This window comes from Dermacentor andersoni, chromosome 1 (assembly GCF_023375885.2).
Source record: "Dermacentor andersoni chromosome 1, qqDerAnde1_hic_scaffold, whole genome shotgun sequence".
NCBI classification, from domain to species: domain Eukaryota; kingdom Metazoa; phylum Arthropoda; class Arachnida; order Ixodida; family Ixodidae; genus Dermacentor; species Dermacentor andersoni.
This window is the reverse complement of record NC_092814.1, coordinates 201,076,207-201,137,154: the sequence shown is the minus strand read 5'-3', so window position 1 is coordinate 201,137,154 and position 60,948 is coordinate 201,076,207. Positions and strand designations below refer to the sequence as shown.

At 50.1% G+C, this 60,948-nt stretch overlaps 12 non-coding genes across 12 annotated transcripts; all 12 read left to right on the top strand.

Moving 5' to 3' along the window:
* The first annotated feature begins 8,298 nt into the window (after positions 1–8,298).
* On the top strand, positions 8,299–8,370 carry TRNAP-AGG (transfer RNA proline (anticodon AGG)). The gene has a single exon. It is a non-coding gene; the product is annotated as a tRNA-Pro (tRNA).
* A 5,274-nt stretch (positions 8,371–13,644) lies between these two features.
* TRNAP-AGG (transfer RNA proline (anticodon AGG)) lies at positions 13,645–13,716 on the top strand. Its single transcript has one exon. It is a non-coding gene; the product is annotated as a tRNA-Pro (tRNA).
* Positions 13,717–13,850: 134 nt separating this feature from the next.
* On the top strand, positions 13,851–13,922 carry TRNAP-AGG (transfer RNA proline (anticodon AGG)). Its single transcript has one exon. It is a non-coding gene; the product is annotated as a tRNA-Pro (tRNA).
* Positions 13,923–28,896: 14,974 nt separating this feature from the next.
* Positions 28,897–28,968, top strand: TRNAP-AGG (transfer RNA proline (anticodon AGG)). The gene has a single exon. It is a non-coding gene; the product is annotated as a tRNA-Pro (tRNA).
* Positions 28,969–46,963: 17,995 nt separating this feature from the next.
* On the top strand, positions 46,964–47,035 carry TRNAP-AGG (transfer RNA proline (anticodon AGG)). Its single transcript has one exon. It is a non-coding gene; the product is annotated as a tRNA-Pro (tRNA).
* Positions 47,036–47,167: 132 nt separating this feature from the next.
* Positions 47,168–47,239, top strand: TRNAP-AGG (transfer RNA proline (anticodon AGG)). The gene has a single exon. It is a non-coding gene; the product is annotated as a tRNA-Pro (tRNA).
* A 5,053-nt stretch (positions 47,240–52,292) lies between these two features.
* Positions 52,293–52,364, top strand: TRNAP-AGG (transfer RNA proline (anticodon AGG)). The gene has a single exon. It is a non-coding gene; the product is annotated as a tRNA-Pro (tRNA).
* A 287-nt stretch (positions 52,365–52,651) lies between these two features.
* On the top strand, positions 52,652–52,723 carry TRNAP-AGG (transfer RNA proline (anticodon AGG)). Its single transcript has one exon. It is a non-coding gene; the product is annotated as a tRNA-Pro (tRNA).
* Positions 52,724–52,854: 131 nt separating this feature from the next.
* Positions 52,855–52,926, top strand: TRNAP-AGG (transfer RNA proline (anticodon AGG)). The gene has a single exon. It is a non-coding gene; the product is annotated as a tRNA-Pro (tRNA).
* Positions 52,927–58,119: 5,193 nt separating this feature from the next.
* On the top strand, positions 58,120–58,191 carry TRNAP-AGG (transfer RNA proline (anticodon AGG)). Its single transcript has one exon. It is a non-coding gene; the product is annotated as a tRNA-Pro (tRNA).
* A 132-nt stretch (positions 58,192–58,323) lies between these two features.
* Positions 58,324–58,395, top strand: TRNAP-AGG (transfer RNA proline (anticodon AGG)). The gene has a single exon. It is a non-coding gene; the product is annotated as a tRNA-Pro (tRNA).
* A 329-nt stretch (positions 58,396–58,724) lies between these two features.
* On the top strand, positions 58,725–58,796 carry TRNAP-AGG (transfer RNA proline (anticodon AGG)). The gene has a single exon. It is a non-coding gene; the product is annotated as a tRNA-Pro (tRNA).
* The last annotated feature ends 2,152 nt before the right edge of the window (positions 58,797–60,948 follow it).

Below are 60,948 nucleotides of genomic sequence, written 5' to 3'. Positions count from 1 at the left end.
GCCGGGGCTCTGGCCACGTTCGTCGTGAATGCAAGGTTCCCCGTTGCTCGCGGTGCAGGCTTTTTGGACACAACGACGCGGACTGTGTGCGTTTATAAGCAGTAGCCGCGGGAGCTAGAAACGGCAAAGTGGCGGCAGAAACGAGCGAGATGAGCACGCCGACCGAAGGAGGACGGAACTATGTACCTCCCCCCAAGGACCCAGCAGCCACACTCGAGAGCGCGAGGACGGACCCGCAAGAAAATGAGAGCCGCCAGCCAGCTAGGGATGCTACGCAGGCAGAGGAAGACAACGCGACCCCAACTGGCGCCCGCGTCGAAGGCGTCTCGGCACCGGTCAAGAGGTCCCTGCAGCAGGAGGAGAAAATCGACGCAAAGGCCGGCGGTGACTCCGAGGCACCGCCCGCTAAGACGCTACCCGGCAGGCGCTTCACCCTCAAGCCTAATCCGAACCTAAAGGCCGACCGCAGGCTCGCGGCGAAGCCGAACAGAGACGAACTCAGGCGACGGCCACGGGATGGCCACGGAGGCGTCTAGCGGTCAGCTAGACGTTAAGGTGAGCACCATGCTCTGGACGTTCTCCCCCCCCCCCCCCCCCCGGTTTTCATGAATAATGGCTACTAACCCGTCACTTAGCCTCGGCACGCTAAACGTTCGAGGTCTGGCTGCCAAAAGGAAACAGAGTCAGGTGTATAGACTGCTAGTGGACCAGGACCTCGACGTTTTAGCCGTGCAAGAAACCAAGGTAGACGGCGAGGAGGAGACTGGGAGCATGGTGCAAACGTTCACGTACAACTACTATACGGTAGTGAGCCACGCCTTAGGGACTTCGGCGGGGTGTGTGTTGTTCGTGAGGAAACTTCCAGGCCTGGTCATAGACGGTTACTTCTCGTCCACTTCTGGTCTACTTTTCGTCTGTGATTTCAGTTATTGCGATGTCCAATGGCGAGTGCTGTGCATTTATGCGCCTAATACGGCGCAAGAAAAGGTAAATGTCTTTTTGAACTTGAAGCGCCACTTCTCTGTTTCAGAGCCAGGCTCTCGACCCAAGATGTACTCCTGCAAATCAGAGAAGAGGTACTGAGCAATATCCCGCTCAATGGAGAGCACATCATCATGGCACTGGACGTCAAAGGCGCCTTTGACAACGTAAGCCACAAAGCCATCCTGACAGGACTAGACAACCTAAATTGCAGCATGAAAATACACGGCTACGTCAAGGCATTTTTGTCCAACAGAATAGCAACAATCGGCCTGGGCGAGCTGAGATCCGAAAAGTTCCACACCCCAAACAAAGGCACACCGCAGGGATCGGTCATCTCACCCATCCTGTTCAATGTTGCCATGATTGGACTGGCCCAACAGCTAGACCAAATCGACGGCGTACGCCACGCCATGTACGCCGACGATATCACTGTATGGGTCACCAAAGGCTCACTCAGGGAAAAGGAAGAAATATTACAAAAGCTGCGACATGCGTAGAGGAATATGTCAAGGCAAGAGGTCTAGCCTGCTCAACGGAGAAGTCCGAGCTCCTAAGAGTATGGCGAGGCAAGAGGAATCGCACCGTCCCAGAGGAAGTAAACATGAAGTTGAACATCCACCTCGAGGGACAGCCAATCCCGGAGAAGACGCTCATCAGGATATTAGGAATGTGGATACAATCGAACCAACGATGTACCCACACCCTAACACTACTTAAAACTGCAGCCAACCAAGTGGCCCGCATAATAACGCGGGTCTCGCGGAAAAGACACGGCATGAAGGAAGCAGACACACTCAAACTGGTCAGAAGCCTGGTGGTCAGTAGAGTGACGTACAGCCTCCCGTACTACCACTGTACGAAGCACGATATGCAACAAGCGGACGCAATCCTGAGGAAAGCCCTCAAGACGGCGCTCCACCTACCGCAGTCAACATCGACCGACAAACTCCTGGCCCTGGGGCTACACAACAGTCTCGAGGAGCTCCAAGAAGCGCAGATAATCGCGCAAATGCAAAGACTAAAGCTATCGGCAACGGGCAGAAGACTCCTGAGCAGATACGGCGGTGAAGCTACCATAAAGGAGACACAAAGCACGGAGACGATACCGGACGAATACAGAAACACCATCAAAGTAGCACCGATACCCAGCAATATGGACCCGAACCTACACATGGCACGAAGACAAGCAAGAGCAGAGTATGTACAAAGAACACTGGCAACTAGACACGACACAGTGTACGTAGACGCCGCTACCTACACTCAGGACAGAAACCACAAGAAAAGCAAAGTCGCAACGGTGATCAACTCGGACCTAAAAGAAATCACCAGCGCATCAATTCGGAACTGTACGGTAGTTGAGGCCGAAGAGGCAGCCGTGGCTCTAGCGGCAGCGGAGGGCTACCGATCCAACAGGTCCTTAACCATACTCACAGACTCCCAAGCAGCATGCCGCAACTACCTAAACGGCAGAATCAGCCACAGCGCGCTCCGCATCCTCCGCTCAAGTGGCAACACCGTCAACAACCAGGCCAAACACACGATAGTTTGGGTGCCGGGACATACCGACATTACGGGAAATCAGGAGGCGGATAGGATAGCTCGAGGGCACGCAACAAACCGAGCATCCAACAATCCCGACCCCGCTGAGGAACCCGAGCCGGTAGCCCAAAGCTATTCAGAGATACTAAACTACTACAGAGGCATCAGACGAAAATACCCGCCCCCTCACAAACAACTAAATAGAGAAGACGCCGTAGCATGGCGGCAGCTACAAACGGGAACATTCCCGTGCCTAAACATGCTAAGCAAGATCTACCCCACGCAGTACGAGAGCAAGTGCCCATGGTGTGGAGACAAACCAACCCTATACCATACCACATGGGCTTGCCAGAAAATAGATGGGCTAGCCATAATAAAAAACCCGAGTGCGGAACAGTGGGAGAGGATGCTATCCAGCGACATCCTGAAAGTCCAACAAGGACTAGTAAGGCGTGCACGCAGGGCAGCTACCCTCAGCGGAGCCCTGGACTAGGGGAACCGGCACTGGAGAGAAGATGGAAGACTCCATCTGAAGCCGCAAAAACCACTGCAAAATAGAGCAAATAAACGTTTTTCATCATCATCATCATCTGTGTGCACAAAACGATAGCCTGTGTTGGGGACTTCAATTGTGTATTGAACATCGAAGATAGGTCTACGCGGCGCGTAGTTCATGACAAAAGCATCGGTATCATGGCGCAGATCATACACGAATTTGAATTAGAGGATATCGCTCAGTGTTTCAGGGCTGACCGAGAAGTGAGATACACCCACTTCCAGGGAATAATTCATGCACTATTAAGCCGTATCTATCTATCATATCATTCAGTTGAAAAATGCCAGTGCTATGCAGTTACTGCCGTATCCTTCTCTGACCACTGCCTGGTAAAATGCAGGGTGGGCCGCAAAAAAGAACGAAAAGAATTCGTCTGGGAGCTGTGGAAAATGAATGCTGAGCTCCTACGGGATGATACTTTTAACGAAACGGTAGTGAATGCTCTGAATTCTTTGGGAAAAGACAGTTCTATGAAGTTGGGCGAGGAATGGGAGTTGCTGAAAGAAACGATTAAAATCAAGGCAATTGAAAGAAGTTGCGTGCTACAATATGAAGAGAAGGCACGAGAAAGGGATTTAAAATCATTGCTGGAAAAATTTGTGACGCTCGAATGCATGCAACCCGGTGCTTTTCAAGAATATATGCGTGCTGTTAAGAAGAAGCTCGAGGTGTTCAGCGAAGAGTGCTATCTAGGCGCGCTCAGACGCGATAGACCAGAAAGACAAACAAGCGAGGAAATGCCTTCGAAAAGAGCACTGGGACTAGAAAAAAAGCACTCCAGACGCAAACAGATTGAGGCCATCGAATATAACGGGGTGGTAGTAACTGATATGAACAATATAGAGCGTGCCTTCTTTGAACATTTCCAAAAGCTTTTCGCATTCAGGCCCGTCAACATGCAAAGTTTCAAGCACTTATTTTTGCAGCGAATGCCACAGCTGTCGAGTGAAGTTAAAGAAACGTTGGAAGGACGAATAACTGAACAGGAAGTGATAAACGCCATCGAAGACGTGAACCCTGGCAAGTCACCAGGTCCAGACGGTCTTTGTGCCGCTTGGTACAAATCCGACGTCCGAGCATTACGGTAGCCGAGGAGTCCCTCAAGGAGGAGTGCTTAGCCCGACTCTTTTCAATCTCACCCTCAGTGGATTAGTTTACAACCTGCCAAGCACCGTACGACTTTCCATCTATGCGGACGACATCTGTATTTGGGCATCAGGTGTGACACGACTTCAGCTTCGTGCTCGGCTTCAGAAGGCAGCCACAACGACATCTTGCTACCTTCGTGAACAAGGACTTGAAATTTCATGCGGAAAGTGCGCAATGGTGGCATTCACGAGGAAGCCAATATCTGGTTACGGCGTTCTATTAACGGACAACCTATACCATACAGCAGTAGTCACAGATTCTTGGGAGTCGTAATTGACAGAGACCTGTCTTGGACTTCGCACGTCAATTACGTGAAAAGGCGGCTGACTGCTATCTGTCACCTGTTCAGGTTCCTTGCAGGAATAAGTTGGGGAGTATCTATACACGCTATGTTACAGCTGTACATGGCGTTGTTCGTTGGATTCCTGCGATACAGCCTGCATGCAATATCGAACACCTGCAAGACTAACCTGCGTACGATTCAGACTATTCAAGCCCAAGCCCTTAAGATATGTCTTGGCTTACCACGCAGTGCATCAACGGCTGAAACCATTACCCTTGCGCAGGATTACCCAATCACGACGCACACTACCGTTGAGACAATGCGTATGCATCTCAGGCATTATGCTAGGACCCCTTCCCACCACTTGGCGAGCCTCACGGCTGCAAGGCCCTGCTCGACATTTAGCGGTATTGTCAGTGCACATCGTGCGTCGTTTACTTCAGGGTACGCACCTGCGGCGAAGCCAGAGTTTCCTCCGTGGTGTTTGAGCCGTCCAGAAGTACATATAATGATTCCGGGACTAAAGAAGAAGACAGATCTACCGGTCCCTGCTCTAAAACAGCTGAGCCTACTTCTTCTGCATGAAAAGCATAGCAACCACGTGCACATCTATACCGATGGATCGACTACGTCGTGCAGTTCTTCTGGTGCCGTGGTTATACCAACGCGAGGAATGACACTGCGGTTCAAGACATCGCATGTCACGACCTCAACGGCGGCAGAACTAACGGCCCTGCGTCGAGCACTGGAATTCATTGATTCTGAAAGACCTAGAAAATGGGCTGTGTTCTGTGATTCCAAACCGGCATTACAGTGCACAGAGTCAGTTCTCCGACACAGATGTCATGACCAATTGACATACGAAGTCGTGAAACTTTACCATGATGTCCAACAAAAAGGTCACGAGGTCGTTTTTCAGTGGGTACCTGGTCACTGTGGCATCAGTGGCAATGATTTTGCCGATAACGCTGCTCGCACAGCACATCAAGAAGAGCACAGCGTTCCAATTCCATTTTCGAGGACTGACGCTGCAAGGCAGCTTCGACACCTGGCACGCAGTCTCACAGTGACCGAGTGGAACTCGCCAAACTTACGACTTACGCGACTGCATCGACTAAACCCCTCCCTGCAACTCCGACCTCCACTCGGACTTCCTCGACGTGAAGCTGCGCTTCTCTGCCGCCTTTGGTTAGGAGTGGCCTTCACAAATGCGTACTCTACATTAATTGGAGTGACTGACAGCGCAGCATGCGAGGTCTGTGGCACCGAAGAAAACATCGACCACCTGCTGTGCCACTGTCCAAGATATGCCCCAGAGAGACAAGGACTTGTCAAAGCTTTCCATAAACTGGACAATCAGCCGCTTTCTGTGCAAGTGCTGCTGGAACACCGCCCCCATCGCCCGTCGGCCCATAAAGCGGTGAAGGCGCTTTTGTGTTTCTTAAGGACGACGGGTTTGTGCGACCATCTGTGACTATTAATGTAATTTCTGTAAGACCACATGCGTCAGCGAACTCGCCGCAATTTCCTTCTTTCCTTCCCTCCTCTCTCTCCCTGTGATCTTTGTTTTCCCCTTTCCCATTCCCCCGGTGTAGGGTAGCCAACCGGACGTTATTCTGCTTAACCTCCCTGCCTTCTACATTTCTCGTTCCTCCTTGGCACAAATCGTTCCAAAGCCACTTAGCTCCTATCTTACCCGCAGTTTTCAATAAAGCATGCGAAATGAAAATATTTCCACCATCCTTTGGCCAGTCCCATACAGTACTAATACCTAAAACAGAAGAGACCGAGAAGCTCAAGCAACTTTCCTCCTATAGACCCATAGCGCTTACTAACTGCGACTACAAAATATTGATGAAGGTGTTGGCACGACCGGTCCAGTCAGTTATTAAAGAAGTAGTCGGCCCACACCAGACGGTGGCATTCGCGGCAGAACCATTTTTACTAATATTCATAAGATGAAGTGCGTGCTGGAGTGTTGTGACGCCATGTGTGATGCAGTAGGGATCCTCCAGCTTGACTTGGAGAAAGCGCTTGATTGCGTTTCTCACGAGATATTGCTCACCATCCTTGAACATGTTAATTTTGGCCACATAATCACTGAGGGGGTGACCATGGCGTACCGGAGTTGCCATACGAGACTTATAGTTCATCAAACGCTGGGGGCCCCCATTAACGGGAAGCGCTCCATTCGCCAGGGTTGTCCACTCAGCCCACTCCTGTTTTGTGGTTACATAGAAACGCTATTTCAGGCCATCATTGAAAATGAAAACGTTAAGGGATTTTGCCTCCAAGCAGCAGAGGTGAAGTTATTGGCATATGCTGACGATGTGGATGTATGTTGCAAAGATACGCAAAGTGTATTGAACGCTTTGAGCATCGTCAGAGAGTTTGGTAACACCACTAATAGCTTCGTGAACTGGCAGAAATGTTTGGGGTTTTGGCATGGAGGATGGGCGTCCACACCAGACCACTTTTCGAACGTCACCTGGGTCACGACGCCAGTTAAGTACCTTGGCGCACCCCTTGATGCCTACAACGACAGTAGCGAGTACTGGAAGGAGCGGACAAAAGAAATAAAAGAAAAAGCCGACCGATGGAACGCCAGTCACCTGTCAATATTCGCGAGAGCAACAGCGTGCAACATGTTTCTCGTGACAAAGATCTGGCACGTGATGCAGGTCCTACAGTGCTCTCGGATTAATATGCAGAAACTGCACCGCTTGTTCGCTGTTTTCGTGTGGGCATCGAGCTGGGAGCGATGTAGCCGAGATAATCTCTACCGGCGCGTGAAGGATGGTGGTCTGGGGTTGGCGCACCTCTTCTTGCGTCAACTATTAAACAGGTTCTTCTTTTTTCGAGACACAAATGACCCATTCCTACGCACCGTTATCCAAATGAGGCTGTCAAGATCATTTCCCGAATTTGTTGTAGGCACCGAAGTAATGCCAGGACCAGTTCGTGGTTTCTTTAGGGAAATAATTCAGAGTGTTTCCTTTTTGCGCATTCGTCTTTCTAGTGCATATTTGTGGAGTGTAAAACGAAAAAAGTTATATCGTGGTTTGTGTGACAGTGTTTTGCTGGTATCTATGTACATCGCCCCGTACAGTGGAGGCCCAGGCCTAGATGTATTGAAACGGGTGAAGAAGATGCCCGTTCAGCCAGCCAATAAATCGTTCTTCTTTAAGTTGCACACCGGTACTCTACCTGTTAAAATCTTCCTTGGACAACGTGGCTTCTACATGCCATGGGGAACCCACTGCCATATATGTAAAAAAAAACAGAAAGCATAAATCATGTCTTCATCCACTGTTGGGAAGGGGTCATTTTCTGGGACGTGTTGCAAAGGACTCTAAAAAGGGAGCTACCTATAGATCCCCACGGAATCAGGTTTCTGCCAGTATATGACGACGAAGGTTTCCCGTACGACCTGATCATGCTTACGGGCCTCCACTGTTTATGGAGCGCAAGAATGGCGGGTTACCATTGTGACCCGGATGCCCGACCGGCGCGTCTGTACTTTTGTGAATGCATGCAACGGTATGTGGAAGTGCAGATGTTGCAACAACCTGTTCCTGAGTGGCTGTAGAGGGTTGAACCCCTGACAGCACTAAAGGAATTTTAATCCGACAACGTCGTGCCACAGTAGCGGACGGCAACGAATGTAAATATTACTGTTCTCTGTTCGGTTTGTGTATTGATTCCTTTTCGCTTGTTCGGTCTTTGTGTATATCATTTAGGAATTTGTGTTGTGACATGTCGAGGACTGGCAATAAAGAAAGAAAAAGGCTCGTTGGTCTAGGGGTATGATTCTCGCTTAGGGTGCGAGAGGTCCCGGGTTCAAATACCGGACGAGCCCTCTTTTTTTTTTTCGCTCTCAGCCCGAGCGTTACCAATGGCTGTATATTCGTAGTCGTTGTCCTCTTCTTTTTCTGCAGCCCGTCAAGGCATGACGAAGGTGTACACGCGCCGCGAACGTGAACTGTTGTCGGCTCGTTGGTCTATCCGATTCCGCTTCCGGCCACCACTGCGAACGGACGTGCAATCATGTGCTCCTATGGAGCGGCTCAGGCGGGCGCTGCCCGCGGTAACAGGCTCAACGAGAACGACGATAGCGACTATCAGATTGTTTTGCCGCAGCTGCCTAGGGTCGTGTCGCGTTGAACACCGTGTTTTTACACGGCGACATCCGGGCGAGGCCCTTTAAGGTTGAAGATTTTCGTGACGCCCTTCGCCCTACCGGATTGCTGCCTGAAGTCGTTGCGTTGGGAGCGTACCAGATAAATCATGTCTGGGCGGTCACCATGTGTGGCGCTGATGCAACAAAGCGTCTGCAGGCCGTCGAGGAGCTGCAGGTAAAGGGGCGGCGCTGCCTCATCATCGATCCGCAAGACCGGACGGTGAAGTTGCGGCTGCACTGGCTACTCCACGGCGTCGACGACGAGGATGTGAAGACGGCATTTGCCGCCTTCGGCAAGGTGCTGGAGGTCAGCCGGGAGCGCTGGCGCGTTGATGGCGTCAGTGACAAAGGGTCGGCGACGAGGACCGTGCTGTTGAACTTCAAGAGCGGTGTCACCGTGGATGACCTGCCCCATCAGATCCGGGTCGCTGGTGAGCTGGCCCTCGTCGTCGCCCCTGGGCGGCCGATGCAGTCTTTGCGCTGCAAAGGAAACGGTCACGTACGCCGCGACTGTAAAGTACCCAGATGTTCTCTGTGCTGACGTTTCGGGCATGTTGACGCCAAATGTGAGCGTTGTTACGCCGCAGCGGTAGGTCAGCCTGAAGGTGACAAGACAGCAGAGGAAGCCATGGACGTGGCTGAAGCTGAGGAAGCTGCCAGAGGTACAGGAGAGGTGGCCAAACTGGAGGAGACCACCACTACAGTGGCACCTGCTGCAGAGGAGACACCCCGGCCCCCTAAACTCGTGAATAAATCGCCGAGGACACCGGCAACGGCAGAGAAAGACGTTGAGAAAGGGGAGTATCTTCCGCAAGTTGTGGTCGGCGCGCTGACCGACTGCAAGGACCAGACAGCTGACGGGACCACCAAGACATCGGTTGCTGGCGCGGCCGTCAAGCCACCGCTGGAAAAAGAAGACTTCAAAGGTAGCCATGAGGCAAACAAGACGGATGGACCGCCTGCAAAGGCGCCTCTGGGGAGACGCTCCGGCTACAAGCCAGTGCCGAACGTCGGGGCAGGGAGGCGTGTCGGGGACAATCCGGCGCCGCAACAAAACGATACCGGGCAACTGGACAAGCACGGTGACGTCTAGCAGTGTGCTAGACGTTAAAGCTAAGCACCATGCTTCGGGTTCCCCTTTAAAACTATTAGTGAACGATGGCTTCCAACCTGTCTTTGCACCCGCCGTGGTTGCTCAGTGGCTATGGTGTTAGGCTGCTGAGCACAAGGTTGCGGGATCGAATCCTGGCCACGGCGGCCGCATTTCGATGGGGGCGAAATGCGAAAACACCCGTGTATTATATTTAGGTGCACGTTAAAGAACCCCAGGTGGTCGAAATTTCCGGAGTCCTCCACTACGGCGTGCCTCATAATCAGAAAGTGGTTTTGGCACGTAAAACCCCATAATTAATTAATTAACCTGTCTTTGAGTTTCGCCACACTTAATGTGCGAGGACTGGCTGCCAAGAAAAAGCAGAGTCAGGTCTATCGACTCTTGGTGGACCAGGACATTGACGTGTTGGCAGCACAAGAAACAAAAGTTGAAGGGGAGGAGGAAACCGGAAGCATGGTGCTTCGTTTCACGTCTAAGTATTTTGTGTTTGTTAGCCATGCCGTGGGAACATCTGCTGGCTGCATCATTTTTGTTAAAAAATTGCAAGGCCTTGTGATAAAAAATTATTTTTCATGTGTGTCGGGTAGGATTGTGAGGTGTGATTTTTCGTTGGGCGAGCGTGACTTGCGGGTCATTTGTATTTATGCACCAAACGCAGATAAAGACCGAACCAATTTCTTTTCAGAGATTAAGAAACATCTCAATGTCACGAAACAACTGGTTTTGCTCGGGGATTTCAATTTCGTACTGAGTGGGAGGGATAGAGCGACAAAAAAGAGACCGAATGACAAGAGCATCGTATTGTTAAAAGAACTGATAGACGAGCATGATATTGCCGACGTTGCCGAATGTCTAGAAGGGGAACGCGAGGGGCAGTACACGCATTTTCAGGGCTCTAGCCATGCTCGGCTAGACAGGATTTACGTGTCCCTACAAATCATACCTGCATGTAACATTTACACAGTACTACCCGTTTCTTTCTCGGACCATTGCTTAGTGAAATGAAATGTGGGTGTAAAAAAAGATGTAATAGTTTTAACTGGGATCTGTGGAAAATTAACGCAACGCTGTTACGTGACGAGCACTTTATCCGTTTTGTGTCAGAAGCAATTAACGAGGTCAAACTGGACGGTAATAAGCAGATAGGTGTTGATTGGGAATTATTAAAACAAAGTTTTAAAATAAAGGCAATCGAAAGAAGCAGCGTCTTGAAATAACGTGAAAACATGAGAGAGAACGGGCTGAAGGAAACATTGCGGAAAGTAATTGCGCTGGAAAGCAAAGCGCCAGGTCTTTTTAAAGAAGACCTACTTAAGATAAAAGAACAGCTGGAACAATTCGAGGAGAACCGCTATCGCGGGGCGCTCGTTCGAGCCAGAGCACAATCATGGGCCGTGGGTGAAACGCCCACGAAACGGGAGCTAGGTATCGAGAAGACGCATGCGCGGCGAAACGAAATAGAAGTGATTGAAGAGAATGGCCAAGAACTGAATGACCGGGAGAGCATCGCAGGTGCTTTTCACCGGCATTACGAGCGGCTCTTTGCATACCAGCCAGTCGATATCGAGGCATACAGAGCAAACTATCTTTCTCGTATGCCTCAACTATCAGCGGAAACGAAGTCACTTCTAGAAGCACCCATTACGCATGCTGAAATAGAAAGTGCTATAGATAACCTGAGCCCTAATAAGTCACCAGGCCCGGATGGTCTTGGCGCGGCCTTTTATAAAGCGTTCAAGAACGAGTTGGTGCCTTTGTTGAAAGCGTTGTTTGACAGTTTTTGCTACCAACAGATTACCACCGTCTTTCTCTGAAGCCCATACCGTCCTTATTCCTAAGACGAACCAAAAAGCAATGCTCAGGCTAGTCACAGCATACAGACCCATTTCAATGACCAACACGGATTACAAAGTTTCAATGAAAGTTCTTGCAAGCCGATTACAGTCAATATTTAAGGATCTTGTAGGACCACACCAGACTTGTGGTATAAAGGGGCGCACTATTGCGACAAATGTACACACGATGAGAGGCGTCTTGGAATGCTGTGACGATTTTCAATATGCCGTTGCTGCAAATAGATTTAGAAAAAGCCTTTGATTTTGTCCCAAAGGAAATTTTGTTATTAGTTCTTGAGCACGTGAATGTAGGATCAATCATCGCTGAGGGGGTAGCTCTGGCGTACCGGAACTGCTCAACACGGCTGATCGTTAATAAGACACTGGGGGCCCCCATTAAAATAGAGCGTTCCGTGCGCCAGGGGTGTCCTCTCAGCCCGCTTTTGTTTGCCATCTATCTAGAAAGCTTTTGTTTGGCAATCATTCGAAACAGTAGCATAAAAGGCTTCAAACTCATGGAAGCTGAACTGAAGCTTCTAGCTTAGGCAGACGATGTAGCGGTGTGCTATACAACCAAAGAAAGCATTACAGAAGTAACGACCATTGTTAAACATTTTGGAAACACAACAGGGAGCGTTGCAAATTGGAGTAAGTGTCTCGGTTTTTGGCTTGGTGAATGACAATCAACACCGGAAACGTTCGCCAACATTAGATGGATTAAATCGCCGGCTAAATAGTTGGGCGTTCCGCTCGAACATTACCGGTGGAATGAGGACTACTGGCTCGAAGAGGCCAAACGACTCAAGGAAAAAACAACAAATTGGAAAGGTGCTCATCTCTCGATGTTTGCGAGAGCCACTGTATGTAACTTGTTTTTAATAAGCAAAATATGGTACGTCATGCAAGTTTTCTGTTGCTCTCGTTTAAATGTGCAAAAGATCGACAGAGTTTTTTCGGTGTTCATTTGGGTATCAGAATGGGAGAGGTGCAGCCGTACGAACTTGTTAAGGAGAGTCGAGGACGGGGGCCTCGGCCTGCCACATCTTTTTGTTAAACAGCTAGTCAACCGGTTTACTTTCTTTCGAGACGTGAGTGACCCCTTTCTGCGCACAATGTGCCAGTTAAGGCTGAGCAAGCATCTGCCGATGTACGTGGTGAGCAATTTAAGTATGCCTGGTGCTCTTCGAGGGTACTTAAGGGAAGTCGTTGACAGCGTCCGTTTTCAGTCCGCACGTTTTTCTAATGATTATCTTTTTTCGGTGTCGCGGAAGAAATTGCACAGGGATATAGTTGACATGATTATGCCGGTTCCAATGTACAGAGCCATAAACAATGGAGGACAGGGAAACGACGGGTTAAAGCCTGTTAAGAAAATGCAGGTGCAGCCAAGCGCTAAATCCTTTTTCTGTAATTTACATAACGGAACTTTGCCGGTACGGGCCTTTTTACACGAAAGGGGTTTTTATTTACCTTGGAGAGCAAACTGCCTTATATGCAAACAACTAGAAACAATTGACCATGTTATTTTGCATTGTTGGGCAGGGGTTTTCTTTTGGGACGTTCTTCAAAGAACACTACAGAAAGAATTGCCTTTAAGTCCATTAGGCATTAGATTTTTGACGGTTGAAAATGAGGACGGCATGCCTTTGGACTTAATTATGCTAATGGGCCTCCACTGTTTATGGCGGGCTCGAATGGCCGGTTTCTTTTGTGAGCCTGACAGCCGGCCTGCGCGGCTGCTCTTCCGCGAAGTTATTTCCAAGTTCATTGATGTAATTAAAGAACAAGAATGTCCTCCGGATTGGCTGGCGAGGATAGAGCCCCTCGCAACATAACAGAAATTTTAAACCTGACATGGCCAGCCACAATGTGACTGACCGCACAATATACACGCGCACAAGCTTTAAAGTGTGATTGTGTATAATTATGTATCGCTTACTTTATTTAAAGAAATGATGCCCTTTGTGTTTGCTAGGTGAAAGTTGCGGAAATAAAGAAAAAGAAGGCTCGTTGATCTAGGGGTATGATTCTCGCTTAGGGTGCGAGAGGTCCCGGGTTCAAATCCCGGACGAGCCCTCTATTTTTTTTTTTTCGCTCTCAGCCCGAGCGTCACCAATGCCTGGATATTCGTAGTCGTTGTCCTCTTCTTTTTCTGCAGCCCGTCAAGGCATGACGATGGTATGCACGCGCCGCGAACGTGAACTGTTGTCGGCTCGTTGGTCTAGGGGTATGATTCTCGCTTAGGGTGCGAGAGGTCCCGGGTTCAAATCCCGGACGAGCCCTCTATTCTTTTTTTCGCTCTCAGCCCGAGCGTAACCAATGCCTGGATATTCGTAGTTGTCCTCTTCTTTTTCTGCAGCCCGTCAAGGTATGACGATAGTGTACACGCGCCGCGCACGTGAACTGTTGTCGGCTCGTTGGTCTACATTCTGCTTCCGGCTACCGAGCTAAACGGATCGCGGCATCATGGGCTCCAATGGAGGGGCATATGCGGCTGTTAGCCGTGGCAACATGCTTTTGACGGAAGAAGATAAGGATTTCCAGATTATTTTGCCAAGGCTACCTACAGGACGCATCGTGTTAAACACAGTTTTTTTGCACGGTGACACTCGTGTTCGCCCGTTTCGCGTAGAGGATTTTCGGGACGCGCTTCAAGCTCTTGGCATGCTCTCTGGCGTCGTCGCCCTTGGAGCGTACCAAATCAACCACGTGTGGGCGGTAACGATGAAGACAGCCGAGGCGGCCCAAAAGCTGGCTGCACTGAAGGAGCTTCAGGTCAAGGGGCGTCGCTGCCTGGTCATCAACCCTAAAGAACAGCAGGTGAAGCTTCGTCGCCACTGGCTTCTTCATGGTGTGGATGATGAAGACGTGAAGACAGCGCTGGCTTCCTTTGGCAAAGTGACGGAAGTGACCCGGGAGCGCTGGCGAGTGGATGGCGTTTCCGACAAGGGCTCGACGACCCCAGCGGTGCTGCTGCAGCTGAAGGCTGGAATGAAAGTTGACGACCTGCCCCACCAGATCCGCGTTGCCGGCGAGCTTGCGCTGGTCCTAGCCCCAGGTCGTCCAATGCAGTGCCTGCGCTGCCGGGGATCTGGTCACGTTCGTCGAGAATGCAAGGTTCCCCGTTGCACCCGATGCAGGCTTTTCGGACACAACGACGCGGACTGTGCACGTTCATACGCAGTAGCCGCGGGGTCGGCAGAGAGCGAGCCGTTGACATCAGACCACATGATGGACGTGACCGAGGCCGAGGAAGCGGCCAAGGGAGCTGGAAACAGCAACGTGGCGGCAGAAATCAGCGGGACGACCATGCCGACTGAAGCAGAACCGAATAATGTCTCTCCTCCCGACGAGCCAGAAACCACACTAACCAGCGTCAGGGCGGCCCAGAAAGAACATGAGAGCCGCCAGCCAGCTACTGATACTACGGAGGCAGCGGAAAACGACAACGCGACCCCTGCTAGCGCCCGCGTCGAAAGCGTCATGGCACCGGGGAAGAGGTCCCTGCAGCAGGAGGAGAAAGTCGACGGAAAGGCCAGCGGTGACTCCGAGTCACCACCCGCTAAGACGCTTCCAGGAAGACGCTCCACCCTCAAGCCTAAGCCGAACCTGGAGGCTGACCGTAGGCTCACCCCGAAGCCGACCAAAGACGAACTCGGGCGACGGCTACCGGATGGCCACGGAGGCGTCTAGCGGTCAGCTAGTCGTTAAGGTGAGCACCATGCTCCGGGCCTTCTCCCCTCCGATTTTCATTAATAATGGCTACCAACCCATCGCTTAGCCTCGGCACACGAAACGTTCGAGGTCTGGCCGCCAAAAGGAAACAGAGTCAGGTTTAGAGTCTACTAGTAGACCACGACCTCGACGTTTTAGCCGTGCAAGAAACCAAAGTGGACGGCGAGGAGGAGAGCGGGAGCATGGTGCAAAGGTTCGCGTATAACTATTATACGGTAGTGAGCCACGCCTTAGGGACTTCGGCAGGGTGTGTGCTGTTCGTGAGGAAGCTCCCTGGTCTTGTCATAGATGGTTACTTCTCGTGCACTTCTGGCCGACTTGTCTATTGTGACTTCAGCTATAGCAATGTCCAAAGGCGCGTGTTTTGCATTTATGCGCCTAATACTGTGCAAGAGAGGGCAAATTTCTTTTCCAGTTTAAAGCATCATTTCCATGTGCAAAAAATGATAGCCTGTGTAGGGGATATTAACTGCGTATTGAATGCTGAGGATAGGTCTACGCGACGCGTAGTTTGACAAAAGCAGCGATATCCTCGCACAGATTATACGCGAGTTCGAATTGAAGATGTCGCTGAGTGTTTTCGGGCTGACCGAGACGTGATGTACACTCACTTTCAGGGCACAAGTCACGCACGAGTAGACCGGATCTATCTATCATACGATTTACTAGAAAAATGTTAGTGCTATGCAGTTACGGCCATATCATTCTCGGACCACTGCCTGGTAAAATGCAGGGTAGGCAGCAAGAAAGAACGAAACAAATTCGTCTGGGAACTGTGGAAAATGAATGCCGAGCAGCTACGGGATGAAACTTTTAATGAAAAGGTAGTGGCTGCTCTGAATTCTTTTGCAACAGACAGTTCTGTAAAGCTTGGCGAGGAATGGGAGTTGAAGCAAACCATTAAAATGAAAGCAATTGAACGAAGTAGCGTACTGCGTTATGAAGAAAAGGCCAGAGAAAAGAATTTAAAAACATTGCTGGAAAAATTGGCGACGCTGGAATGCAAGCAACCGGGCGCTTATCAAGACGATATGCGCGCTGTTAAGAAAAAGCTCGAAGTGTTCGACGAAGAGCGCTATCGAGGCGCACTCGTGCGTGCTAGAGCAGAAAGACTAAAATGCGGGGAAACGCCAACGAAAAGAGCAGTGGGACTAGAAAAAAAAAACATTCCAGACGTAAGCAGATTGCGGCCATTGAATATGAAGGGGTGGTATTAACCGATAACAATAACATAGGGCATGCGATCTTTGAGCATTACAAAAAACTTTTTGCATTCAGGCCTGTCAACATGCACGATTTCAATAATATATTTTTGCAACGAATGCCACAGCTGTCGTGTGAAGTTAAAGAAACCTTAGAACGACCATTAACAGAACATGAAGTGACGAAGGCCATCGAAGACCTGAATCCTGGCAAGTCGCCAGGTCCAGACGGTCTTTGTGCCGCTTGGTACAAATCGTTTAAAGGCCACCTAGCTCATATCCTAACCGCCATTTTCAACGAAGCATACGAACTGAAAATACTTCCACCATCCTTTGGCCAGTCCCGTACAGTATTAATACCGAAAACTGAAGAGACCGAAAAGCTCAATCAACTTGCCTCCTACAGACCCATAGCGCTTACTAAATGCGACTACAAAATATTGAGGAAGGTGTTGGCACGACGGGTCCAGTCAGTTATTAAAGTAGTCGGCCCACACCAGACGTGTGGCATTCGCGGCAGAACCATTTTTACTAACATTCATAAGATGAAGTGTGTGCTGGAGTGTTGTGACGCCATGTGTGATGCAGTAGCGATCCTCCAGCTTGACTTGGAGAAAGCGTTTGATTGCGTTTCACACGAGATATTGCTCACCATCCTTGAACACGTTAATTTTGGCCACATAATCACTGACGGGGTGACCATGGCGTACCGGAGCTGCTATACCAGACTTATAATTAATCAGACGTTGGGGGCCCCCGTTAACGTGAAGCGCTCCGTTCGCCAGGGTTGTCCACTCAGTCCACTCCTGTTTTGTGTTTACATAGAAACGCTATGTCAGGCCATCATCGAAAATGAATGCATTAAGGGATATTGTCTTCAATCAGCGGAGGTGAAGCTATTGGCATACGCTGACGATGTGGCTGTGTGCTGTAAAGATAAGCAAAGTGTATTGAACACTGTGAGCATCGTCAGACAGTTTGGTAACGCCACTAATAGCTTCGTGAATTGGCAGAAATGTTTGGGGTTTTGGCATGGGAGATGGCCGTCCACACCAGACCACTTTTCGAATGTAAACTGGGTCACGACTCCAGTTAAGTACCTTGGCGCACCCCTTGATACCTACAACGACAGTAGCGAGTACTGGAAAGAGCGGACAAAAGAACTAAAAGAAAAAGCCGACCGATGGAACGCCGTTCACTTCTCAATGTTCGCGCGAGCTACAGCGTGCAACATGTTTCTCGTGACAAAGATCTGGTACGTGATGCAGGTCCTACAGTGCTCTCGAATTAATGTGCGGAAACTGCACCGTGTGTTCGCTGTATTCGTGTGGGCATCGAGCTGGGAGCGATGCAGCCGAGATAATCTCTTCCGACGTGTGAAGGATGGTGGTCTGGGGTTGGCGCACCCCTTCTTGCGTCAACTGGTGAATAGATTCTTCTTTCGAAATACAAACGACCCATTTCTGCGCACGGTGATCTAAATGAGGCTGTTAAGATCACTTCTCGAATTCGTTGTAGGTACGGAAATAATGCCAGGACCAGTCCGTGGTTTCTTTCGGGAAATAGTTCAGAGTGCTTCTTTTTTACGTGTTCGTTTTTCAAGTGCATATTTGTGGAGTGCAAAACGGAAAAAGCTATATCGTGATTTGTGTGACAGTGTGTTGCCTGTACCCATGTACAGAGCCTTGTACAGTGGAGGCCCAGGCCTAGACGTATTGAGAAGAGTGAAGATGATGCCAGTTCAACCAGCCACAAAATCGTTCTTTTTCAAATTACACACCGGCACTTTACCTGTTAAAATCTTCCTGGAACAACGTGGTTTCTACATGCCATGGGGAACACATTGCCTTATTTGTAAAAAACCAAAAACCATAGAACATGTCTTCATCCACTGTTGGGAAGGGGTTTTTTTCTGGGACGTGCTGCAAAGGACTTTAAAAAAGGAGTTACCGATAGATCCCCACGGAATCAGGTTTCGGCCAGTAAATGACGACGAAGGATTCCCGTACGACCTTATCATGCTTACGGGCCTCCACTGTTTATGGCGCGCAAGAATGGCGGGCTACCATTGTGACCCGGATGCCCGATCGGCGCGTGTATACTTCCGGGAATGCATGCAACGGTATGTGGAATTGCAGAAATTGCAACTGTTCCTGAGTGGCTGTCCAGGGTTGAACCCCTGACAGCACTCAAGGAATTTTAATAAGACAACGTCATTCCATAGTAGCCGACGGCAACGCATGTGTATAGTACTGTTTATTCTTCGATTTTTGTATTCATTCCAGTTTTGTTTTCTTTTTGTATATCTTTTAAGGAATTTTTGTTATGTCGAGGACTGGCAATAAAGAAAAAAATGCTCGTTGGGCTAGGGGTATGATTCTCGCTTAGGGTGTGAGAGGTCCCGGGTTCCAATCTCGGACGAGCCCTCTATTCTTTTTTTCGCTCTCAGCCCGAGCGTCACCAATGTCTAGATATTCGTAGTCATTGTCGTAGAGTACGTAGAGAACGTATAGTAGAGAACGTAGTCTGTATTTGCATGCCCAAGTGGTCGCCTTTTGATTGCTGATCTCACATTTTCGAATTTGTGGTGGCGAATTGTTTGTGTATATGCTCCTAATGTAGAAAGCGAGCGTAAAATTTTCTTTGAATCTCTTGAGCCATGGTTGAAAGGCGACAAGTTTTTCTTGTACTGGGTGACTTCAACTGTGTGTGTGCCGCAGTTGACAGAGTGAAGTATAGGCCACTGAGAGACAAGAGCTCTGAAGTTTTGAATACTTTTGTGCACGAGTATGGTCTCGAGGATGTTGGCAATGTGTTCTCCACTGGGACCCACCCAGAATACACGCACTTTCAGCGGGAGAGCCATGCGAGACTTGACAGGATGTATGTATCTGTCGATCTTATGCCGCTATGCTCTAGTTGTGATGTTAAACCTGTGCCTTTCAGTGATCATTGCCTTGTGAGTATGACTTTAGGAATGAAGGGCAGGAAATAGCGCTTTAACTGACACTTATGGAAACTGAACACAAAGCCTTTGGAGGATGAAGGGTTCATTATGCAAGTGAAGACCAAGCTAGACAAACTGCTAGACGCGCAGCCAGCTAGTTTTGCAACTGAATGGGAGGGGTTCAAAGAATGGGTAAAAATGAAAGCAATAGAAAAGAGCAGCGTGGTTCGTTATAAAGAGGAAGAAAAAGAAAAAGGAATTAATGGGCAACTTGAATGGATGCTGAGCATGGAAAGTAGCGCGCCGGGAACTTTCACGAAAGAAATACGGGAAGTGAAATGCCAGCTCGAAAGAATTGACGCCGACAGGTATAGAGCCGCCGTCATACGCGCAAGGTCTGAAAAATTGTGGGCTGGCGAAACGCCGACAAAACGAGCGCTATCAGACGAGAAAAGATACGCTTGCCAGAAAGAAATTAGGAGCATCCGATATGACGGCCGGACTTCAGAAGATGCGAGAGACATTCAGAGCGCTATAGCCGAACATTTCACGGAACTTCTTAGCAATAAGCTCGAGACCATAGAAGGCTTCCATGTGGACTTTTTGAGGCTGGTACCAACACTAGATGATGAAATTAAGGAACGTCTTGAACTGCCTATAACTTTACAGGAGATAGAAAAAGCAATAGACGACCTACCATCTGGGAAAGCTCCTGGGCCAGATGGGCTAAGTGCGGCCTTTTATAAAACCTTTAAGCTTTCTGTTGCACAGTGCATGCTCCATGTGATAACTGAGGCTTACGAACGCAAACAGGTTCCATTGTCTTTCGATACGTCCCACATCGTTCTGATTTCAAAGACTGATGATCCGGAAGAACGACTGTTGGTGGGGTCATATCGACCGATTAGTCTCACCAACGTCGACTACACAGTATTTATGAAGGTTCTAGCAAAACGATTGCAGTCTGTGATCACGAAATTGGTAGGGTCCCACCAGACATGTGGAATTAAAGGTCGTAGCATTGCCACAAATATACATGTCACACGCAGCGTATTAGAGTGTGTCGATGCAGTTGGCGGTCAGATAGCAATGATGAAGCACGACTTGGCAAAAGCCTTTGACCGCGTCTCTCACGAAATTCTTTTTTCCATCCTGGAACACTCCAAACAAGCCGACGTTATAGTCGAAGGCGTAGAAATGGCCTACAAGAACTGTACGACCCGCATTATAGTTAATGGCGATCTCACTGACAAACTTGCTGTACGTTCTTCAGTAAGACAGGGATGCCCGCTTTCCCCCTTGCTTTTTGCAGTGTATTTAGAGCCATGTTACGTTTCGCCTACGACGCGCGGTATAGCCGGCGCGGATGCAACGGACGCCGGGGCTTCGTTCAAAGCGGCGGACATTTTGGCCCGTTCGGAGCTCCCGCAAAGCCTCCCCGCCAAGCGCGTCCAGGCGTGTTTCAGTGCCACGTGTCTTCGTGTGTGCGTGTGTGTGTGTGCCCACGCTTGTCAAAGCGCGGCAGCCGGGGAGAGGAGCTCCCCAAGTGTGAAGCGAGGAGGTCTGACAGGCGCCAGCTTGGCGATGCGTCACTACACTCGTCTCAACGTGTCTCTCAGTCTGTCCGTACCCGCCGTCACGTGGTCTCGTCACGAGGCCTTCCTTCTTGCCCTCAACTGCGAAAGTATAAGAGCAGCTGCCCCCGGACGCCAAGAGAGAGGCTCCGATTTCTTCTGTCGAGTTACGTGCTCTCCCGTCTCTCACTTCGGTCGACCTGACCGCCCGCTCTTTTGCGATGTTAGAATAAACCAGTTGTTCTGTTACCAGTCGACTCATGCTTTGCCGGGACCTTCGGATGCTTCCAGTGCCCCAGGCCGCCAGGCCAACGCTACCCTTGGGGCTTGCGACCCATTTGCAATAACGGGCGTCAGCACTGAGGTTCCAACAGCTGGTTGCCAGCGGTGAGATCGCGACAACGGAGGCCAGCAGCGAAGAGATGCGGTTGACTGTATGCTGAGCAGCACAACGACAATCCGGGAGCAGTGCAACGAGCCCTGTGTGATGACTGGTTGCCTGCAGCGGAACGACTGCGCTGAATTCTTGGCTGCGAGGTTTGGTGAGTGCGGGACTTTCTTCTTCTGAGTTTTGCCAGGCTTTTGTTAGTGTCAGAAACAGAGCTGGTAATTGTGGTTGTCGTTGCTGCCGGGTTAGTTTGCGGCAAGACAATAGTAGGCAGTAGAGAAAGCAGCATTCAGAGCAGCCATGGATTTGAAGTCGTTGCGCAAACCGAAATTGCTGGAGCTTGCAAGAGAGTTGGGTCTGGATGTCTCAGACAAACTCAGAAAACCGGAACTGCTAAGGGCTATTCTTGAGTTAGAAGCTGAGGATGACGAGCTGTCGGAATGCCTTGAGACCATTGAGGAGCGGGCAAAAAGACAGGAGCGCGAACTTAAAGAGCAAAAAGAAAGACATGAGCGCGAACTTCAAGAGCAAAAAGAGAAACAGGAGCGCGAACTTAAAGAACAGAAACAGGAGCGCGAACGAAAAGAACAAAAAGAAAAAGAAGAGCGCGACCGTCAACACGCTTTGGAAATGAAGCGTCTCGAGGTAGAGATGGAACGCGCTCGTAATGGAAGTCAGGCACACGGTGCAGGAGAACGAGTATCGTTCAAAATGACTGACCTGATGCGGCCGTTTAAGCTTGGAGAGGACATTGGTTTGTTCCTGGTTAACTTTGAGCGAACGTGCGAGAAGCAGGGGTTCTCTCGGGAAACGTGGCCACAGCGCTTGCTCACTTTGTTACCCGGCGAGGCGGCCGACGTAGTCGCTCGCTTGAAGAGAGAGGAGGCAGAGGATTTCGACAAAGTGAAATCGAGTCTGCTAAAAAAGTACAGGCTGTCAGCGGAGGCGTTCCGTCGGAAGTTTCGGGAAAATGAGAAAGGCAGAAGTGAGTCATATACAGAGTTTGCCTACAGGCTTATGTCAAACATGCAGGAGTGGCTCAAAGAAGAGAAAGCGTTTGGTGACCACGAGAAAGTTCTGCAGTGTTTCGGGCTAGAACAGTTTTATAGTCGGTTACCTGAGAACGTGCGGTACTGGGTCTTGGATAGGCCAGACGTTAGTACGGTGGCTCGAGCCGCTGAGCTAGCCGAGGAGTTTGTGACGCGTCGGGCTCGCGGAGCTAAGGACGGTCAAAAGGGTGAATTTGGCTCCAAGTTTGAGAGGCCAAAGTTCACGCCCATGAGAGCAAAGGGGGACACACGTAGTGCCGATGCGAGTGAAAGCAGTCCGACCGAACGTAAGGAGACGGCGGCAACCGAAGCCGAACGCAGAAAGCGGTTCGAGACGAGGCAAGCGCGCGTTTGTTATACGTGCCAGAAGCCGGGTCACTTTTCGGCGCAGTGTCCAGAAACAAAAACAAAAGTCGTGTTTTTGTCTTTATGCAGCACTGACGAGAACATGAAGCTTCTCGAGCCTTACATGCGAGACCTCCTCGTGAACGGGAAAGAGTGCCGAGTGCTTCGCGATTCCGCAGCTACAATGGATGTAGTTCACCCCTCTTACGTAGAACCCGATATGTTCACGGGCGAGTGTGCATGGATCAAGCAAGCCGTGGAAGCTCATAGCGTGTGTCTGCCCGTAGCAAAAGTGCTTATTGAAGGACCTTTCGGAGCGCTTGAGACGGAGGCCGCAGTGTCATCTATGCTGCCCCCCCAGTACCCGTACCTATTTTCGAACAGGTCCGATCACCTCCTGCGCGAGAAGGGGCTTTTGTTTGGTGAGGCTAGCGTTCAGGCCTTAACCAGATCGAAGGTTCGGGAGCTCGGGGCCGACGTTGTCGAACAATGAAAAAGGGTCAGAGGCGCAGCAAGCCGATATTCAGAGCACGCCCGAACTGAATAAAATTGAGCCTGTAGCGTTAAAGGCACCAGATACTGGAGAGGAAATTCCCGATGCGGGAAAGTTAGAAGAGCTATCTGCAGATTTGCTCATCGCGCCTACGTCAGATGGACTTAATAGGTTGCTAAAAGTCAGCCGGTCGGCTTTGATAGCCGAGCAAAAGAAGGATGGCAGCCTAGAAAACATCCGCTGCACTGTCAAGGAAGGTATCGCCAAGAAAAATGCTCGCTTTGTGGAAAGAGGTGGGGTCCTGTACCGGAAGTATCTAGACCGCAGGGGAGTGGAGTTCGATCAGCTGATCGTGCCTCAGTGCTACCGTCAGGATCTGTTGCGCTTGTCGCATGGGGGTTCGTGGTCCGGACACCTAGGAGTTAAGAAAACTAAGGACCGTCTCTTGCAAGAGTACTATTGGCCAGGGTGTTTTCGGGACGCAGACCACTTTGTGAGGACATGTGACACCTGTCAGCGGGTGGGCAAACCAGGGGACAAATCGAGGGCGCCGTTGAAGTTGGTACCTATCATTACGGAGCCTTTCAGACGGCTCGTTATTGATACAGTGGGACCTCTGCCGGTAACAGCCACGGGGTACAGACACATTTTGACTGTGATCTGCCCAGCCACAAAGTTCCCTGAAGCAGTGCCGCTTAAAGAACTCAGCTCAGTTGAGATAGTCAATGCACTACTGTCCATATTTGCGCGAGTTGGTTTTCCTGCGGAAATCCAATCAGATCAGGGCACAGTGTTTACTAGCGCTTTGACGACAGCCTTTCTCGAAAGGTGCGGGGTAAAGCTGTTACACAGATCAGTGCACCACCCCCAGTCGAATTCCGTTGAGAAGCTCCACTCCGTCATGAAGCGCGTGTTGAGAGCATTGTGTTTTGAACATCAAACTGACTGGGAGCTGTGTCTACCTGGGGTGATGTTTGCATTACGGACCGCGCCGCATGCGGCTACGGGGTTTTCGCCAGCTGAGCTGGTGTACGGTCGCTCGCTGCGATCTCCGCTTCGCATGCTTCGAGAATCGTGGGAAGGCAGGGGCGACGACCCAGTCGTGGTGGAGTACGTGCTTAGGCTCCTCGAACGCTTAAGAAGGGCACAGGAGTTGTCAGGTGAAGCAATGGCAAAGGCCCAGCAGAGGGCCAAGATTTATTATGATCGGACAGCCAGGGCCCGTCGTTTTGAGGTGGGCGATGAGGTCATGATATTGCGCACGTCGCTAAAGAACAAACTCGACGTGCAGTGGGAGGGCCCAGCACGGATTGTTCAAAAACTGTCGGACGTTAACTACGTGGTCAGTCTGCCAGGAAAACGGAAAGCACAGCAAGTTTACCACTGTAATCTGCTCAAACCCTATAAGCAACGGGAAGCAGTAGTGTGCATGATGGTAAACGTTCCCGAAGAGCTTCCGGTCGAGCTTCCGGGACTAGGCTCATTGACGAACAGGAAAGACACCGATCAAGTCATTAGTGACCTAATCAGTAAAGCATCGCTGTCGCCTGAGCAGAAAACCGAACTACACCAGCTCTTACAAGAGTTTCAAGGTCTGTTCTCTGAGAGGCCTGGTAGGACTTCTGTCCTTACTCATGACATAGAACTTACCTCCCCAGAGCCAGTACGATCCAAGGCGTACCGGGTGTCACCCCGCCAGAGCGATATTATGGAGGCTGAGGTAAAGAAAATGCTACAGCTCGGTGTTATTGAGGCGGGTGAGAGTGATTATACCTCCCCTTTGATTTTAGTTGAGGTACCGGGCAAGGAACCTCGTCCTTGCGTCGACTACCGCAGGCTTAATTCCATCACTAAGGATCAAATTTATCCGATCCCTAACATCGAGGAGCGCCTTGAGAGAGTGAGTAGCGCGCAGTTTATTTCCACCCTAGATCTTGTCAGGGGTTATTGGCAGGTTCCACTTACAGAAGAGGCTAGTAGGTATGCGGCGTTCATTTCACCAATGGGAACATTCCGTCCTAAAGTGTTGAGCTTTGGTTTGAAGAACGCGCCATACTGCTTTTCAAGCCTCATGGATAAAGTGTTGCGGGGACAGCAAGAATTCGCTTTACCGTATCTAGACGACGTAGCAATATTCTCCGCATCCTGGCCTGAGCATATGGCCCACTTGCGGGCAGTGCTAACCCGCCTGCGCGATGCGGGCTTGACAGTCAAGGCTCCCAAGTGCCAGTTAGCACAGGCCGAGGTTGTCTACCTCGGTCACGTGATTGGTCGGGGTCGTCGCCGCCCCTCTGAAATAAAGGTGGCCGCTGTGCGAGACTTCCCGCAACCGCGCACGAAGACCGATATTCGGTCGTTCTTAGGTGTCGCCGGCTACTATCAGAGGTACATCCCCAGGTACTCTGATATCGCGGCTCCCCTGACGGATGCTCTAAGAAAGACAGAGCCGCAAACAGTCGTCTGGGACGAGACAAAGGAAAGAGCTTTTAGCGCCCTAAAGAGCGCCCTAACAAGCCAGCCTGTGCTACGATCGCCCGACTACACAAAAGGGTTCGTTGTTCAGTGCGATGCTAGTGAGCGAGGCATGGGCGTTGTACTGTGCCAACGGGAAAATGGAGAAGTAGAACACCCCGTCCTGTATGCTAGTCGTAAGCTGACCAGTCGTGAGCAGGCGTACAGCGCCACCGAGAAAGAGTGTGCGTGTATCGTGTGGGCCGTTCAGAAATTGTCATGCTACCTAGCCGGCTCGAGGTTTATCATTGAGACGGATCACTGCCCTCTCCAATGGCTGCAGACTATCTCTCCCAAAAATGGCCGCCTCCTGCGCTGGAGCCTCGCTTTGCAACAACATTCCTTTGAGGTGCGTTACAAAAATGGGAGTCTCAACGGTAACGCCGATGGCTTAAGTCGAAGCCCCTAACGTGGGAATCAGCCTCAAAATTGTTTGTTACTGATGTTTTTCTTCCTGAGGCAGGATTTTTAACATATTGCTTTTGTGTAGTGTTTCAAAGTGATGATGTGCTTTCTAGTGCAATTTTCCGATTTGTGGACGTGTTCTGAGGGCTGCTAAACTACTGTAAGGAACTAGGCAGTAGTATTAAAGGGGAAAGAGCCTGGCAGGGCTTAGTGAGGGTTGTGCCGTGCTTGCTGACTGAGCGGTTGACTTTCGGCTTAGTTCTAACGCTTGCCGGGAACGAGAACAAAAATGTCAACTCTCCCGAAGTCACTTTGCAGTGTCCTGTGTGAACCTGAACGAGAGAACGAGGCCTTCTCTGCGCTGCGCTCAAGAAACGCCGAAGGACGACCGACTTCGGTTATGAGCATCATCAAGCGACATCCCTCCGGACAGCGGATGCAGTCCCCTGACCATCGGGATCTCCTTCCCCCGGCGGGGCGGTCTGTTACGTTTCGCCTACGACGCGCGGTATAGCCGGCGCGGATGCAACGGATGCCGGGGCTTCGTTCAAAGCGGCGGACATTTTGGCCCGTTCGGAGCTCCCGCAAAGCCTCCCCGCCAAGCGCGTCCAGGCGTGTTTCAGTGCCACGTGTCTTCGTGTGTGCGTGTGTGTGTGTGTGCCCACGCTTGTCAAAGCGCGGCAGCCGGGGAGAGGAGCTCCCCAAGTGTGAAGCGAGGAGGTCTGACAGGCGCCAGCTTGGCGATGCGTCACTACACTCGTCTCAACGTGTCTCTCAGTCTGTCCGTACCCGCCGTCACGTGGTCTCGTCACGAGGCCTTCCTTCTTGCCCTCAACTGCAAAAGTATAAGAGCAGCTGCCCCCGGACGCCAAGAGAGAGGCTCCGATTTCTTCTGTCGAGTTACGTGCTCTCCCGTCTCTCACTTCGGTCGACCTGACCGCCCGCTCTTTTGCGATGTTAGAATAAACCAGTTGTTCTGTTACCAGTCGACTCATGCTTTGCCGGGACCTTCGGATGCTTCCAGTGCCCCAGGCCGCCAGGCCAACGCTACCCTTGGGGCTTGCGACTCATTTACAACAACTCGTGCCAGCGGTGAGAATCCAACAGCCACTATACCTGGCAATTATCAACTCAGACCGAATTTCAGGTTACAGACTGCAGTCATCACACGTGAAAGTACTCGCGTATGCTGACGATATAGCGGTGTTTTGCGCTGATAGACAGAGCATCTGTGAAGCCACGAGTGTGGTTGAAAAATTCTGCGCTCAGACTGGAAGTCAGATCAATTGGGGAAAAAGTTCCGGGTTTTAGCATGGCAAATGGGACATAACACCGGGTTATTTTTCTCGGCTTCGATGGTCCACCTTGCCAACGCGGTATCTAGGAGTGCCCCTGGATTGTTATCGGGATCCCAGCTCGTACTGGAAAGAAGAAACTTTGAGAATGAAAGAGAAAGCGGTGGCGTGGCAAGGGCGACAGCTATCAATGTTTTCCCGTGCCTCTATCTGTACTGTCTCTTTGGTTTCGAAGCTATGGTATGTCATGAATGTGCTGTGTGCGACACGAACAGCTATTCAAAAAATGCATCGTGTTTTTGCTGTTTTTATTTGGGCGTCCACCTGGGAAAGAACCAGCCGAACTAACCTGTTTGTTTCAGTTAAAAGAGGAGGGCATGGCCTGGCGCATCTTTTTTTGCGACAAGTGGTCTCGCGATTTATGTTTTTACGTGATCAAAGTGATCCCTTTCTAAGAACTGTTATGCAAGTGCGCCTACAGAGACTGCTCCCTGGAAGGCTGGTCTCCTGTGATAACATGTGTGGTGCTGTGACAGGATACTTGCGCGAGGTTGCTCTGTCGTCCAAGATGTTGGAAGTACGTTTCAGCCCTGAGTACCTATGCAATGTTAATAAGAAAAAGCTGTACAAAGCGCTGTTTGACGTGATGTTGCCGGTACCCATTTATCGGACACCACACTTTGGAGGCCCAGGGCAACATATTTTTAAAAGAATTAAGAACATGCCCGTTAGAAATGTGGTCAAAACCTTTTTTTTTTAACTGCATTCTGGTACGCTGACTCTTAAAACCTGGCTGCATGATAAGGGGCTATTCGTGCCATGGACAACAAACTGCTTGTTATGCAGGAAGCCCGAGACCGTGTAACATGTTTTCCTAGAATGCTGGGATCCAATTTTTTATTGCGATGTCCTTCAGAGGACGATTAAAAAGGAACTCCCTTTAAATCCTTACGGCATCCGGTACTTGCCAGTTGATAGTGAAGAAGTGCCCTACGATTTAATCATGCTTCTTGGCCTCCACAGTTTGTGGAAAACGCGAATGCAGGTGCGACATGCAGACATAAATACTAGTGCCACACGTGAAAACTTCATCGAAAGTGATCTTTATCTTCGAGAATGTTTCAGGGCGCAGACTGATCCACCAGAGTGGATACCACTTCTTGATGAATTAGTCCAATTGAAAAGATTTTAGCAGCACTCGCGTCAGCCCAAGTGTGGCTGAAGTGTTTTATCATATGTTACTGTGCATTATGCGTCCAAGACGGCAATAATAAAAAAAGGTGTACACGCGCCGCTAACGTGAACTGTTGTCGGCTCGTTGGTCTAGGGGTATGATTCTCGCTTAGGGTGCGAGAGGTCCCGGGTTCAAATCCCGGACGAGCCCTCTATATTTTTTCGCTCTCAGGCCGAGCGTCACCAATGCGTGGATATTCTTTTTTTTTTATTCATTGCCGGTTTTCGACATTGTACAGAGCACATAATACAGAACAAAATTACAATACACAATTAACAAATACAAAACATTTTGAAATGATATAGATGCCATCAGTCCTATAAGGACTGGCATTGTCGAATTAAAATTCTTTCAATGCTGTCAGAGGTTGTATCCTCGACAGCCATTCGGGTACACATTCTTGTATTTTCTTTATTTCAATGAAACTAGACATGCTTTCTCTGAAATACGCGCAGGCCTAGCGTCCGGGTCGCAGTAGTACCCAGACATCCTTGCACGCCATAAACTATGAAGGCCATTGAACATTATTAGGTCGAAGGGAACCCCGTCGTCATTTCTTACCGCTAAGTACCTTATCCCATGCGGATTTAACGGTAACTCCTTCTTCATTGTTCTTTGTAGGACATCCCAGAAGAACACCCCTGCCCAGCAACGCAAAAAGACATGGTCTATTGTTTCAGGTTGCTTGCAAATCAAGCAGTGCGAGCCCCAGGGTACAAGGAAGCCATGTTCTTCCATGAATGTCTTCACTGAGAGTGTTCCTGTGTGTAATTTAAAAAAGGATGTCTTTACACCAGTAGGCACCTCCATATTTTTCACTCCTTAAGGACATCCAGTCCTGATCTTCCACTGTATAGCGCTCTGTACAATGGCACTGGAAATACAATGTTGCAAACATCTTTATACAGTGTTTTCCTTTTAACGTCACATAAGTACTCAAAATAAAAACGCATAGAAAGAAAGCGCACACTATCTGCAACTTCTGTAATATAGCCACGAAGCGTGCCGGGCATACTATCTGTACTAACAATAAGTGCCGGCAAAGCGCCTCTCAACCTGAGCTGGCATACAGTACGCAGAAACGGATCACGCACATCCCGAAAAAACAAAAATCTGTTGACAAGCTGGCGTACAAAAAGATGCACCAAACCCAGCCCCCCTTTCTTCACGTGCCGGAACACATTGGTTCGGCTACACCTTTCCCAGGTAGAGCCCCAGATAAAAACCGCGAACACTCTGTGCAACCTTTGCACGTTTACCCTTGAACAGTACAACGTTTGCATGACGTACCACAACTTCGTAATAAAAAACATATTACACACAGTTGCTCTTGCGAAAATCGACAAGTTGATGCCTTTCCACCTGTCTGCTTTTTCTCTTGTTTCTTTTGCTTGGTCCGTCCAGTATTCGTCGCTATTTTTGTAACTGTCCATGGGGACACCTAGATACTTGGTCGGGATATTCATCCAGCTCACATTTGCAAAATTGTCCGGGACCGAAGACCACTCTCCGTGCCACAAACCGAGGGACTTTCCCCAGTTCACTTACTGCCCGTCACATCACAAAAATGTTTCACTACCCTTATTGTTTCCGTCACACTTTCTTTGCTTGTACAAGACACCGCTATGTCATCTGCATATGCCAAGAGCTTGATTTGTGTGGCTGCCAAGCTACACCCGCGTGTTTGCTCATTTTCAGTTATTGCCAAACACATAGTTTCTATGTAAATGTCAAACAAAAGAGGACTGAGAGGGCAGCCCTGACGCACAGAACGCATGACGTTAATGGGGGCCCCCAATGATTTATTCACAATTAAGCGTGTTGTGCAGTTCTGGTACGCCAACGCCCCTCCCTCAGTGATGATGGAACCAACATTACGTAATCCAAAATGGCAAACAAAATATCATGAGAGACACAATCAAACGCTTTCTCGAGGTCCAGCTGGAGCACCGCGACTCCGCCCGAGGTGACGTCACAGCACTCCAGCACGCACCGCATCGTGTGAATATTCGAAAAAATGGACCTTCCTTTGATACCACACGTCTGATGATCTGCGACTATGTAATTTATGACGCTTTGAAGTCTGGCAGCCAAAACTTTCATAAAAATCTTATAATCAACATTGGTTAAAGATATTGGCCTGTAAGATGTTACTAGTCTAAGTTTCTCCACTTGGTCACTCTTAGGGATGAGTATGGTATGAGCTTTTCCAAAAGAAGGCGGCAAAGTTTTCTTATCATACGCATCATTAAACAGCTCTGTTAGCAGCGGCGACAGTTCTTTCTTGAAAGCTTTATATAAACACGTGCCCAGACCGTCAGGTCCAGGTGATTTGCCTCGGTTCAAATCATCAATCGCTTTTTCAACTTCACGTTCTGTTATTTTCCATTCCAATCGTTCCTTCGTATCGTCACTCAATCGCGGCATGCGAGATAGAAAGGCCTTTCTGAACTCGTCTATATTCACTTCTTGAAACGCAAAGCGCGACTGGTAATACTCTAGAAACGCTCGGCCTATGCTCTTACTATCGTCGGCAACTGTGCCGTTTCATAAAATCCTGTCGACATGATTCCGTCGTCCTTGCGCTTTTTCGAGTCCCAGCGCCCGTTTAGTGGGCGTCTCACCAGCTACTAATGCATTTGCTCTTGCTCGAACAATCGCACCTTGATACCGTTCTTTGTCAAGCTGCTCGACTCTTTCTTTAATGGCTCCTACACCTTGCTTATACGCCCCAGGCTCTTCGCACTCAAGCGCTATCAGCTGCTTAAGTGTCTTTCGTAAGCCCCTTTCTTTCATTTCCTTCTCAAATCGTAAGCAGCTCGATCTTTCTAAAGCTTTCATTTTTACGTTTTGTTTGAAGTATTCCCATTTCTCTGCTATTGTTTCACTGTTTTCTTCACTTACATTCCTGACGGCCTCGCGTACTGCCTCTACAAATGGCTCGTCTTTTAGTAGTAATGCATTCATTTTCTATAGTTCCCAATTAAAATCTTGTTTTTTCCTCTCCGTGCCTATATGACATTTCACCATGCAGTGATCTGAAAACGATACTAGTGCCACCGAATAACTATGGCATATTGGAACTATGTCTTGCGATACGTATATGCTGTCTAACTGCGCATGACTACTACCTTGAAATCGTGTGTACATGACTTCCTGCTCCCCCTCCAGGCGCTCACAGACATCGTCCAGTTCATTATCACTAATTAGCTTAGTCAACACACTACTGCTTTTATCGCGAATACCAGCATTATTGACTCTATCCCGAGCCCTCAAAACACGATTGAAATCCCCCAACAAAACCATGCACTTATCAGTGCTAACATACTGAAAAAGGTTCACAATAAATGAGGCGCGTTCTTCCACAGCATTCGGTGCATATATGCACATGACTCTGAATTCCAGTTCACGAAAAACAAAATCACAAAAAACGATCCTTCCGGTTTGACATGAAAATACATTTTTAACAACAAGGCCAGGCAACTTCTTAACAAACAGAACGCAACCGGCGGGCGTCCCTACCACGTGGATCACGACCGCATAATATCTAGTCATGAAACGCCGCACCATGCTCCCGGCCTCCTCCTCTCCGTCAACCTTTGTCTCCTGGACAGCCAGAACGTCTAGGTCTTGGTCAGTGGCCAACCGTAGGACTTGGCTTTGCCTACGCTTGGCCGCGAACTGTCTCACGTTTAGTCTGTCAATAGTGAGCGACGGATTAGGAGCCATGCTGAACTAAAGTATGAGATAGACCCGGAGCATGGCGCTTACCTCTCACGACCAGCCCTCGGCTAGCCACCTCCGGGACCACCAGTCTTCCCGGCGTTATTCTTTTGCTGTGCTTTGCCACCAGGCTTTCTCTCGGGCGGAACATTTGGCTTCGGCTTGAAGACCGACCGCCTCCCAAGAGGCGTCTTCGCTGGGGGCCCGTCACTTGTGCTGGATGCCGGGCTGTCCTTGTCTCCGCCCTCGTCACGGGGGCGCTTGGAGGTGCCACCGAGACTAGCCGCCCGGTCCCCGTCGTTTGCATGCTCGCCTTGTTGCATCGCTGACTCAGTCTCCTCGCGTTCGCCTTCATTAGCACCTGCCTTCACAGGGTCTTCGTCCCTCTCGACACGTGCAGGCCAAGTCACCTGCTCAGCACCTTCGACTACCTTGGCTTGAGCGACCTCCGGTAGCGTCGTGGCATTTGTCGTCACTGAAGGCACTTGCACACCTCCTCCCTTAGCAGCTTCTTCTGTATAGACTGCATCCATGACGTGCTCTGCAGAAACATCACTCGCTGCTGGTCCTGTCACTGCCGCGTAAGATTTAACGCAGTAAGCATCCACGTGGCCGAAACGTCTGCGTCTGGAACAGCGGGGGACTTTGCAATCACGGCGTACGTGTCCTGTGCCTTGGCAACGCAGGCACTGCATGGGCCGCCCAGGTACGACCACCAATGCCAACTCTCCGCCCACGCGGACCTGATGAGGCAGGTCTTCCACTTTAACCCCGCTTCTCAGCTTCAGTAGTACGGTCCGGGTGGTCGAGGTCTTGTCTCCCATGCCTTGGACACGCCAACGCTCCCTGCTCACCTCTTCTACGTTGCCGAAGGTTGTGAACGCCGCCCGGATGTCCTTTTCGGAAACGCCGTACAGCAGCCAGTGAAGCCGGAGTTTCACCTGCTGGTCCTGCGGATCGACGACGACACATCGACAACCTTTCACCTGAAGCTCTTTCAGGGCCAGCAGGCGTTTTGTTGCAGCTGCGTCACTGAGGGTCACGGCCAAGACGTGATTGACCTGGTAGGCCCCGAGGCACACAACTTCCGGCAGCAGGCTTGTGGGCGTAAGCGCATCCCGAAAATCCTCGACCTTGTACGGCCTCGCTCTTACATCACCGTGTAAAAAGACGGTGTTGTTAACAATTCGTCCTTTTGGCAGTCGGGGCAAAATAAACTGGTAGTCCTTTCTTCGTCGTTGCTGAACCTGTTTCCGCGGCCCAAAGTGACCGCTGTCGCCGCCCCGCTTGAGGCCATGATTCAACGATCCGATCAGCTCGGCTGCCAGAAGCAGAATGATGCCTGGATATTCGTAGTCGTTGTCCTCTTCTTTTTCTGCAGCCCAAGAAGGCATGACGATGGTGTACACGCGCCGCGAACGTGAACTGTTGTCGGCTTTTTGGTCTAGGGGTATGTTTCTCGCTTAGGGTGCGAGAGGTCCCGGGTTCAAATCCCGGACGATCCTTTTATTTTTTTTTCGCTCTCAGCCAGAGCATTACCAATGCCTGGATATTCGTAGTAGTTGTCCTCTTCTTTTTCTGCAGCCCGTCAAGGCATGACGAAGGTGTACACGCGCCGCGAACCTGAACTCTTCTCGGCTCGTTGGTTTAGGGATTCTGCTTCCGGCAGCCGAGCTGTACGGACGTGTGGATCATGGGCTCCGAAGGAGCGGCTTTTGCGGCCACCGGCCGCGGTAACAGGCTTATCGACGATAACAAGGAAGCGAGCTACCAGTTTATTTTGCCACCACTGCCCAAGGGATCTGTCGTGAAAAACACCGTGTTTTTGCATGGCGACGTGCGAGCGAGGCCTTATAGGGTCGAAGACTTTCGGGATGCACTCGCCCCGACTGGATTGCTGCCGGAGGTCGTGGCCCTAGGAGCCTACCAGATCAACCACGCATGGGCAGTCACCTTCTCCAGTGACGAGGCAACGAAAAGGTTGCTGGCGTTGAAAGAGCTCAACGTGAAGGGGCGTCGCTGCGTAATCGTCGACCCTCAAGACCAACAGGTACGCCTCCGCCTGCATTGGCTGCTGTATTGGGTGGCTGACGAAAAAAGGCAGCGCTGGCGGCCTTTGGCAAGGTCGTGGAAGTGACGAGAGAACGATGGCGGGTCAGAGGAGTAGGCGACAAAGACTCGACATCTCGGACCGTTCTGCTGAAGTTGACGAGCGGGATGAAAGTCGATGACCTCCCGCACCAAATCCGAGTTGCCGGTCAACTGGCCCTTGTCGTAGCGCCTGGACGGCCGATGCAGTGCCTACGATGCAAGGGTGTCGGACACGTCCGTCGCGAGTGCAAGGTGCCGCGTTGCGCTCGATGTCGCAGCTTTGGACACTCCGAAGATCAGTGCGTGCGCACGTACGCTGCAGCTGTGGGGCCACCAGCGAACGAGGTCATCGCGCAGATGACGATGGATGCTGCTGAAGCCGAGGACGCTGCCAAGGGGGCTGGTGACAAGGACCGCGCCAACAATGCGGAAGGGACATCGGAGGCAACGAAAGGTGTATTCGTTACCCCCGAAAAGAAAGACGGGGCCACGATGGGTCCTACAGAAGAGCATCAGAAAGGCAAGGAAAACTGCGTTGTAGTTAATGAAGCCGTAGGCGAGGCAGAAGGTGGGGATCCGCCCCCAAGCATTGACCCTATGGATACGAGCGGCAACGCTACCTTTAAGAGGCCGCTAGATGCTACCGACGGGAAAATAGCTGCAGAGAACCACGCCGACGGGCCACCTGCAAAGACATCTGTGATGAGAAGGAGCAGCTTCAAGCCCTCTCCAAACATTCATCGGGATAGGAAGGCCGGCGAAAAGCCACAGCCGTCTGCGGACCACACCAGACCCCCGGACGGTCCCGGAGGCGTCTAGCCGCTGGCTAGACGTTGTGGTGAGCACCGTGCTCCGGGCCTCTCTTACTTCCCGTATTAGCAATGGCAACCAACCCTACGCTTAGCTTAGGCACGCTAAACGTGAGAGGTCTGGCCGCCAAGCGTAAACAAAGCCAAGTGTACCGGACGATGGTGGACCAAGACCTCGATGTTCTGGCCGTGCAGGAGACAAAGGTCGAAGGGGAGGAGGAAAGCCGGGGCATGGTGCTAAGGTTCACGTCTTTGTATTACGCGGTAGCGAGCCACGCTAAAGGAACGTCGGCGGGCGTTATTTTATTTATTAGGAAACTGCCTGGGCTATCTATTGAAAATTATTATTCGTTCCCTTCAGGCAGATTAGTGTGTGCTGACTTTACTGTTGGTGATGATTCGTGGCGTGTTCTGTGTGTATATGCACCCAATGTTTGTGGAGAGCGCACTATCTTTTTTGAAACCTTAAAGACGCACATTTGCCTCAATAGAAAAATGATTATTATGGGGGATTTTAATTGTGTACTAACAGATCGAGATAGAACAGGCCGGAGAACAAATGAAAAAAGCTGTCATGTCCTTACAGAATTATTAGCTGAGTGCGACTTAGATGACGTGGCAGACAACCTGGTTGGAACACGCGAGTTTCAATATACGCACTTTCAGGGCAATAGTCACGCTCATCTAGACAGAATGTGCACTTCACTAGACGTAATACCCCTATGTCACAGCTACGGCGTCGTGCCTCTTTCATTTACTGATCATTGTTTGGTCAAGACATCTGTTGGACGTAAAGGAAAACGCAACACATTCACGTGGGAAATGTGGAAAATGAATTCCAAATTGTTAAGGGATGAGGTTTTTCTCAGTACTGTACAGGATCATTTGAAGGAACTAGAAAATAACAACGTTGCGCAAGTCACCGAAAAGTGGGAAATTTTTAAACAACGAATTAAGCTAGCCGCAATCGATCGCTCCTGTAAAATAAAGTATGCAGACAAAGCTAAAGAGAAAGAACTAAGGACGGTGTTGGAAAAATTAACGGCCTTAGAGTGCAGCCAACCGGGCGCATACAAAGACGATCTGCGCAGCATAAAAGCGAAATTGGAGCTCTGCGACGAAGAACGATATCGGGCAGCGATTATACGCGCAAGGGCAGAGGCATTGACAGCAGATGAGGCACCAACTAAACGCGCGCTCAGTCTTGAGAAGAGGCATGCACGGCGTAATCACATAGATGTAATTGACGTAGATAATCGCGAACTAACCGACTGTGAGGACATAGCGCAAACGTTTTTCCAGCACTTTCAACAACTTTTTGCATCGAGTACTGTTGACGTAGATACCTTTAGAGTGACGTTTTTGGGACGCATGCCGCAACTCAGCGACGAGACGAAGAACGTACTAGAGGCACCGATATCAGCACATGAAGTTGAAAAGGCAATTGATAATTTGAAAACAGGAAAATCGCCCGGTCCGGATGGCATTTGTGCGGCTTTTTATAAACAGTTTAAAACAGAATTGTCACCTCTGCTCGCTGACGTCTTTAACGAAGTGTATGAAGTAAACGCATTGCCATATTCTTTCGGGGAAGCGCACACTGTGCTCATCCCTAAGACCGATGAGCCGGCGAAACTAAAACGTGTGACATCGTACAGACCAATATCACTTACCAACAATGATTATAAGGTATTCATGAAGATAATTGCTGGCAGGTTACAATCAGTAATGGAAACCATTGTAGGTAGGCACCAAACATGCGGTATCAAGGGACGTACCATTAGCACAAAAATACACATAATGAGGTCAATTCCAAGATGTTGTGATGCATTAAGGTCGCGAGTTGCTATTCTCCAACTTGATTTGGAGAAAGCTTTTGACTGTGTTGCGCATGTTATTTTACTTGCCATTCTGAAGCATATAAACGTCGGGTCCATAATTACTGACGGGGTAGCCATGGCGTACCGGAACGGCACTACTAAGCTTATAATTAACAAGACACTCGGGGCCCCCATCAGCATTCAACGTTCCGTACGTCAAGGCTGCCCGGCCAGCCCACTTCTGTTCTGCATTTATCTAGAGACTTTATGCTTGGCACTGATTGAAAACAAATGTATTCATGTATTTACGATGCAAGCGTCAGCAATCAAAGTCCTAGCCTATGCGAATGACGTAGCTGTGTGTTGCAAAGACAAGGAGAGCGTTTTGCAAACCATGAATGTTGTTAAAAACTTTGGTAAAATCACTGGAAGTAGAGTTAACTGGAGCAAGTGCCTAGGTATTTGGCATGGGGAGTGGCCTAAGGCCCCCACTATATTTGCCAATGTCACATGGTCAACAACGCCAGCAAAATACTTGGCTGTACCACTTGAAGCATATAAACAGAGTGACGAATACTGGCAGTGCGTGCTCAAAAGTGCAAAAGAAAAGGCCGAGGCGTGGAAAGCCATACACCTTTCGGTATTTGGCGGGGCTACTGTATGCAACCTGTTTTTCGTAGCCAAGCTATGGTATGTTATGCAATTCATTTTGTGTAGCAGGGCCAATGTGCAGAAATTGCACAGAGTTTTTGATGTGTTTGTATGGGGTTCCGGATGGGAGAGATGCAGCCGCAACAATTTGTTCAGAAGGGTGAAAGATGGAGGATTAGGGCTGGCCTACTTGTTTGTGAGGCAGTTAGTTGGACCATTCTTTCTCTTCAAAAACGATGATGATGCATTTCTTCAAACAGTCTGCAAGGTTAGGCTAGCGCATTTGTTACCAGAGTTTATTATATGCTCTCAAAGTGTACCGGGGTAGTGTTCGCTTTCTATAAGGAAATTGTGCTGAGTGTTCGTGTCCTTGCTGTACAGTTTTCCAAATAATACTTGTTTACGGTCACAAGAAAAAGGCTGCGCAATGATCTATTGGACAGCCTTTTTCCCCCACCTCTGTACCGAACTATATACAGTCGAGGTCCAGACCAGAATGTTTTGAAACACGTTAAAAGAATGCAGGTACCGCCTGGTATGAAGATTGTCAGGTTATTCTGCCCAATCTGCCATCCGGACGCATCGTCGCGAACACCGTTTTCATGCACGGCGACCCAAGAGACCGGCCATACAGTGTCGAAGACTACCGGGACACTTTGGCCCATCTAGGTACGCTCTCCGACGTTTTGGTGCTGGGGGCGTATCAGATGAACCACGTGTGAGCTGTACCAATGACGAGTGCTGACGCTGCTCAGAAATTCCTCTCCGCCGTCATCGTGAAGGTAAAGGATCGCCCATGTTTGCTCATCGATCCAAATAACCGGGAGGTTCGCTTAAAGCTATACTGGTTGCTGCACGGCGTGACCGACGAAGACATTCGTGTGGCCCTGACACAATGCCGGAAAGTGTTGGAGGTGACGCGGGAGAAGTGGCGGGTGCAAGGCGTCACTGAGAAGGGCTCGACGACTCGTTCAGTGAGACTGCAATTGCATGACGACGTCAAAATCGACGACATTCCACACCAGCTCAAGATAGCCGGAGAGCTGACTCTCGTTGTTGTTCCAGGCCGCGCTCCGCTGTGTCTGCGCTGTAAGAGCACCGGGCACATACGTCGGGACTGCAAAGTGCCGCGCTGCAGTCGTTGTCGCCGCTTCGGCCATGAGGACGCGGATTGCCCGAAGACGTACGCCAGCGTCACCGGAACAGTCCAGGCAATCGACGCATTGGACCACCTCATGGATGAGGCAGACTCAGAGGAAACAGCAGGAGTGGGCCGAATCCCGACTACGCAAGATGGTACGCCGAACACTACATAGGACGCCCTCCTTGAAACACCAGGTAAGCCCGAAGCCGCGCTTCTGCATGAAGTCGTGGAAGACCGAAGCAAAAAGGCTGCTTCAAGTAGTACCGGCAGCACTTTTTCCGGCGGAGCTGTAGAGACTCCCACCGACGAAGTGGCGATGACAGGCATCGATAGCGACAGTGCCAGTGCGTCCGGAAATCGGCCCCACGCAGCTGGCAAAAAGGAGAAGGGGCCCAGCGCCGTCGCAATGGACGAGCCGCCTGCGAGAGAGAGAGTAAAACATCTTTATTAATAATATTTGAATGGCGAAAGCAGTGTGGGAGGAACCCTCAGTCCAGGGTCCCTAAGATGATTCCGGCGATGTTTCGAGCCCATTGTATCACAGCTCGGAGGACCTCGGGAGGTCCATCGCGGAGGGCATCGTCCCACAGGTCTTTGTTGCGTAGGGGGTAAAGGAGAGTTGGCAAGGGAGGAAAGAGGTTTGCAGTGCACTCAATCGTGACGTGGAAGATTGTGGGCGAGCTGCCACAGCCAGGGCAACGATCTGCATAACAGTGTGGGTAGAATTTATTGAGAGAGACAAGATTTGGAAAAGTTGCGGTTTGTAACTGGCGTAATGCCACTGCTTCCTCCCGCAAGAAGGACGGCGGTGGTGCGGCGTGGGTGCGACGAATGCGGGTATAATGACGGAGTATGTCTTTGTAACGGAGCAAGGGATCCCCCCACTCTGAACTAGTCGCCTCACCACGCCGAGTCGCCCGGAGGGAAATTTCTCGGGCAACCGCATGTGCGCGTTCGTTACCCGGCAGCGAGGTATGACCAGGGGTCCAGAGTAAGTGGATGCGGGGAGTTGTGGTTGCTGTATTTTGCGGGATCTGTTTGAGAATTTGGTGCGCCGCTCTCGGGATGCCATGTCCTGACAGGAACGCCCGGCATGCCTGCTGCGAGTCCGTCCATATATACACTTCCTCAGGAACACGGATGGCGTATCGAATTGCAAGAGCAAGACCGAGAATTTCTGCGTCAGCGGCATTTGTTCCGCGCATTGCAGCAGAGTCTCTCAGGGATTCGGTGCCATTCAAAACTACCGAGGTATAGCCCTCTTGAGTGCGTGATGTGTCCGTGTATAAAGTATGTGTTTCCGGGATGTTTGCAAGCATGCGGCCAATGTATTGTACACGGGCTTTGCGCCGCCCTTTGTCATGCTCGGGGTGCATATTACGTGGCAATGGATTAATACTTAGTGCTTGGCGTATCGCTGACGACAAGATCGTTGGACGGGTTTCAGACCCAAGGGGTGGGACAGAGTATCCTAGCCGTGTGAGAAGATGGCGGCCAGTAGGAGTGAGTAGGAGGCGCTGGCGATGGCTGACCCAATGTGCCTCTAGCAGCTCGCCTAGTGTGTTATGTGTACCTAAGTTAAGGAGACGGCGTGTGGAAGTATAATTCGGGAGGCCATGGGCCAGCTTCGTCGCTTTACGAATCATTGCGTCTATGCGAAGTTGTTGCGCTTGGGTCAACCGCTAAAATGGGAGATGGTATGTAAGGCGGCTGATCACGCATGCCTCCACCAAGCGCAGCAGGTCCTCTTCTCGAAGGCCCGAGCGCCTGTTGGAGACCCTCCGGATCATGGCCAGAATTTGCTCAATCTGTCTGGATAGAAGAGAAACAGTGTAGTTTTACCTGCCATCCGCTTGGACGTGTAGGCCGAGGATACGAGCACGATTAGCCTGTGGTATCGGTGAGCCATCCACGTGCACAGTGATAGGGAGAGTAGAGGAAAGGCTCCGGGGGCGAATGATTATGAGCTCCGACTTTTCCGGAGCGCATCTTAAGCCGCATTTTCTCGCGTACTCGGAAACTGTATCGACTGCTTGCTGCAGTCGGTCCTGGATGGCTCCGTCGGAACCCCGTGTCGACCAGATAGTAATGTCGTCCGCATAAATAGCGTGGGCGACATCAGGGATCTGGTCGAGTAGCCGGGGGAGCCCTGCGAGCGCGATATTAAGTAGAGTAGGGGAAAGAACTGAGCCCTGGGGTGTCCCACGTCCTACAAGGCGAATCGTACCGGATCGATGCGGTCCCATTCCTACGGTGGCTGTGCGATCTCGAAGAAATGCGCGGATATAGTTGTACATACGAATTCCACAGTGTGAATGTGGAACATTGCGAATGATGAGGTCATGTTCAACATTATCGAATGCCCCTTTTAGGTCTAAGGCGATGAGTGCTCTCGTTTGGGTGGACGACGGAGGTCCTATGACCTCCTCCCGCAATTGTAAAAGCACATCTGTGGCAGACAGATGAGCCCGATATCCGAATTGAGTTAGAAAAGAATGATTTTTCTTCGAGGAAGGGCTGCAGACGCCGCAAGAGTACATGCTCCATGAGCTTACCAATGCAGGATGTTAGGGAGATGGGTCGTAAGTTTTCAACCTTAACAGGCTTGCCCGGTTTGGGGATCCGTGTGATGTCGGCGTGTCGCCATGCTTGGGGAAGCATGCCCTTGCGCCAGCAATCATTGAAGATATGGGTGAGGTGGTTAATATCCGCGTCACTGAGGTTACGAAGGGTGGCGAATCGGATGTGGTCGGCTCCCGGTGCCGTGTTGCGGTGTAGGTCTTGTAGGACCACCCGCACCTCGTCAGGTGTGATGTCTGCATCGAGCAATTCGTTCGTCTCGCCTACATAAGGATAGTCGGGGTACTGTGGCGGCTGGCCTGTGGGTATGAAATGCTTCTCTAGCTCTCTGAGGAGTGTCGAGACATCGTCCCTGTACTCGTGCATTAGGATGTGCAGCTGTTGAAATGTTTTTCCCTTTGTTGTGGGGGGATCTGTGAGTGAGCGAAGAATCGACCACGTTTTTGCTGTGCTCAATGTGCCTGAGAGGCGATCGCAAAATCCTCGCCAGTTATTCCTCGTAAGGATCTCTGCATACTCCTGAGATTCCTGTGTAATTTGATCTACACGTTTCCTAAGTTTGCGGTTGAGGCGTTGTCGTTTCCATCGTCGTGTCAACCCTCTGCGGGCGTTCCAAAGATGAAGTGAATGTGGGTCTATGTCTGGTGTCTCGGTTGTGGTGCGCAGTGTGCTCGTGGTGGCCTCTAGATCTTGTGGGAGAGAGTCAAGCCAGCGTTCGTACCCTTGGCGCTCAGGTCCGCCTGCGAAAACGACTCCCGTGCGGCGTCTTCCCCTTTGGCTACGGGTGAACACTTCGACGGAGCGCAAGACGGCCGAAACGCCGCCTTTGCCGCCCTGACGACTACACCGTGACAAGGCACCCAGAAAAAAAAATCGCATTAATGAGGTGAGCGTCATGCCCCCGGGTTTTCACCGCCTCGCAATGATGTCAATGGATAGGTCAATTCATGTGGCCACATTAAAGGTACGTGGGCTTGCCTCAAGGAGAAAGCAAAGTCAGCTGTGCCGACTACTTAGCGAATATGACCTGGACGTTCTAGCAGTGCAGGAGACAAAAGTCGAGGGCGACGACGAAACCGGGGGCATGGTGCGTCAATTCTTAGCGCGATACTGTGCTATAGTGAGCCATGCTGTGGGTACTTCTTCCGGTTGCGCGTTGTTCGTCCGACATAGTCTTGGAGCAAAAATAGAAGCCGTGACGTCATGCCCGTCAGGTCGGCTTATTGTCTGTGATTTTTTATTATCGTCATTGGAATGGTGTGTTATTTCTTTGTACGCGCCGACTGTCGCTGAGGAAAGACGCAGATTTTTCGATCAGCTAACACAGTATACCTCCTCATTATTGCCGGCGATTTTAACTGTGTTCTTTCAGCCCGTGATAAAACTAGCGCTCGACCGTATAAGAATGCAAGCTCCATTGCCCTAAGCGATACATTAAGGGACGACGGTTTGGAAGACGTGGCTGAATGTCTCGGTGGTGGGAGGACAACACAGTACACCCACTTTCAGGCAGCCAGCCACGCCCATCTTGACAGAGTGTATGTGAGCCTTGATTTCATACCCCTTTGTAAGGAGTACCATGTGAGCGCACTTTCATTCAGTGATCACTGTTTGGTCAGCTTTTTAGTAGTAAGCACGAAAGAAAAGAAAAAGGGCTTCAAGTGGCAACTATGGAAATTGAATTCGAAATTACTAAGCGACTACATGTTTATATCGGACGTAATGAAGCAAGTTGAAGAAATAAATGCTGTTGGTAACACGACATATGGGGAAAAATGGGAGAACTTCAAGCAGGCGGTTAAAATCAAGGCTTTAGAGCGCGCGAGTGCTATATGTAGAGAAAAGGGAGCAGAAGAAAAACAGATGCGCAGGGATCTAGGAAAATTGATCAGTGAGGAATGTAGGATGCCCGGCATGTCCATGGACGATATTCGCGTACTGAAGCATAAAATAGAACAGTTTGATATCGAAAGATACCGCGGTGCTTTGGTGCGGGCAAGGGCTGAAAGGTTGATAATGGGAGAAGCACCGTCAAAAAGAGCGTTAGGCTCAGAAAAGTGGCATGCGCGCCGCAATCAGAAAGCGGAAACGGAACATTGTGGGAAAGTCAGTGACGCAGCAGAAGATATCGAGCGTGCTTTCTTCGAGCACTACAGTGGTTTATTTACCGACTGCGCACTCAACATTGATCGTTTCAAAAAGGACTTTTTGTTGTTGATGCCAAGGCTAGATGAAAGTACGAAAGAAATATTGGAGGAACCAATTTCGGAAGACGAAGTAAAAAGTGCTATTGGAAGTATGCATCCGGGGAAGTCCCCTGGCCCTTATGGTCTAACCTCGGCCTTTTATAAATGTTTCAAAGGGGCGATCTCACCAGCCTTAGCGGATGTATACAACGAAGTATTCCAGCTCAAAGTATTACCTACGTCCTTCTCATCTTCCCACACTGTTCTTATACCCAAGTTAGAAGATCCCGTTGCATTGCGAAGAGTAACTTCTTACCGCCCAATTTGTCTCACTAATGGAGACTATAAAATAATGATGAAAATCTTAGCAAAGAAGTTGTAGACAGTCATTGCGAACCTTGTGGGGCCGCATCAAACGTGTGGCATTAAAGGCCGAACTATCTTCTCAAATATACACGTAGCACGCAGTATCCTCGAATGTTGCGATGCAATGGGTGCATGAGTGGCAATGCTCCAAATTGATCTCGAGAAAGCGTTCGACCGGGTGCCTCATGACATTCTTTGTGCATTCTAGATCATTTGAATTTGGGTAGAATAATTAGAGCGGGTGTTGCCATGGCGTACCGGGACTGCTGGACGCGGCTCATTGTCAACAAGGTGGTCGGAGCGCGAATCCAAGTTAAACGTTCGGTGCGTCAGGGTTTCCCTCTCTCGCCGCCGTTGTTTTGCTTGTATATAGAGTCGTTTTGTTTGAGTGTCATGGAGAATGACTGTGTCCGCGGGTTTAAACTGCACGAGGTTGAAGTCCGCCTGTTGGCTTATGCAGACGATATTGCTGTGTTTTGCACTGATTTGGACAGTATAACACAGGCTGTCAAATGTGTTAAAAGTTTCTGTGCTGTGAGCGGCAGTGCGGTAAACTGGGGTAAGTGCCTGGGATTCTGGCACGGGGATTGGCGGGGGGCCCCAGACACTTTTGCCAACATGAGTTTCGTTACGACTCCGGTGAAATACTTGGGTGTTCCCCTTCAGTGCTACAAAGACAGTGAGTCGTACTGGAGGACTGAAGTGGATAAGCTGCGGGACAGAGTAAACAAATGGAATGGCTGGAACGACATAAAGCTGAGCTAGTTGGTAAGGAATGAGCGCCAGTTTTAATGCGCAGTTCCAGCGCCTATTAGAAGCAGGTTATCCTGGTGTAGCAGTGGCCACTGTGGCTGAGCGCCTAAAGAGGTCGGTTTCAAGGGGGATGGACGTGATTACAGAAAACAGTAATGGCAAAAAAAGAGTACTGGCTATTCCGTACATTCATTCAGTGTCGCACAGGCTTAAAAAATTGCAAGTAGATATGATATTAATGTTGCTTTCTCTGCTCCCAATAAGCTAGGTAAGATATGCGCTGCCGTAGAGAGGAAAGAGTAGCAGGTAAAAAGCAATAAAAGAACAGATATTTGTCCAGTGAAGCCCAATAAGAACAACAGTTTTACTGACTGTCGTATAGGTGTGCTTTATAAAATTCCCCTTAGCTGTGGCCAGTTCTACGTAGGGCGAACGGGACGGTGTATCAATCAGAGGCTAATGGAACATAAAAGGTCGTTAACCGCTGGATCGCCTTCTAATCTTTCCCTACATTGCCAAGATTCTAACTGCACGCCAGAGTCAGATGAATGCGCAATATTGTACAGGCATAAGAATGAAGATACACGTCTTATGGTAGAGACATGGCATATCTATCACGGTGGAAGCGCATGCGTGAGTCAGCCTTCGATTACTTTACATAAGGAAGAGATTAAGTGCCTTAGCAGTTGTCTCTCGCGTAGACCGGCACATGTACCCGACTGACACGTGGCGATACCATTCCTAAGCTTGCGCAGATGAGTTTTGTGTCTTCTTTCTTTTTTCGCCTCACTGCTCCCTTCAGTTGATAGTCGGCGTTCGTGTTGTCCACTTCTCTACTCTTGTGTACTGTCTGCACGCCTCACCTCTTTCTTGCATTACGAATGGCTGGAATTGGTCCATGTTTTCCACAGCCGCAATTTGCAACATATTTTTAGTGAGTAAACTTTGGTATATCCTCCAAGTCTTGCATTGCTCAAGGGTAAACATCCAAAAGATTCACCGGGTCTTCGCAGTGTTCGTGTGGGCATCGTCTTGGGAGAGATGAAGTCTCACCCATTTGTTTCTTCGAGTTCGAAATGGAGGACTTGGATTGTCATATTTGTTTTTGACACAGGTAGTCAATCGCTTTTTTTTTTCTTCTGGGGTGCAAAAACCCGTTCTTATACACTGTCTGCCAACTTCGCCTGGGCAAACACTTGCCCGATATGGTTGTCTCAGCGGGCAGTTTGCCAGGTGGTGTTTATGGTTTTCTACGTGAAGTTGTGGTTTCATGCAGGTTTTTGTCAGCGCGTTTTTCACTTGAATATTTGAGTGAAGTGAACCGGAAAAAGCTGTACAAGGGCCTGTGTGACGTGGTTTTTCCCGTGCGTTTATATCGGTCTCTCTACAGAGCTGGCCATGGGCACAATGTTCTAAAGCGCGTTAAAGCAATGCTAGTACCCACAGGTGCTAAGACGTTCTTTTTTAAATTGCACACCGGAACCCTGACTGTCAAACCGTGGCTGGCAGAAAGAGGTTTCTTTGTTCCCTGGGGCACTCATTGTACAATTTGCAGGCAGGAGGAGACAATTGAACATATTTTTCTCCATTGTTGGGATGCTGTTTTCCTCTGGGATGTGCTCCAGCGCACAATCAAAAAAATATTTCCCCCTAGATGCGTATGGGATTCGCTACTTGCCAATAGAAAGCGATGATGGTACCCCATTCTGTATGATCATGCTCATGGCCCTGCATAGCATTTGGAAATGCAGAATGGCAGTAAGGCACACCGATCTCGATGCAAGAGCGGCTCGCCAGTCTTTTAAAGAAAGCATACGGAACTTTGTAGACGATCAAAAATTGCTGGAGTGCATCCCAGAGTGGTTGCCACGTGTGGAATTATTGTTGGCGATAAGATAATTTTAGCACATGCGCAGCCGCACAAGTTCTGCGGTCGTTTTTAACATATTGTGAGATTGCCTTGTGATTATTTGTGAGTATTTTTCTATCCAGGCCAAAGACCGGCAATAAAAAGAAGGAAAAAGCTCGTTGGTCTACGGGTATGATTCTCGCTTAGGGTGCGAGAGGTCCCGGGTTCAAATCCCGGACGAGCCCTCTATTTTCTTTTTCGCTCTCAGCCCGAGCGTTACCAATGCCTGTATATTCGTAGTCGCTGTCCTCTTCTTTTTCTGCAGCCCGTCAAGGCGTGACGGAGGTGTACACGCGCCGCGAACTTGAACTGTTGTTGGCTCGTTGGTCTAGGGGTATGATTCTCGCTTAGGGTGCGAGAGGTCCCGGGTTCAAATCCCGGACGAGCCCTCTATTTCTTTTTTCGCTCTCAGCCCGAGCGTTACCAATGCCTGGATATTTGTAGTCGTGGTTCTCTTCTTTTTCTGCAGCCCGTCAAGGTATGACGAAGGTGTACACGCACCGCGAAAGTGAGCTGTTGTCGGCTCGTTGGTCTACATTCTGCTTCCGGCTCCCGAGCTAAACGGATCGTAGGATCATGGGCTCCAATGGAGCGGCATATGCGGCTGTTAGCCGCGGCAACAGGCTTTCGACGGAGGAAGATAAGGATTTCCAGATTATTTTGCCTCGGCTACCTACAGGACGCATTGTTTTAAATACAGTTTTTTTGCACGGCGACGCTCGTGTTCGCCCGTTCCGTGTGGAAGATTTCCGGGACGCGCTTCAAGCTGTTGGTATGCTCTCTGGCGTCGTCGCCCTTGGAGCATACCAAATCAACCATGTATGGGCGGTGACGATGAAGACAGCCGAGGCTGCCGAAAAGCTGGCTGCCCTGAAGGAGCTACAGGTGAAGGGGCGTCGCTGCCTGGTCATCGACCCCAAGGAACAACAGGTGAAGCTTCGTATCCACTGGCTTCTGCATGGGGTGGACGACGAAGACGTCAAGACCGCGCTGGCCTCCTTCGGCAAAGTGACGGAAGTGACCCGGGAGCGCTGGCGAGTGGATGGCGTTTCCGACAAGGGCTCGACGACCCGAGCAGTGCTGCTGCAGCTGAAAGCCGGAATGAAAGTTGACGACCTGCCCCACCAGATCCGCGTCGCCGGCGAGCTTGCGCTGGTGGTAGCCCCAGGTCGCCCCATGCAGTGCCTACGCTGCCGGGGCTCTGGCCACGTTCGACGAGAATGCAAGGTTCCCCGTTGTTCCCGGTGCAGGCTTTTTGGACACAACGACGCGGACTGTGTACGCTCTTACGCAGTAGCCGCGGGCTCGGCGCAGAGCGAGCCGTCGGCATCAGAACATATGATGGACGTGACCGAGGCGGAGGAAGCGGCCAAGGGTGCTGGAAACAGCAACGTGGCGGCAGAAACGAGCGCGACGACCAAGCAGGCCGAAGCAGGAAGGAATAATATCCCTCCCCCTAAGGAACCAGCAGCTACAGTCGAGAGCGTGCAGACGGCCCCGCAAGAAAATGAGAGCCACCAGCGAGCTACGGATGCAACGCAGGCAGAGGCGGACGACAACGCGACCCATGCTAGCGCCCGCGTCGAATCCGTCTCGGCACCGGTCAAGAGATCCCTGCAGCACGAGGAGAAAGTCGACGGAAAGGCCGGCGGTGACTCCGAGCCACCACCCGCTAAGACGCTACCCGGAAGGCGCTCCACCATCAAGCCTAAGCCGAACTTGGAGGCTGACCGCAGGCTCACCCCGAAGCCGACCAAAGACGAACTCGGACGACGGCCACCGGATGGCCACGGAGGCGTCTAGCGGTCAGCTAGACGTTAAGGTGAGCACCATGCTCCGGGCCTTCTCCCCTCCCGTTTAAATCAGTAATGGCTACCAACCCGTCGCTTAGCCTCGGCACGCTAAACGTTCGAGGTCTGGCCGCCAAAAAGAAACAGAGTCAGGTTTACAGACTACTAGTGGACCACGACCTCGACGTTTTAGCCGTGCAAGAAACCAAGGTAGACGGCGAGGAGGAGACCGGGAGCATGGTGCAAAGGTTCACGTACAACTACTATACGGTAGTGAGCCACGCCTTAGGGACTTCGGCGGGATGTGTGTTGTTCATGAGGAAGCTTCCAGGACTGGTTATTGACGGTTACTTCTCGTGCACTTCCGGTCGACTTGTCGTTTGTGATTTCAGTTATTGCGATGTCAAATGGCGCGTGTTGTGCATTTATGCACCTAATACAGTGCAAGAGAGGGCAACTTTCTTTTTGAACCTAAAGCATCACTTCTCTGTGCAAAAAACAATAGCCTGTGTAGGGGATTTCAACTGCGTATTGAATGCTGAGGATAGGTCTACGCGACGCGTAGTTTATGACAAAAGCAGCGATATCCTCGCACAAATTATACATGAGTTCGAATTAGAAGATGTCGCTGAGTGTTTTCGGGCTGACCGAGACGTGATGTACACTCACTTTCAGGGCACAAGTCACGCACGATTAGACCGGATCTATCTATCATACGATTTGGTAGAAAAATGCCAGTGCTATGCAGTTACGGCCATATCATTCTCGGATCACTGCCTGGTAAAATGCAGGGTAGGCAGCAAGAAAGAACGAAACAAATTCGTTTGGGAACTGTGGAAAATGAATTCTGAGCTGCTACGAGATGAAACTTTTAATGAAAAGGTAGTGGCTGCTCTGAATTCTTTTGCAACGGATAGTTCTATAAAGTTTGGCGAGGAATGGGAGTTGTTGAAGCAAACCATCAAAATGAAAGCAATTGAAAGAAGTAGCGTACTGCGTTATGAAGAAAAGGCCAGTGAAAAGGATTTAAAAACATTGCTGGCAAAATTGGCGACGCTGGAATGCAAGCAACCGGGCGCTTATCAAGACGATATGCGCGCTGTTAAGAAAAAGCTCGAAGTGTTCGACGAAGAACGCTATCGAGGCGCACTCGTGCGTGCTAGAGCAGAAAGACTAACATGCGGGGAAACGCCAACGAAAAGAGCGATGGGACTAGAAAAAAAACATTCCAGACGTAAGCAGATTGAGGCCATTGAATATGAAGGGGTGGTATTAACCGATAACAATAACATAGGGCATGCGTTCCTTGAGCATTACAAAAAACTTTTTGCATTCAGGCCTGTCAACATGCACGATTTCAATAATTTATTTTTGCAACGAATGCCACAGCTGTCGTCTGAAGTTAAAGAAACCTTAGAACGACCATTAACAGAACATGAAGTGATGAAGGCCATCGAAGACCTGAATCCTGGCAAGTCGCCAGGTCCAGACGGTCTTTGTGCCGCCTGGTACAAATCTTTTAAAGGCCACCTAGCTCATATCTTAACCGCCGTTTACAACGAAGCATACGAACTGAAAATACTTCCACCATCCTTTGGCCAGTCCCATACCGTACTAATACCGAAAACAGAAGACACCGAAAAGCTCAAGCAACTTTCATCATACAGACCCATTGCGCTTACTAATTGCGACTACAAAATATTGATGAAGGTGTTGGCACGGCGTATGCAGTCAGTCATTAAGGATGTAGTCGGCCCACACCAGACGTGTGGAATTCGCGGAAGAACCATCTTTACTAACATTCATAAGTTGAAGTGTGTGCTGGAGTGTTGTGATGCCATGTGTGAGGCAGTTGCGATCCTCCAGCTAGACTTGGAGAAAGCATTTGACTGTGTTTCTCACGAGATATTGCTCACCATCCTTCAACATGTTAATTTTGGCCACATAATCACTGAGGGGGTGACCATGGCGTACCGGAGTTGCTATACGAGACTTATAATTAATCAAATGCTGGGGGCCCCCATTAACGTGAAGCGCTCCGTTCGCCAGGGTTGTCCACTCAGCCCACTCCTGTTTTGTGTTTACATAGAAACGCTATGTCAGGCCATCATTGAAAATGAATACATTAAGGGATTTTGCCTCCAAGCAGCAGAGGTGAAGTTATTGGCATATGCTGACGATGTGGCTGTATGTTGTAAAGATACGCAAAGTGTATTGAACGCAGTGAGTATCGTCAGACAGTTTGGTAATGCCACTAATAGCTTCGTGAACTGGCAGAAATGTTTGGGGTTTTGGCACGGGGAATGGGCGTCCACACCAGACCACTTTTCCAACGTAACCTGGGTCACGACGCCAGTTAAGTACCTTGGCGCACCCCTTGATGCCTACAAGGACAGTAGCGAATACTGGAAGGAGCGAACAAAAGAAGTAAAAGAAAAAGCCGACCGATGGAACGCCGTTCACTTGTCCATGTTCGCGCGAGCTACAGCGTGCAACACGTTTCTCGTGACAAAGATCTGGTACGTGATGCAGGTCCTACAGTGCTCTCGGATTAATGTGCAGAAACTGCACCGCGTGTTCGCTGTATTCGTGTGGGCATCGAGCTGGGAGCGATGCAGCCGAGATAATCTCTTCCGACGCGTGAAGGATGGTGGTCTGGGGTTGGCGCACCTTTTCTTGCGTCAACTGGTGAATAGATTCTTCTTCTTTCGAGATACAAACGACCCATTTCTGCGCACGGTGATCCAAATGAGGCTTTCAAGATCACTTCCCGAGTTTGTAGTAGGTACCGAAATAATGCCAGGATCTGTCCGTGGGTTCTTTCGGGAAATAGTTGATAGTGTTTCTTTTTTGCGTGTTCGTTTTTCAAGTGAATATTTGTGGAATGCAAAACGGAAAAAGTTATACCGTGATTTGTGTGATAGTGTATTGCTTGTACCCATGTACAGAGCCGTGTACAATGGAGGCCCAGGCCTAGACGTCTTGAAAAGGGTGAAGATGATGCCAGTTCAACCAGCCACGAAATCTTTCTTCTTTAAATTACATACCGGTACCTTATCTGTTAAAATTTTCCTGGAACAACGTGGGTTCTACATGCCGTGGGGAACCCACTGCCTGATTTGTAAAAAACCGGAAAGCATAGATCATGTCTTCATCCACTGTTGGGAGGGGGTTTTCTTCTGGGACGTGTTGCAAAGGACTTTGAAAAAGGAGTTACCGATAGATCCATACGGAATCAGGTTTCTGGCAGTTAATGATGACGAAGGATTCCCGTACGACCTTATCATGCTAACAGGCCTCCACTGTTTATGGCGCGCAAGAATGGCGGGCTACCATTGTGACCCGGATGCCCGACCGGCGCGTTTATACTTTCGAGAATGTATGCAAAAATATGTAGAAGTGCAGAAGTTGCAACAGCCTGTTCCTGAGTGGCTGCCGAGGGTTGAACCCCTGACAGCGCTCAAGGAATTTTAATACGACAATGTCATGCCACAGTAGCGGACGGCAACGAATGTGTATATTACTGTTTCTTGTTCCGTTTTTGTATTCATTATTTCCTTTTTGTCTTTTTCTTTCGTTTCTGTGTATATCATTTAAGGAATGTGTGTTGTGGTGACATGTCGAGGATTGGCAATAAAGAAAAAAAAAAAAAGGCTCGTTGGTCTAGGGGTATGATTCTCGCTTAGGGTGCGAGAGGTCCCGGGTTCAAATCCCGGACGAGCCCTCTATTTTTTTTTTTTCGCTCTCAGTCCGAGCGTTACCAATGCCTGGATATTCGTAGTCGTTGTCCTCTTCTTTTTCTGCAGCCCGTCAAGGCATGACGGAGGTGTACACGCGCCGCGAACTTGCACTGTTGTAGAGTGAGCCTCCCGAGTGGGTGGCTATTCTTGATGAACTGATCAAGCTGAAGCGATTTTAATATATAATGTTAGCCAAAGTGTGGTTGACATGTTTTAGCATTTGAATGTGTTCTTGGTTTGTGCTGCAAACAGGCAATAAAGAAAAAAAAAAGGCTCGTTGGTCTAGGGGTATGATTCTCGCTTAGGGTGCGAGAGGTCCCGGATTCAAATCCCGGACGAGCCCTCTACTTTTTTTTCGCTCTCAGCCCGAGCGTTACCAATGCCTGGATATTTGTAGTCGTGGTCCTCTTCTTTTTCTGCAGCCCGTCAAGGTATGACGGGGGTGTACACGCGCCGCGAACTTGAACTGTTGTCGGCTCGTTGGTCTAGGGGTATGATTCTCGCTTAGGGTGCGAGAGGTCCCGGGTTCAAATCCCGGACGAGCCCTCTACTTTTTTTTCGCTCTCAGCCCGAGCGTTACCAATGCCTGGATATTTGTAGTCGTGGTCCTCTTCTTTTTCTGCAGCCCGTCAAGGTATGACGGGGGTGTACACGCGCCGCGAACTTGAACTGTTGTCGGCTCGTTGGTCTAGGGGATTCTGCTTCCGGCCACCGAGCATGACGGACGCATGATGACGGGCTCCGTTGGAGCGGCTTCAGCGGCCTTTTCTGGCCGCGGAAACAGGACGATGGAACAGGAGGGCACCTACCAAGTTGTTCTGCCAGGTCTGCCAACAGGTCGTTATGTTTTAAATACAGTTTTTTTGCACGCTGATATCACGGCGCGACCGTACCGGATTGAAGATTTCCGTGACGCATTGGCACCGCATTCGCTTCTTCCGGATGTTATCGCCCTGGGGGCGTATCGCATGAGCCATGTCTGGGCTATCACTTTCAAGGACGCGGACGCGGTGAAGAAGATCTCGAGCATCGGGGAGCTGCTTGTAAAAAACCGGCGCTGCCTGGTGATTGACCCGGCGAACCAGGACGTTCGACTGAAGCTCCACTGGCTTCTACACAATGTGCCTGATGAGGACGTGCGTGTCGCCTTTGCGCCCTATGGAAAAGTTACCGAAGTAGCCCGGGAGCGCTGGCGTGTACAAGGTATGACAGAGAAGGGATCAACCACCCGGCTTGTCACCCTCAAATTGAAAGCGGGCGTGAAGTTGGATGACTTGCCACACCAGCTGAGCGTTGGCGGTGAGTTGGCGCTTGTCGTGGTACCAGGCAGACCCCCGCTGTGCCTTCGGTGTCGCGGTACGGGCCACATCCGCAAGGAATGTCGAGTCCCGCGTTGCGGAATCTGCCGACGCTTCGGGCACGAAGAAGACCAGTGTACTCGCACTTACGCGAGCATTACAGGCCCGGGAACCAGCGAGGACGCGTCCGAGATGCTGATGGACGAGACGGATGCTGAGGAAGCAGCCCGTGTGGGTGGACAACCACAGCGCCATACTCAGCCATCGTTCACGACTCTGGTGAAGCAGAAGGCGGGGCCCTCCGGCGCAACAGATGGTAGTGTACAGGCGCAGCATAAGCCTGAACAGGACGACGATGACAAGGCAAAGGAGGCGGCGAAAGCCGCGGACGCTAAAGAAAGCAGCGTGGAGACCCCCGGCAACCAGGAAGCGGCGAGCACCATTGCTGGAAAACGTCCGCACGAAGAAAGCGGGGACGTCAAGCTGCAGCCAGGCGGTAGCGGCGATGAGCCTCCGCCGAAGGCAGGGGGAGTGAGACGCTCGTCTTTAAAACCGCGGCCGAACCTTCCGGCCGACCCGCGGAAGGCGGGGAAACAGCGTCCGTAGTAACACAGTGTCCTGGTCGGTGTCAGCACCGGTTGTGTTGGTCGACCGGTGTCAAGAGGTCCTGGCAGTCGTGAGGAAGGCTACGTCAACCATGAAGGTAGGCACCATGCGGATAGAGGCGTTTCTTCTTCTAAGACATGGCTTTTAATCTTATTGCTCCACTTCGAGTTGCGACTTTGAACGTCAGAGGTCTGGGAGCAAGAAGGCGACAATACCAGCTTAATCGCCTTCTTCTGGATAACGATATTGACATAATTGCTTTACAAGAGTCGAAAATAGAGAGCCAAGAGCACACTGACCGCATGGTGTCTTCCTTTCAAGCAAACTTTCATGTGTGCGTTTGTCATTCTGTTGGGACGTCGGGTGGGTGCCTTGTATTCATACGTAAGACGTTAAGAGTGAACGTAGAGTCTGTATTTGCATGCCCAAGTGGTCGCCTTCTGATTGCTGATTTCACATTTTCGAATTTTTGGTGGCGAATTGTTTGTGTATATGCTCCTAATGTAGAAAGCGAGCGTAAAATTTTCTTTGAATCACTTGAGCCATGGTTGAATGGCGACAAGCTTTTGCTTGTACTAGGAGACTTCAACTGTGTGTGCGCCGCAGCTGACAGAGTGAAGTTTAGGCCACTGAGAGACAAGAGCTCTGAAGTTTTGAATACTTTTGTGCATGAGTATGGTCTCGAGGATGTTGGCAATGTGTTTTCCACTGGGACCCACCCACAATACACGCACTTTCAGCGGGAGAGCCATGCGAGACTAGACAGAATGTATGTATCTGTCGATCTTATGCCGCTATGCTCAAGTTATGACGTTAAACCTGTGCCTTTCAGTGATCATTGCCTCGTGAGCATGACTTTAGGAATGAAGGGCAGGAAATTGCGCTTTAACTGGCACTTATGGAAATTGAACACAAAGCTTTTGGAGGATGAAGGGTTCATTATACAAATAAAGACCAAGCTAAACAAACTGCTAGACGCGCAGCCAGCTAGTTTTGCAACTGAATGGGAGGGGTTCAAAGAGTGGGTAAAAATGAAAGCAATAGGAAAGAGCAGCGTGGCTCGCTATAAAGAGAAAGAAAAAGAAAAAGAAATGAACGGGCAACTTGAATGGATGCTGAGCATGGAAAATAGCGCGCCGGGAACTTTCACGAAAGAAATACGGGAAGTGAAATGCCAGCTCGAAAGAATCGACGCGGACAGGTATAGGGCCGCCGTCATACGTGCAAGGTCTGAAAAATTGTGGGCTGGCGAAACGCCGACAAAACGAGCGCTATCAGACGAGAAAAGATACGCTTGCCAGAAAGAAATTAGGAGCATCCGATTTGACGGCCGGACTTCGGAAGATGCGAGAGACATTCAGTGTGCTATAGCTGAACATTTCACAGAACTTCTTAGCAGTAAGCTCGAGACCATAGAAGGCTTCCATGTAGACTTCTTGAGGCTGGTGCCAAGACTAGATGATGAAATTAAGGAACGTCTTGAACTGCCTATAACTTTACAGGAGATAGAAAAAGCAATAGACGACCTACCATCTGGGAAAGCTCCTGGACCAGATGGGCTAAGTGCGGCCTTTTATAAAACCTTTAAGCTTCCTGTTGCACAGTGCATGCTCCATGTGATAACTGAGGCTTATGAACGCAAACAGGTTCCATTGTCTTTCAACACGTCTCACATCGTTCTCATTCCCAAGACTGATGATCCGGAAGAACGACTGTTGGTGGGGTCATATCGACCGATTAGTCTCACCAACGTCGACTACAAAGTATTTATGAAGGTTCTAGCAAAAAGACTGCAGTCTGTGATCACGAAATTGGTAGGGTCTCACCAGACGTGTGGAATTAAAGGCCGTAGCATCGCTACAAATATACATGTCGCACGCAACGTATTAGAGTGTGTCGATGCAGTTGGCGGTCAGATAGCAATGATGCAGCTCGACTTGGCGAAAGCCTTTGACCGCGTCTCCCACGAAATCCTTTTTTCCATCCTGCAACACTCCAAACTAGGCGACATTATAGTAGAGGGCGTAAAAATGGCCTACAAGAACTGTACGACCCGCATTATAGTTAATGGCGATCTCACTGACAGACTTGCTGTACGTTCTTCAGTAAGACAGGGATGCCCGCTTTCCCCCTTGCTTTTTGCAGTGTATTTAGAGCCGCTATGCCTGGCAATTATCGACTCTGACCGAATTTCAGGTTACAGACTGCAGTCATCACACGTGAAAGTACTCGCGTATGCTGACGATATAGCGGTTTTTTGCGCTGATAGACAGAGCATCTGTGAAGCGACAATTGTGATTGAAAAATTCTGCGCTCAGACTGGAAGTCAGATCAATTGGGGAAAAAGTTCCGGTTTTTGGCATGGCGAATGGGACGTAACACCGGGTTCTTTTTCTCGGCTTCGATGGTCCACCTTGCCAACGCGGTATCTAGGAGTACCTCTGGATTGTTATCGCGATCCCAGCTCGTACTGGAAAGAAGAAACTTCGAGAATGAAAGAGAAAGCGGTCGCGTGGCAAGGAAGACAGCTATCAATGTTTTCCCGTGCCTCTATCTGTAATGTCTTTTTGATTTCGAAGCTCTGGTATGTCATGAATGTGCTGTGTGCGACCCGAACAGCTATTCAAAAAATGCATCGTGTTTTTGCTGTTTTTATTTGGGCGTCCACCTGGGAAAGAACTAGCCGAACTAACCTGTTTGTTTCCGTTAAAAGCGGAGGCCTTGGCCTGGCGCATCTTTTTTTTGCGTCAAGTGGTCTCGCGATTTATGTTTTTGCGTGATCAAAGTGATCCCTTTCTAAGATCTGTTATGCAAGTGCGCCTACAGAGACTGCTCCCTGGAAGGGTAGTCTCCTGTGATAACATGTGTGGTGCTGTGACAGGATACTTGCGCGAGGTTGTTCTTTCGTGCAAGATGCTGGAAGTACGTTTCAGCCCTGAATACCTATGTAATGTCAATAAGAAAAAGCTGTACAAAGCGTTGGTTGACGTGATGTTGCCGGAACCCATTTATCGGACACCACACTTTGGAGGCCCAGGGCAAGATATTTTAAAAAGAGTTAAGAACATGCCCGTTAGACCTGTGGTCAAAACCTTTTTTTTTAAGCTGCATTCCGGTACGCTGCCTGTTAAAACCTGGCTGCATGATAAAGGTTTTTTCGTGCCATGGACAACAAACTGCTTGTTATGCAGGAAGCCCGAGACAGTGGAACATGTTTTCCTAAAATGTTGGGATCCAATTTTTTATTGGGATGTCCTTCAGAGGACGATTAAAAAGGAACTCCCTTTAAGTCCTTACGGCATCCGGTACTTATCAGTTGAAAGTGAAGAAGTGCCCTACGATTTAATTATGCTTCTTGGCCTCCACAGTTTGTGGAAAACGCGAATGCAGGTGCGACATGCAGACATAAATACAAGATCCACACGTGAAAACTTCATCGAAAGTGCAGTTTATCTTCGCGAATGTTTCAGGGCTCAGACTGATCCACCAGAGTGGATATCACTGTTTGATGATTTGTCACAAATGAAAAGTTTTTAGCACCACTCGCCTCAGCCCAAGTGTGGCTGAAGTGTTTTACCATATGTTACTTTGTATTACACGTCCAAGACGGCAATAAAGAAAAAAAAAAAAAAGCTCGTTGGTCTAGGGGTATGATTCTCGCTTAGGGTGCGAGAGGTCCCGGGTTCAAATCCCCGACGAGCCCTCTATTTTTTTTTTCGCTCTCAGCCCGAGCGTTACCAATGCCTGGATATTCGTAGTCGTTGTCCTCTTCTTTTTCTGCAGCCCGTCAAGGCATGACGGAGGTGTACACGCGCCGCGAACGTGAGCTGTTGCCGGCTCGTTGGTCTAGGGGTATGATTCTCGCTTAGGGTGCGAGAGGTCCCTGGTTCAAATCCCGGACGAGCCCTCTATTTCTTTTTTCGCTCTCAGCCCGAGCGTTACCAATGCCTGGATATTTGTAGTCGTGGTCCTCTTCTTTTTCTGCAGCCCGTCAAGGTATGACGGAGGTGTACACGCGCCGCGAACTTGAACTGTTGTCGGCTTGTTGGTCTAGGGGTATGATTCTCGCTTAGGGTGCGAGAGGTCCCGGGTTCAAATCCCGGACGAGCCCTCTATTTTCTTTTTCGCTCTCAGCCCAAGCGTTACCAATGCCTGTGTAGTCGTTGTCCTCTTCTTTTTCTGCAGCCCGTCAAGGCATGACGGAGGTGTACACGCGCCGCGAACTTGCACTGTCGTAGGCTCCTTGGTCTAGGGGTATGATTCTCGCTTAGGGTGCGAGAGGTCCCGGATTCAAATCCCGGACGAGCCCTCTACTTTTTTTTCGCTCTCAGCCCGAGCGTTACCAATGCCTGGATATTTGTAGTCGTGGTCCTCTTTTTTTTCTGCAGCCCGTCAAGGTATGACGGGGGTGTACACGCGCCGCGAACTTGAACTGTTGTAGGCTCGTTGGTCTAGGGGTATGATTCTCGCTTAGGGTGCGAGAGGTCCCGGGTTCAAATCCCGGACGAGCCCTCTACTTTTTTTTCGCTCTCAGCCCGAACGTTACCAATGCCTGGATATTTGTAGTCGTGGTCCTCTTCTTTTTCTGCAGCCCGTCAAGGTATGACGGGGGTGTACACGCGCCGCGAACTTGAACTGTTGTCGGCTCGTTGGTCTAGGGGATTCTGCTTCCGGCCACCGAGCATGACGGACGCATGATGACGGGCTCCGTTGGAGCGGCTTCAGCGGCCTTTTCTGGCCGCGGAAACAGGACGATGGAACAGGAGGGCACCTACCAAGTTGTTCTGCCAGGTCTGCCAACAGGTCGTTATGTTTTAAATACAGTTTTTTTGCACGCTGATATCACGGCGCGACCGTACCGGATTGAAGATTTCCGTGACGCATTGGCACCGCATTCGCTTCTTCCGGATGTTATCGCCCTGGGGGCGTATCGCATGAGCCATGTCTGGGCTATCACTTTCAAGGACGCGGACGCGGTGAAGAAGATCTCGAGCATCGGGGAGCTGCGTGTAAAAAACCGGCGCTGCCTGGTGATTGACCCGGCGAACCAGGACGTTCGACTGAAGCTCCACTGGCTTCTACACAATGTGCCTGATGAGGACGTGCGTGTCGCCTTTGCGCCCTATGGAAAAGTTACCGAAGTAGCCCGGGAGCGCTGGCGTGTACAAGGTATGACAGAGAAGGGATCAACCACCCGGCTTGTCACCCTCAAATTGAAAGCGGGCGTGAAGTTGGATGACTTGCCACACCAGCTGAGCGTTGGCGGTGAGTTGGCGCTTGTCGTGGTACCAGGCAGACCCCCGCTGTGCCTTCGGTGTCGCGGTACGGGCCACATCCGCAAGGAATGTCGAGTCCCGCGTTGCGGAATCTGCCGACGCTTCGGGCACGAAGAAGACCAGTGTACTCGCACTTACGCGAGCATTACAGGCCCGGGAACCAGCGAGGACGCGTCCGAGATGCTGATGGACGAGACGGATGCTGAGGAAGCAGCCCGTGTGGGTGGACAACCACAGCGCCATACTCAGCCATCGTTCACGACTCTGGTGAAGCAGAAGGCGGGGCCCTCCGGCGCAACAGATGGTAGTGTACAGGCGCAGCATAAGCCTGAACAGGACGACGATGACAAGGCAAAGGAGGCGGCGAAAGCCGCGGACGCTAAAGAAAGCAGCGTGGAGACCCCCGGCAACCAGGAAGCGGCGAGCACCATTGCTGGAAAACGTCCGCACGAAGAAAGCGGGGACGTCAAGCTGCAGCCAGGCGGTAGCGGCGATGAGCCTCCGCCGAAGGCAGGGGGAGTGAGACGCTCGTCTTTAAAACCGCGGCCGAACCTTCCGGCCGACCCGCGGAAGGCGGGGAAACAGCGTCCGTAGTAACACAGTGTCCTGGTCGGTGTCAGCACCGGTTGTGTTGGTCGACCGGTGTCAAGAGGTCCTGGCAGTCGTGAGGAAGGCTACGTCAACCATGAAGGTAGGCACCATGCGGATAGAGGCGTTTCTTCTTCTAAGACATGGCTTTTAATCTTATTGCTCCACTTCGAGTTGCGACTTTGAACGTCAGAGGTCTGGGAGCAAGAAGGCGACAATACCAGCTTAATCGCCTTCTTCTGGATAACGATATTGACATAATTGCTTTACAAGAGTCGAAAATAGAGAGCCAAGAGCACACTGACCGCATGGTGTCTTCCTTTCAAGCAAACTTTCATGTGTGCGTTTGTCATTCTGTTGGGACGTCGGGTGGGTGCCTTGTATTCATACGTAAGACGTTAAGAGTGAACGTAGAGTCTGTATTTGCATGCCCAAGTGGTCGCCTTCTGATTGCTGATTTCACATTTTCGAATTTTTGGTGGCGAATTGTTTGTGTATATGCTCCTAATGTAGAAAGCGAGCGTAAAATTTTCTTTGAATCACTTGAGCCATGGTTGAATGGCGACAAGCTTTTGCTTGTACTAGGAGACTTCAACTGTGTGTGCGCCGCAGCTGACAGAGTGAAGTTTAGGCCACTGAGAGACAAGAGCTCTGAAGTTTTGAATACTTTTGTGCATGAGTATGGTCTCGAGGATGTTGGCAATGTGTTTTCCACTGGGACCCACCCACAATACACGCACTTTCAGCGGGAGAGCCATGCGAGACTAGACAGAATGTATGTATCTGTCGATCTTATGCCG